The sequence below is a fragment of the Tetranychus urticae genome, chromosome 1 (genome assembly GCF_039701765.1).
Source record: "Tetranychus urticae isolate SD_2017Ah chromosome 1, NJAU_TeUrti_SD_1.0, whole genome shotgun sequence".
Lineage (NCBI taxonomy): Eukaryota > Metazoa > Arthropoda > Arachnida > Trombidiformes > Tetranychidae > Tetranychus > Tetranychus urticae.
Window position 1 is genome coordinate 7,733,374 of NC_142958.1, and position 70,256 is coordinate 7,803,629.

Consider the following 70,256-nt stretch of genomic DNA (forward strand, 5'->3'; position numbering starts at 1 on the left):
TTAGGTGAGTTACTGGTTGATGTTGTTGTTGTTGTTTTTGTTGGTCCTGATGATGAATCTGAAGCTGATGCTGCTGATGCTGCTGCTGCTGAACTTGAAGCTGCTGATGATGATCCTGAATCAGTATTTGATGCTGGTGCAGGTGTAGATGATGAGTCTGAAGCTGCTGCTGCTGCTGCTGAACTTGATGCTGCTGATCCTGAAGCTGATGATCCTGATGAACCTGAACCAGATGATCCTGAACCTGATGAACCAGATCCTTGTCCTGATCCTGAGCCAGATGATCCTGAACCTGAAGCTGCTCCTGATGAAGCTGCTGCTGATGATCCTGAACCTGATCCTGATGATGCTGAGTTAGGTGAGTTACTGGTTGATGTTGTTGTTGTTGTTTTTGTTGGTCCTGATGATGAATCTGAAGCTGATGCTGCTGATGCTGCTGCTGCTGAACTTGAAGCTGCTGATGATGATCCTGAATCAGTATTTGATGCTGGTGCAGGTGCAGATGATGAGTCTGAAGCTGCTGCTGCTGCTGCTGAACTTGATGCTGCTGATCCTGAAGCTGATGATCCTGATGAACCTGAACCAGATGATCCTGAACCTGATGAACCAGATCCTTGTCCTGATCCTGAGCCAGATGATCCTGAACCTGAAGCTGCTCCTGATGAAGCTGCTGCTGATGATCCTGAACCTGATCCTGATGATGCTGAGTTAGGTGAGTTACTGGTTGATGTTGTTGTTGTTGTTTTTGTTGGTCCTGATGATGAATCTGAAGCTGATGCTGCTGATGCTGCTGCTGCTGAACTTGAAGCTGCTGATGATGATCCTGAATCAGTATTTGATGCTGGTGCAGGTGCAGATGATGAGTCTGAAGCTGCTGCTGCTGCTGCTGAACTTGATGCTGCTGATCCTGAAGCTGATGATCCTGATGAACCTGAACCAGATGATCCTGAACCTGATGAACCAGATCCTTGTCCTGATCCTGAGCCAGATGATCCTGAACCTGAAGCTGCTCCTGATGAAGCTGCTGCTGATGATCCTGAACCTGATCCTGATGATGCTGAGTTAGGTGAGTTACTGGTTGATGTTGTTGTTGTTGTTTTTGTTGGTCCTGATGATGAATCTGAAGCTGATGCTGCTGATGCTGCTGCTGCTGAACTTGAAGCTGCTGATGATGATCCTGAATCAGTATTTGATGCTGGTGCAGGTGTAGATGATGAGTCTGAAGCTGCTGCTGCTGCTGCTGAACTTGATGCTGCTGATCCTGAAGCTGATGATCCTGATGAACCTGAACCAGATGATCCTGAACCTGATGAACCAGATCCTTGTCCTGATCCTGAGCCAGATGATCCTGAACCTGAAGCTGCTCCTGATGAAGCTGCTGCTGATGATCCTGAACCTGATCCTGATGATGCTGAGTTAGGTGAGTTACTGGTTGATGTTGTTGTTGTTGTTTTTGTTGGTCCTGATGATGAATCTGAAGCTGATGCTGCTGATGCTGCTGCTGCTGAACTTGAAGCTGCTGATGATGATCCTGAATCAGTATTTGATGCTGGTGCAGGTGCAGATGATGAGTCTGAAGCTGCTGCTGCTGCTGCTGAACTTGATGCTGCTGATCCTGAAGCTGATGATCCTGATGAACCTGAACCAGATGATCCTGAACCTGATGAACCAGATCCTTGTCCTGATCCTGAGCCAGATGATCCTGAACCTGAAGCTGCTCCTGATGAAGCTGCTGCTGATGATCCTGAACCTGATCCTGATGATGCTGAGTTAGGTGAGTTACTGGTTGATGTTGTTGTTGTTGTTTTTGTTGGTCCTGATGATGAATCTGAAGCTGATGCTGCTGATGCTGCTGCTGCTGAACTTGAAGCTGCTGATGATGATCCTGAATCAGTATTTGATGCTGGTGCAGGTGCAGATGATGAGTCTGAAGCTGCTGCTGCTGCTGCTGAACTTGATGCTGCTGATCCTGAAGCTGATGATCCTGATGAACCTGAACCTGATGAACCAGATCCTTGTCCTGATCCTGAGCCAGATGATCCTGAACCTGAAGCTGCTCCTGATGAAGCTGCTGCTGATGATCCTGAACCTGATCCTGATGATGCTGAGTTAGGTGAGTTACTGGTTGATGTTGTTGTTGTTGTTTTTGTTGGTCCTGATGATGAATCTGAAGCTGATGCTGCTGATGCTGCTGCTGCTGAACTTGAAGCTGCTGATGATGATCCTGAATCAGTATTTGATGCTGGTGCAGGTGCAGATGATGAGTCTGAAGCTGCTGCTGCTGCTGCTGAACTTGATGCTGCTGATCCTGAAGCTGATGATCCTGATGAACCTGAACCAGATGATCCTGAACCTGATGAACCAGATCCTTGTCCTGATCCTGAGCCAGATGATCCTGAACCTGAAGCTGCTCCTGATGAAGCTGCTGCTGATGATCCTGAACCTGATCCTGATGATGCTGAGTTAGGTGAGTTACTGGTTGATGTTGTTGTTGTTGTTTTTGTTGGTCCTGATGATGAATCTGAAGCTGATGCTGCTGATGCTGCTGCTGCTGAACTTGAAGCTGCTGATGATGATCCTGAATCAGTATTTGATGCTGGTGCAGGTGTAGATGATGAGTCTGAAGCTGCTGCTGCTGCTGCTGAACTTGATGCTGCTGATCCTGAAGCTGATGATCCTGATGAACCTGAACCAGATGATCCTGAACCTGATGAACCAGATCCTTGTCCTGATCCTGAGCCAGATGATCCTGAACCTGAAGCTGCTCCTGATGAAGCTGCTGCTGATGATCCTGAACCTGATCCTGATGATGCTGAGTTAGGTGAGTTACTGGTTGATGTTGTTGTTGTTGTTTTTGTTGGTCCTGATGATGAATCTGAAGCTGATGCTGCTGATGCTGCTGCTGCTGAACTTGAAGCTGCTGATGATGATCCTGAATCAGTATTTGATGCTGGTGCAGGTGCAGATGATGAGTCTGAAGCTGCTGCTGCTGCTGCTGAACTTGATGCTGCTGATCCTGAAGCTGATGATCCTGATGAACCTGAACCAGATGATCCTGAACCTGATGAACCAGATCCTTGTCCTGATCCTGAGCCAGATGATCCTGAACCTGAAGCTGCTCCTGATGAAGCTGCTGCTGATGATCCTGAACCTGATCCTGATGATGCTGAGTTAGGTGAGTTACTGGTTGATGTTGTTGTTGTTGTTTTTGTTGGTCCTGATGATGAATCTGAAGCTGATGCTGCTGATGCTGCTGCTGCTGAACTTGAAGCTGCTGATGATGATCCTGAATCAGTATTTGATGCTGGTGCAGGTGCAGATGATGAGTCTGAAGCTGCTGCTGCTGCTGCTGAACTTGATGCTGCTGATCCTGAAGCTGATGATCCTGATGAACCTGAACCAGATGATCCTGAACCTGATGAACCAGATCCTTGTCCTGATCCTGAGCCAGATGATCCTGAACCTGAAGCTGCTCCTGATGAAGCTGCTGCTGATGATCCTGAACCTGATCCTGATGATGCTGAGTTAGGTGAGTTACTGGTTGATGTTGTTGTTGTTGTTTTTGTTGGTCCTGATGATGAATCTGAAGCTGATGCTGCTGATGCTGCTGCTGCTGAACTTGAAGCTGCTGATGATGATCCTGAATCAGTATTTGATGCTGGTGCAGGTGCAGATGATGAGTCTGAAGCTGCTGCTGCTGCTGCTGAACTTGATGCTGCTGATCCTGAAGCTGATGATCCTGATGAACCTGAACCAGATGATCCTGAACCTGATGAACCAGATCCTTGTCCTGATCCTGAGCCAGATGATCCTGAACCTGAAGCTGCTCCTGATGAAGCTGCTGCTGATGATCCTGAACCTGATCCTGATGATGCTGAGTTAGGTGAGTTACTGGTTGATGTTGTTGTTGTTGTTTTTGTTGGTCCTGATGATGAATCTGAAGCTGATGCTGCTGATGCTGCTGCTGCTGAACTTGAAGCTGCTGATGATGATCCTGAATCAGTATTTGATGCTGGTGCAGGTGCAGATGATGAGTCTGAAGCTGCTGCTGCTGCTGCTGAACTTGATGCTGCTGATCCTGAAGCTGATGATCCTGATGAACCTGAACCAGATGATCCTGAACCTGATGAACCAGATCCTTGTCCTGATCCTGAGCCAGATGATCCTGAACCTGAAGCTGCTCCTGATGAAGCTGCTGCTGATGATCCTGAACCTGATCCTGATGATGCTGAGTTAGGTGAGTTACTGGTTGATGTTGTTGTTGTTGTTTTTGTTGGTCCTGATGATGAATCTGAAGCTGATGCTGCTGATGCTGCTGCTGCTGAACTTGAAGCTGCTGATGATGATCCTGAATCAGTATTTGATGCTGGTGCAGGTGCAGATGATGAGTCTGAAGCTGCTGCTGCTGCTGCTGAACTTGATGCTGCTGATCCTGAAGCTGATGATCCTGATGAACCTGAACCAGATGATCCTGAACCTGATGAACCAGATCCTTGTCCTGATCCTGAGCCAGATGATCCTGAACCTGAAGCTGCTCCTGATGAAGCTGCTGCTGATGATCCTGAACCTGATCCTGATGATGCTGAGTTAGGTGAGTTACTGGTTGATGTTGTTGTTGTTGTTTTTGTTGGTCCTGATGATGAATCTGAAGCTGATGCTGCTGATGCTGCTGCTGCTGAACTTGAAGCTGCTGATGATGATCCTGAATCAGTATTTGATGCTGGTGCAGGTGTAGATGATGAGTCTGAAGCTGCTGCTGCTGCTGCTGAACTTGATGCTGCTGATCCTGAAGCTGATGATCCTGATGAACCTGAACCAGATGATCCTGAACCTGATGAACCAGATCCTTGTCCTGATCCTGAGCCAGATGATCCTGAACCTGAAGCTGCTCCTGATGAAGCTGCTGCTGATGATCCTGAACCTGATCCTGATGATGCTGAGTTAGGTGAGTTACTGGTTGATGTTGTTGTTGTTGTTTTTGTTGGTCCTGATGATGAATCTGAAGCTGATGCTGCTGATGCTGCTGCTGCTGAACTTGAAGCTGCTGATGATGATCCTGAATCAGTATTTGATGCTGGTGCAGGTGCAGATGATGAGTCTGAAGCTGCTGCTGCTGCTGCTGAACTTGATGCTGCTGATCCTGAAGCTGATGATCCTGATGAACCTGAACCAGATGATCCTGAACCTGATGAACCAGATCCTTGTCCTGATCCTGAGCCAGATGATCCTGAACCTGAAGCTGCTCCTGATGAAGCTGCTGCTGATGATCCTGAACCTGATCCTGATGATGCTGAGTTAGGTGAGTTACTGGTTGATGTTGTTGTTGTTGTTTTTGTTGGTCCTGATGATGAATCTGAAGCTGATGCTGCTGATGCTGCTGCTGCTGAACTTGAAGCTGCTGATGATGATCCTGAATCAGTATTTGATGCTGGTGCAGGTGCAGATGATGAGTCTGAAGCTGCTGCTGCTGCTGCTGAACTTGATGCTGCTGATCCTGAAGCTGATGATCCTGATGAACCTGAACCAGATGATCCTGAACCTGATGAACCAGATCCTTGTCCTGATCCTGAGCCAGATGATCCTGAACCTGAAGCTGCTCCTGATGAAGCTGCTGCTGATGATCCTGAACCTGATCCTGATGATGCTGAGTTAGGTGAGTTACTGGTTGATGTTGTTGTTGTTGTTTTTGTTGGTCCTGATGATGAATCTGAAGCTGATGCTGCTGATGCTGCTGCTGCTGAACTTGAAGCTGCTGATGATGATCCTGAATCAGTATTTGATGCTGGTGCAGGTGCAGATGATGAGTCTGAAGCTGCTGCTGCTGCTGCTGAACTTGATGCTGCTGATCCTGAAGCTGATGATCCTGATGAACCTGAACCAGATGATCCTGAACCTGATGAACCAGATCCTTGTCCTGATCCTGAGCCAGATGATCCTGAACCTGAAGCTGCTCCTGATGAAGCTGCTGCTGATGATCCTGAACCTGATCCTGATGATGCTGAGTTAGGTGAGTTACTGGTTGATGTTGTTGTTGTTGTTTTTGTTGGTCCTGATGATGAATCTGAAGCTGATGCTGCTGATGCTGCTGCTGCTGAACTTGAAGCTGCTGATGATGATCCTGAATCAGTATTTGATGCTGGTGCAGGTGCAGATGATGAGTCTGAAGCTGCTGCTGCTGCTGCTGAACTTGATGCTGCTGATCCTGAAGCTGATGATCCTGATGAACCTGAACCAGATGATCCTGAACCTGATGAACCAGATCCTTGTCCTGATCCTGAGCCAGATGATCCTGAACCTGAAGCTGCTCCTGATGAAGCTGCTGCTGATGATCCTGAACCTGATCCTGATGATGCTGAGTTAGGTGAGTTACTGGTTGATGTTGTTGTTGTTGTTTTTGTTGGTCCTGATGATGAATCTGAAGCTGATGCTGCTGATGCTGCTGCTGCTGAACTTGAAGCTGCTGATGATGATCCTGAATCAGTATTTGATGCTGGTGCAGGTGCAGATGATGAGTCTGAAGCTGCTGCTGCTGCTGCTGAACTTGATGCTGCTGATCCTGAAGCTGATGATCCTGATGAACCTGAACCAGATGATCCTGAACCTGATGAACCAGATCCTTGTCCTGATCCTGAGCCAGATGATCCTGAACCTGAAGCTGCTCCTGATGAAGCTGCTGCTGATGATCCTGAACCTGATCCTGATGATGCTGAGTTAGGTGAGTTACTGGTTGATGTTGTTGTTGTTGTTTTTGTTGGTCCTGATGATGAATCTGAAGCTGATGCTGCTGATGCTGCTGCTGCTGAACTTGAAGCTGCTGATGATGATCCTGAATCAGTATTTGATGCTGGTGCAGGTGCAGATGATGAGTCTGAAGCTGCTGCTGCTGCTGCTGAACTTGATGCTGCTGATCCTGAAGCTGATGATCCTGATGAACCTGAACCAGATGATCCTGAACCTGATGAACCAGATCCTTGTCCTGATCCTGAGCCAGATGATCCTGAACCTGAAGCTGCTCCTGATGAAGCTGCTGCTGATGATCCTGAACCTGATCCTGATGATGCTGAGTTAGGTGAGTTACTGGTTGATGTTGTTGTTGTTGTTTTTGTTGGTCCTGATGATGAATCTGAAGCTGATGCTGCTGATGCTGCTGCTGCTGAACTTGAAGCTGCTGATGATGATCCTGAATCAGTATTTGATGCTGGTGCAGGTGCAGATGATGAGTCTGAAGCTGCTGCTGCTGCTGCTGAACTTGATGCTGCTGATCCTGAAGCTGATGATCCTGATGAACCTGAACCAGATGATCCTGAACCTGATGAACCAGATCCTTGTCCTGATCCTGAGCCAGATGATCCTGAACCTGAAGCTGCTCCTGATGAAGCTGCTGCTGATGATCCTGAACCTGATCCTGATGATGCTGAGTTAGGTGAGTTACTGGTTGATGTTGTTGTTGTTGTTTTTGTTGGTCCTGATGATGAATCTGAAGCTGATGCTGCTGATGCTGCTGCTGCTGAACTTGAAGCTGCTGATGATGATCCTGAATCAGTATTTGATGCTGGTGCAGGTGCAGATGATGAGTCTGAAGCTGCTGCTGCTGCTGCTGAACTTGATGCTGCTGATCCTGAAGCTGATGATCCTGATGAACCTGAACCAGATGATCCTGAACCTGATGAACCAGATCCTTGTCCTGATCCTGAGCCAGATGATCCTGAACCTGAAGCTGCTCCTGATGAAGCTGCTGCTGATGATCCTGAACCTGATCCTGATGATGCTGAGTTAGGTGAGTTACTGGTTGATGTTGTTGTTGTTGTTTTTGTTGGTCCTGATGATGAATCTGAAGCTGATGCTGCTGATGCTGCTGCTGCTGAACTTGAAGCTGCTGATGATGATCCTGAATCAGTATTTGATGCTGGTGCAGGTGCAGATGATGAGTCTGAAGCTGCTGCTGCTGCTGCTGAACTTGATGCTGCTGATCCTGAAGCTGATGATCCTGATGAACCTGAACCAGATGATCCTGAACCTGATGAACCAGATCCTTGTCCTGATCCTGAGCCAGATGATCCTGAACCTGAAGCTGCTCCTGATGAAGCTGCTGCTGATGATCCTGAACCTGATCCTGATGATGCTGAGTTAGGTGAGTTACTGGTTGATGTTGTTGTTGTTGTTTTTGTTGGTCCTGATGATGAATCTGAAGCTGATGCTGCTGATGCTGCTGCTGCTGAACTTGAAGCTGCTGATGATGATCCTGAATCAGTATTTGATGCTGGTGCAGGTGCAGATGATGAGTCTGAAGCTGCTGCTGCTGCTGCTGAACTTGATGCTGCTGATCCTGAAGCTGATGATCCTGATGAACCTGAACCAGATGATCCTGAACCTGATGAACCAGATCCTTGTCCTGATCCTGAGCCAGATGATCCTGAACCTGAAGCTGCTCCTGATGAAGCTGCTGCTGATGATCCTGAACCTGATCCTGATGATGCTGAGTTAGGTGAGTTACTGGTTGATGTTGTTGTTGTTGTTTTTGTTGGTCCTGATGATGAATCTGAAGCTGATGCTGCTGATGCTGCTGCTGCTGAACTTGAAGCTGCTGATGATGATCCTGAATCAGTATTTGATGCTGGTGCAGGTGCAGATGATGAGTCTGAAGCTGCTGCTGCTGCTGCTGAACTTGATGCTGCTGATCCTGAAGCTGATGATCCTGATGAACCTGAACCAGATGATCCTGAACCTGATGAACCAGATCCTTGTCCTGATCCTGAGCCAGATGATCCTGAACCTGAAGCTGCTCCTGATGAAGCTGCTGCTGATGATCCTGAACCTGATCCTGATGATGCTGAGTTAGGTGAGTTACTGGTTGATGTTGTTGTTGTTGTTTTTGTTGGTCCTGATGATGAATCTGAAGCTGATGCTGCTGATGCTGCTGCTGCTGAACTTGAAGCTGCTGATGATGATCCTGAATCAGTATTTGATGCTGGTGCAGGTGCAGATGATGAGTCTGAAGCTGCTGCTGCTGCTGCTGAACTTGATGCTGCTGATCCTGAAGCTGATGATCCTGATGAACCTGAACCAGATGATCCTGAACCTGATGAACCAGATCCTTGTCCTGATCCTGAGCCAGATGATCCTGAACCTGAAGCTGCTCCTGATGAAGCTGCTGCTGATGATCCTGAACCTGATCCTGATGATGCTGAGTTAGGTGAGTTACTGGTTGATGTTGTTGTTGTTGTTTTTGTTGGTCCTGATGATGAATCTGAAGCTGATGCTGCTGATGCTGCTGCTGCTGAACTTGAAGCTGCTGATGATGATCCTGAATCAGTATTTGATGCTGGTGCAGGTGCAGATGATGAGTCTGAAGCTGCTGCTGCTGCTGCTGAACTTGATGCTGCTGATCCTGAAGCTGATGATCCTGATGAACCTGAACCAGATGATCCTGAACCTGATGAACCAGATCCTTGTCCTGATCCTGAGCCAGATGATCCTGAACCTGAAGCTGCTCCTGATGAGTTAGGTGATTTTCCATGCGAATTAGATCCACTGGTTGTTGGTTTTTGGCTTTTCATTGACTCTGAAGCTGTTGTGGCTGCTCCTGTTGATTGGGAGGCTGAGTTAGTTTTTTTGTGACTACCAAAAAGGTCCATTGGCATGCTCATAGCGATGTTCATAGGATTCCATCTGGATAGGCTGTTTGCGTCAACAACGTTAAACGCTGTTATTGCTACGAGGCACAAAGTTAATAATCTTATATTCATGTTGTTTTCTTGTTGATACTTTTTCAACTGATATCTTTTGTGTTTTGCTGAGGCTTTTTATACTATTTAGTTGATGCTTATTTTATTTGTTTTTTTCATCTGTGCAAAATTTTCCAGTGTTTGTGTCAAACAATTGACTCAATTATTTACTCAGATTTAATTTCCTCTGTATTGAATTGTAAACGTGTATGAATTTATTTTCGATATTGTTTATCAGACTAAATAGTGTTGAATTTTTCAAGGATTTTACAACTATACAGCTAGTTAATAGGATTCAAATTTGAGGAACTGTCTGCTTTGTTTACTGAGCAGAAATTAACATAGTTTGTGAGCAAGACAAAAGTCAGTAAAAAATACTTTGATAAACACTTATTTTACCTGTTTGTTTCTGTATCTATTATTATAATGTGGCCATCACACGCTTTGATCCACGAGTTCCTGTTTTCTAGTATCATTTTTGTGACTGTGTTTGAGCAATTTATATTTTTTAAATTAAAATTGAAAACTTTTTAATCGAGATATTTTAAAAATAGTCCAGTCTTAATGCTTTGAGACTAGCATAAAAATGCAGACTGTTCAAACATACCCAATCGAAGCAAAAGGTTTAATTTGAAACGGATGATGCATTTATATGAATAACGTATTGTTAATCAAAGATTTCTATTAATCACAAGCTACAGGAGCAAAATTTTGGTTGTGTTAACACCTACACAAATACGAACCTTAACAATGTATACGTTCAAAATTATTGGTAGCTTTGCAAAGATCAGTGTAAATTACCATATCTATTACACGTATTCACAAGTATTCAAATTCATTATCATTAACTCTGTATTTTATTATCATAGCCTTGAAATCGGAAAACGCAGACTTTCCAACAAGAATTGTCAACAATGTAAATTATGTAATCACTATGCTAAGCTTTAAAGGGGCAATAGCACATTTATTTGAAAATGGTCAGTTTTCCGTCCTGATGGATCAAAATAAATCACTTCATGGAAATCAGAATTGAATTTTACATCTAAAATCTATCTAGAAAGTTCTTTCATCTTGCATAATTGTGCCATTTTTCCATGCATTTCTACCGTTTTTCAATGATATCTCGAAAATGAAACATAATTTCGAAAAACAGATTCGATGAATGAATTCAGTATAAAATTGTGTATCATGTGTGTTCATAACAAAAAATTCCTTTCTAGGCAGCTTTGGCCTTCCTCACTTTTCTCAATTTTATTCTAATCTGTTTTTGTTTCTATATTTTTCAGGGTTTTGTATGGTAATCGATTAAATAATTTACCTAGAAACGTATTGTATGGATTATCATCTCTTCAGCTTCTTCTGCTTAATGACAACAATATCTCATGCATACGTAAAGACCTTTTCTCAGGACTTCATAACCTCAATTTGCTTTCCCTTTATGACAATAAGATGCAATCTCTTGCCAATGGTACCTTTGATTATTTTAAAACATCGTGACACTTCACTTGGGAGGCAACCCTTTTGTTTGTGGCGGCAATCTCAAATGGCTTTCAAATTATTTACAAAAAAATCCAATTGAAACGTCTGATGCTAGATGTTCTGAACGCAAAAGGTTGTCGCGTAAACGAATCATGTCACTAGATCCAGTTAAATTCAAGTGCCAATGGTTGACTATGAAAAGACAAGTTGATTTGATCAAATCAACTTTTCATGCAAACACTAAGCAAAAACAGTTAAAATCATCGATTTGTTTCAATTCAGTTTCATTTACCTTGCTAACATCATCAACTAGATCCAGCATCCAGCAACTAGATTGTCCATTAGATTATTGTGTTGGTTTCTCTCCATCGTCGTTACATTGATCATTAAATCTAGGATACTTCTTCTCATCATTATCATAAATTTTGATGTACAATTGTTTTTTCACCTCCATTCAACTTCTCAATCTTACTCTTCCCCTTTCTTCACTCATTTAGTATCGAAAAAAATTGAAGATTCAAGGACATGTAAGAAATTATAATCGAAAAGCTTGTGAAACTAACGAATTTTTGGATAAAAAATTGAAAAAACTTATTTGTTTAAACATTTATTTCATCGTCACTTTTCTTAGCTAAAAAGGCAAATCAATAAAGAAAATTTATTTTCTTGTTTTTAGAAAATGCAATGTTTATACAAAAACGTTGAATGTGTCAACACATCATATAATCACCATGAAGGGTGAAAAAAGGTGCTCTTAAATGGTACGCATATAGGGAATGATGGCAGTTATGATGAGTTCTTACCTTATCAAAAAGAGCGAGATCCTAATATTCCGACAATCGAGGAATCAATTAAGAAAATAATTGATCTATCTCAAAGTGCATAAAAAGAACCGATTTTTTCGTAATTAAAATGATTTTGTTGAACATTGCAATAAAATAATGAAGTATTTATCTAAAAGAAAATAGGAATTCAAAATTTGATGAAGAAGATTTCTTAGGTACCTTTCATGACACTATTCAAGGCGCCCAACAATATGTTCTAGGTCTGATGTGTAGGATAAATAAGGGCCTTGAACATTCATTCACATGAAAAAATATTAAAAGTTCAATAGCGCAAAAGGCCATTGTCGAATAATTCCCTAGAAGATTCAAATTTTGATCCAAGAGGAATACACTACTCAACATAAGCTTTCGATTGATATGCGGTTCATTTCATTCTGAATCTTACGCCGATTTGACAATTGTCCTTTACACTGTTGTGTATTTATGTCTATTTTTGGATAAATTGTGTACTTTAGTAACAACCGTTTTAGTGAAAAATTGTCTTTGAAAGAATTTTAAACAGGCTTATTGGAATACTATTTTCGCTAAAATGTCTTTCGCTCAAGTGACCTGGCCCCCTTTTAACAGCTAACTTGGAATCCAGTTTACAATGCAATGCTGGTGGTTAATACAATAAAGATTATCACCTGCTTGCATCCAAATTTAAAACGCAAGACTAATCAAAAATAACGCTATCTGCCGCATTGAAGATGCCACACATGATAATATTTATTGTATTAACCACAAAATAAATTCCATCGTAAATCTAATTAATAAGCACTTAATTGTTGTAAAGCCAAATTGCAATACCGGATAACATTTCAATGATCACATAAAGATTCAAACAATTATGGTTTACTGATAATGGGAAGTGAAAAATCAGTTGATTGACTTGAAATCGAATGTTTATTTGTTTTAACCAAAGGTCTTTAAGGTACAATTGATTAAAAATAGGGAAAATCGTTGAATCTTTTTTCTTTATATTCTTGTCTGTATTGCATTGATAATTGTCTGATAAGATAAGCTTGATATAATTTTATAATAGTTAGAACTATGATATTTTGATTGCGTCTTTTGGCTTTTTAAAATGTATTTGTATCATAGCATAATTATAATATACATGTATATACTCATGAAAACAAGCTTCATTAATTTCAGTTTCTCAAGTTTCAGCCAAGTTAATCTGTTGAAAAGAGTAATATCTCCGCTTATATGGTTAAGTAATTTGATAATTGGAGATTTATCTTGGTGAGTTGATGAGATTTCAGTAGCCAGATCAAATTGTCGATCACAAGTTGAAAGATGAGCTTGTTTGAATATTTACGAGTTAATAAGTACAAGATATTCAAAACTATCTTAACTTATCTTACGTTCGCTGGTCTTGGTGGTGTTAATACTTTGATTGGAAGTTCACTACTCGATATTCAAATTTATGTTCAGAGATCATTTGAAGCCACATCCCGACTGATTCAGACTCGTTCAGTAGGTTATGTTGTTGGAGCCACACTTGGTAAGATATTTCAAAATTAGATTGAATGTAAAATTATTTTTTGTTTCTTTCGTGATTATTGGCACAATAATTAAAAAAAACTGTTCTTTCTTTTCAACAGCTGGTTTTTTTGAAAAATACTTTGATGACTCTTTGGTACTTTCGGCATCCAACCTCGTCGCAGGAGTTTTCCTTGCTCTGGCTCCATGGTTCCGATCTTTGGAAACTGTTTTGGTTTTCATCTTTATTGCTGGCTTTGCTCTCGGAGTTTTTGACATATGTAAATATTTCTGAATCAACATTGTGATATTTCAACTTCCCTCATCTTTTTATCATTTATAGACTGTAATGTGATTATACTCCGAATCTGGGGTAAAAATGGAGTCAACTGGTTACAAGTGTTGCACATGTTTTATGGAGTTGGTGCTTTAATTGTACCAATCATCACTCGACCTTTCCTACTTCCCAGTACCGAATCGGATGGCTTAAATACTGACAACGGTGTTACAACCACTATGCCAGCAACAATCGACCTGACGAATGGAACAGCCATCATCAGTGAAATCAATACAACCACTACAATTACTTATACACCAGACGATGTAAAAGTTCAATATGCCTTCATGATTGTTGGAATGGTTCTTGTTGTTGTAGCAGTTCCCTACTTTTTTTGCTACCTCTATGATAGAAAACAAAAATTCAAAGTTGAAGAAACTGGAGGAGAGAACTCGCGATTTGTCCAAACAAGTAGGCTTAAAAAGGTTCTAGCAGTTATTATCACAGCTGCCTTAGCAAATTTTGCCTTTGGGACTGAAGCAGTCGTTGGTAAGTCTTTAAACTTCATCATTTAAAACATAAAACAAGTTAGCAGTTGAAGTCAATGGTTGACCATTTCATTTCTTTAGGTAACTTGAGTACGTCTTTTGCTGTTAAAGCTGATGTACATATGGATAAACAAAATGCTGTTCTTGTGGCAACCGTATTTTGGACAATGTTTTCATTTTATAGATGCATTTTTATCCCGTTAACTCTGGTTATAAAAGAGAGTAAACTTTTTTATATGAATCTGCTAATCATTGTGGCAGGTGTGGTCACTCTAGTTCCTTATGCCGCATCGAAAGAGCTTTTTACGTGGATTAGCTTCACTTTACTGGGAATAGGTTATTCACCAGTATTTTCAATTTCATATGGATCACTAGGACATTATTTTCCTGTTACAAATGCAATGACTTCGTTTATTTTTGTCAGCGGAGTAATTGGTGAAACAATTCACACAACAGTTTTGTCAAAAGTTATTGAAACCAATCCAGTAGTATTTACTTATTATCTCGGAGGCATGGGAATTATTTATGTCATGCTGAGCTTCTTGTTACCATTATATTGTCGAAAGGTTTTCAAAGGCTCGAAGAAAAAAAATGCTGTTAATGCATCTAACGAAATTCGTAAATACTGATTATTAAAGTTTATTATAAATTTTAAAATATATTAATGAGATTCATATAAATTCTGGTCTATTGTAAAGGTTGGTTATTTGGTAACTATTTCAGTTGGTTTTTGCTCATTTGGTGGTCAAGACTTTCTTTTTGTTTCTTATTTTAAACTAAACTAGTTGTTTTGAATTTCGAGAGTAGACCTGATGCAGTGTTCCTCGAAATTTGAATACACATTTAATTCATTTTCATTTTATAAATTCATAAGTATTTTATTATTGTTGGTTTTTACTTCAAATTGTGTCGTGGTTCAGTAATAATTAGTTGCAATTTAAAAGCCTAATATTTTTCGTGAAACTCTCAGATGGAAATGGCAAAAATGACAAAGAAATTACAATTTCATGTTTTATTAATCCAATAGCAAGATCATTTAATTTGGATAAAATAATTGATTTTGATAAATCATTCAAATTCGAAGTTCATTTTTCTTCAATAAGATATTTGAAGTTTTGAAACGAAAACAAAGAAACTTCATTTAAAATTTACAATTCGCATTAAACTGATTAACCTTTTCTTTTCCAACTTCTTTCGATGATCTTTACAATATTCATACTCAAATAAATGGGTTTAAATTTACTAAACAATAATATAATTCAGATCCGTGATTTACAAGTAAAAGGAAACTTGATGTGTTGATAATAGACGAATATTTTAAGACTAATGATGAATTTCGGCAAGATTGCAAATAAAGAATGGTGATTTTAAACAAAATAAATGAAATGCTTAGGAACCAAAGAGTTGAATTTGAACAAAAAGATTGTCAAAGTGATGTACAATTTAACTTAGAGTACAATCGATTTCCTGGTTTGGCAGACAATCCAATAAACAAGAAACAGCTCGCACAAGGTAAGTCATTGTACCATAACATCCACTGGGTGCAGAATCGTAAAAATGTTGACAAATATTTGCAGTCGTTGAACAATTAACTAATTTTGGTGAATCTGGAAGAAGGGCACAACAAAGAGTGGCATCACCATTTTGTTTTCTCTGTTGAAAGGAAGGAAAGAAACAATTATTAAATTTTTCGATAAAAAATAAAGATTTAATAATTCTAACCTGGTCATCTAAGAATAGTTGATGAGCTTGATGGACAATATCTTGAACTTTGATAAAGCCACCTAAATATCCAACAGCATTCAATTCAACCAGTAAGGTGAGTATCATTAATGCTTCTACCATGAGTTGTCTATATTCTGGTACAGGGATGCTGTTGAGAACTTCCTCGACATTCAGTGCAAATTTCAATTCTCCTGGAGTCATTTCACGAGTCAATTTCTGTAGAAGAACTTTATCTTGTATAACAATTCCTTCACACTATAAATAAAGAAAAATAAATAAACATTGAAATTGATGAGATTATTAAAAGCAATCAATAGTCAAATTACCTTCTCAAGAAGTGACCAAACATTTGGATAAAAGCCTTTAGGAACTCTGTTCAAGGCTCCATCCAATCTTCGTCTTCTTAGCCATTGACCTTGTCGTTCTGATTCGGTAAATTCATCTGTGATGCTAGGTTCTTTACCGATAAAATTGTCTAAATTACTTTTACGACTGAATTTGTCATTCGCAATGGATACATGACCACTCCTTGCTATAAATCAAAATGAAAACAAAAAGTTGGATTAGTATAAGATTTAAAAAAAATTAAGAAGCTTAATTAGGTAATTAGGAAACAAACCTCCTTTGACTGAAAATTCCTTCCCACTGAGAATATGGTGCAACAACATTTTCATCTCGTAGGGACTTAAATTAAGTAAATGATCCGATGCTTCTTCACCGCTACATTTTAGAGCTCTTCCAAGCTCAGAGGCACTAACTTGGATTATTAAACCAACTCGAAGTCGCAACATTTCACAGAAAAGTTGTGGCTCCGTTCTTATATACATTGCTAAATAAACAAGAAGTTCTTGAGATAACATGGCAGTACTTTGATCACCCCCATGAGCAGCATTAATCATTTCACGTATTTCTTTAGAAGGAAGAGGTCGAGTTATTGTTATCTCATGATTCGGTGGCATTCCAATGGTAACTTGTTTCTGACGAACCAATAAATCAGCAACAGCCTTGGCCAAATCTTCAACTCGTTTACCTAATATACCTGCAATATGTCGCACTAAAGCCCATTTCTTTTCTTGGCACGCTTTTTCATAAAGCTCTTTCAACAATTCTTTTACTGAGACAACATTAGGATGATTTCCAAGCTTTGTATCCCAATTTAAACCTTTATTGTAAGCTAAATAATGAAGAATGTCTCCCTGTTCTTCAAGTGATTCTGTTTCCTTGAAGAAATTAATCAAATCTTCTCCACTGGTATTTAATTCGGTCATAGCTTTGATTCTAGATTCATTACCAGGAACATAAGCCCAATTACTTATAGTTTCGTCTTCAATCTCAGGTACACCCGGAGAAACAGGCGAAGATTTTTCCTCACTATTGTCACGACTAGGTGTTGTTGACACCAAAGGAGATTTATCTACTTCGTCAGTAGCAGGATGTTTACCATCATACTCAGCTCGAAGAAGCGTCAATTCTGAAATAATGTAATTGCAATTTTAGATGTTTAGATATTTCATTTAACAAACATTACAGATAAATCAAAAATTACCTGGATCATATTGATCAACTATAATTGATCGGGTTCGCTTGATGATACCAGCAATTCCAGATTTTCTAGATCGGAAAACACTTTGTTTACGTTTCATTGACGATTTAAGGTTGTGAGGTGTTTTCAAAAATGGTTTACGAAGCTCCTTCTCCAAATATTCTTTGACACTCGAACTTAAATTATCTGGATCTCCTTCTTCTGTATTACCCAGAAAACTGAGACTTGTTATGCATGAAGTGCTTAGAAATTCATCTAATCTCCCAAATACAACCCTAGAAATTGAGGAACGCCAAAGTAAAATTAAATAACAGAAATATTTTAGATATTAAAATAAAAATATGAATGAAGTTACCAACCTTGTGCCATTGATATATCCACTTTTGAGTTTTTTAATCGTTGACAATACTGAAGGAGGGATTCGTCCATTTTCTAAGTATCAAGTAAAAAAAAGGATTAAATTGCTGAACAAATAATGAAATTGACATAACATTGATCAAGAAATTGAAAGAATATAAAAAAAACGCTTAGTGAAAAAACAACAAAAAATAAAAGACATGCATGTACCTAGAATTGATCGGTGAAGCACAACAGAGACAGTAGGTCTACCAGGCATTCGCCAATTTCTTCGCAGAAAATGTAAGCCCGATCTAAGAATTGAGGAGCTCAATTCAGTGTCATTGACAAGGTATGAATCGTCTCGATCAAGTTGCTAATCATGCAAAAATTAAAATGTGCAAAAATAATAAAAATTAAATTAAAGGGTATCGAAATTAATCGAAAAAAATGATTGAGATGAATAAAATAAAACGAAATAATTGTTTTTAGTCCGTGCATTGGGAAAATAACATGCAATAATGTGCAGTATGGGATGGTGCAATCGTGCTGAGGGTTCGATAAAAATTCAATGGGAAACTTATAGATTGCATGTTTGATTGAACAGTACCTAAAACTTTAGATTTCAGACTGATGACGATAACAGGCCTTCCCAACATTTTCCAATTTGATTTCAAGAATGCTATTTCATTTTTGAAAATGTCCAACAGTAAGTTGATATCTGAAGCGATATAATAACGTTGCTCATCTACAAACTGCCAATTACACACGGAAGTAAAATTATATGTATTCAAATTTTTATGAAATATTTCCTTTTTTTCAATGGAATTTCCATTGATAACAAAGAGCTTTGAATATCATGTTAAATTGTAACTGATTTTAATCTTACCTGAGGTATGAAAGCAAAAATCCTGTCATGAAGACTATACAGTTTACTCGTACTCAAAATCCCGACATCTCGAGATTGGCGACCTGAGAGTTTGAGTTTTTTGTTGCGTCCAAGGTAAGCATAGAGATGACTGAGAACACGAGCGGGTTGAACTTCAATAGGGGAAGCTTCAGAAACAGTTTGGATATTAATGTCATGGTGAGAGAGCTTTTCTTTCATCACGGCATCTTCAGCAAGAATAACAACTAATAATGGAAAATTGAAAAGATTAAAACAAAATCAAACACAATACTGATATTGAAATTTACCCTGCACAACAACATCAGGTTTCTTGTCAGCTCCGAGACGGCGATTAAGAGGATCCATTTCTCCTGGGGCGATGAAACCTTCTTGAAGTAGGCGACCTAAAATGTACAGCGATTGAGCCCACATGAAAGGACACTGTCCAATTGGTACCCTATCTTGACTTTTGGGAGTTTTGTATTCCGCGTCAACCAGATGAGCAGGTACAGTGTACATTTCTGGAACCAATTTTAGTCCATCATCAGTTTTGACTAGAACTTTGTCTAAAGCATCCGAGAATTCTAAGCTCTGTAAAGAAGAATAAAAAAGGAATTATTACCATGATCGAATAGTTAACTAATTAATACTTACCATTTCTCTATCACCCCTGAAACAAGCATCTAGTATTAAGTAGCAGAAAAATAATGGCCATTCACATTCAATATGCTCAAAAACTTTAAGCTCACATGGTTCGTAATATAATCTAGAAGGGTCTTCTTTCGCTGTTTTATAACCATCACGAAGAAACCTTTTACAACCATATCGTCCTCTAAGTTTTTCAAGTATCACATTGCGAGTAAGCTTTATAAGGTCGGGGTCTTCTATTGCAAAAGCGGGAAAACCGATAATAGAGAGAAGAGCAGCATCGACTTCTTTTGAATTTGATTCTCGAGGTAACATCGATTGAAGAACTGCTTGACATTTTTGTGCCTCATCTGCTAAAACATGAATAACAGAGGAAGGACCTCCTCGACCACCAAATAGATCCAATTCATTCATAGCTTCCAAAGCTGCTTTAGCCATCCCGATAGAGCTAGCATTAAGTTCTGGAAGACCGTGATTTGTCTTATCACCTCTTTCCCAGCTACCATAGTCTGGAATACAGTACGCTGATTCAATATAAAAAACTAAGTTTTGAACAAAAGCGACTTCATCCAGATTAAATACGATTTGTAATCCTGATGCAGTCATTTGAGCTAAGAGTAAAAGATAAAGTGAAGTAGCATCGATCTGAAGATGGCCCCATTCGGTATCTCCAACAACAGTCAACATATTCGAAGAGGAATATTTAGCATGGAGGGCATCAAGTGGTGATTGAGTCTCTTTGAATTTTTCGACCTTCTCCTTTTGTCTTACCATAGCCATCAAAAGACCTCTCATCATTTTTACGCAGCTCTGTTCCAATTCATATGTTTTGGCTCGATCCTCATCTTGAAAGATGCAAAAAAAAGCAGCGACAACAGAATAAGCAATTAAAATATCATATTTATAAACAACACGCCATAATGAAACTTCTAGATAAATCCTGGCACAGAATGATTTCTCATGACAAAAATTATTAAAGCACTTACCCAGATCAGTATTTTTCTTGTAAGCCATACTGAGAGCCCAGACAGCAAGGATAGAGTAGAGGTTATCTCGAACCCAGGCATGATCTGATTCATTAGTTGTAGGTAGAAGACCAGTAACAGGATTTTGACGGTCCAATATTGTTCTAAACACTATTCTCTGGTAATAATCAAGTCTGACACCGCTATTACTTCGACTTCTCATGATTAAAAACCATTGAATTGAGCACCAAGGAAAAGTGTAGCTTGAACTGCAAAATAAAAACAAACCTATCGTAACAAGGCTGCCCTCCAGTGGCAAAGTCAAATATGAATTAATCTTTCTCTTGCAACAATCTTTTTATTCAATTTTTGTACAACTTATTATTTTTAATTTAATAATTTATTAAAATTGAAATACTCTGAGAACCCAGTTTAATCACCAATTAGTTTTAATTGTGTGTTTTTCAATAAAATAAATAAAATACCAAGAATTGTGTGCTTTGTATCGCTCAATGTTAGTTGTTTATCAAAACAGAATAGACTGAAAAAGTTTTTGGTCATAAACTAATGACTGGAAATTAATCAATAAAAAATTAGAAATAATCATCCAAAATTTAGATCAATTTAAAATTAAAATACTTAACTCTATTTGATACTAGTCTGACTTGAACCAAAAGTAGATCTTGAATTTTTAAATTGCAATTTTAAGGACAAAATTAGTAAATTATTTCTTGCAAATTTAAGCTCAATTAGTTTGTAGTGACATAAAAACTATGACCATTAGAATATTTTTCTCAATACATAAACAGCTCTCTTGATATCGGTCATTGACCTAAAAAGTTTGAGCCTCGATATTTCGAAAACGGCATTAGTTACAATCACTATTCTTCGACCAAATATTAGATTTTATCATGTGCTATAATATGAGATGAATGAATAACCATAAAATTACAACTAATTCATTCAATAATGATTTGTGTTTGAGTACCCATTTAACTTTATAAACCAAGTCTCAAATCTGGTAACGTAAGTGCACCAATGGCAAGACTTATTTGTAGAATCTTGAGTGGTTATTTTATTGCAATATATTATAGCCCAAGATAAAATCTAATATTTGGTCAAAGAATAGTGATTGTAACTAATGCCATTCTCGAAATATCGAGGCTCAAACTTTTTAGGTCAATGGCCGATATCAAGAGAACTGTTTATGTATTGAGAAGAATATTCAATCCATGATTTGAGTAAACAATTTTTATGCACAAAAAATGAGTTTCAGATCTCTAACTATTGTGGTCACAGAAATCGGTCCGTTTGATTAAAAATGGAACTTATGGGTTTTACAGAAAATGAAAAACTTTTTTTCTCAAAGTAAGTTCATTTTCTGATTAAACATCACAAATTACATTAGTGGAAATGAGTTTCATAAAAAAATCTGGTCAGACAACGCTACAAAGTACGATCGAAGTTTCAACTTTGACCTCGATTTTCGTGAAAACTATCGATCTTAGAAACTTTTTGTCAGCACTAATGGACATAGTTTTTGTGTCCTTGAAAACTGACAGAGTATAAATTGAAAGAAACTGATTTTTACCCGTTTTGGGCCACTTTGTTCACAAGGTTGATGCAAAAAGCTTGCAATTGTGTGAAATGTGTCTTTTTAGCAACAAATGTGTTGATTTATGATTGAGTTTATTGTTTTATAATGAAAAATGAATAATTTTACACAATATTTTGGGTCAATGAGGTTTCTTTTTAATGCATCGTTGCATTTTCTGGTTGGGCATCAAAATTCAAATCATTTTGATGCAAAAAATCTGGCCAGACAACTGTACAAAAGGCGATCGAAGATTCAACTTTGCACTCTATTTCCTCGAAAACTATCGATCATTGAAATATTCAAATCGCAGAAATAAATTCAGTTTTAATTTCCCTACAAACTAACAGAATTTAAATTTGCAGAAAATCAATTTTTACCCGTTTTTGCCCATTTTGTGCACAAGTTTGATGCATAAATGTTACAAATGTGTTTATTGTGCCTTTTAGTAACAACCAGAAAAACTTTGCATCTCTGTATGGTTTCATCCAATGGGCAATATCTCTAGACTTGCGTCTACATTGCACATTCAACTTAAACTTGATGTGAGTCTATAGTCTGCTTAATAAGGATATTCAAACACGGAGTCAGTAAATCCCGTGCTGCTCAATTTTCATAAAACATGTTTTTCCCCCGATTCTTACTCTATTATAATATTATAATATTAGCTGCCAAGCTATGTATGATGTCAAGGGATGAAAGCCAAAAAGTAGACACTTATTAGTAATAAGTTGATGGTAACAAATCACTTATAAGACTTAGGATTTATACTGACAAGGCTTAACTATCAAGATCAAAGTAAATATTGCTGGTAAAGTTTACTTTTCATAATCATTTCCCATATTCATCATGTTTGTTCATTTAGTTTCAATTGTTTGCTTTGTTAACCAACCATTACGGGAGAAAGCATAATCAGATCCTGATGTACTGGCAATCAAAGGTCTTGTTGTCATACTCATTGTTGGTGTTCCCGGAGTTGTCGTAGTTGTAGTGGTTGTGGTTGTCTTGTTTTAGGGTCATCTAAAGATATACTTGGATTGGGTGAGTTACCTATTGAACATCAGATTGAAAGACAAATTACAACCTTTTTCTTACATCAACCCAACAATAAACTTACCACAAATGTAGCTTGTTGGACAACAAGCACTTGTATATCGAGGTATACAGCCAAGGATAGCAAGGTGACAACGAGGACGGATACACATCTTTTTACCTCTTATACAGTAACAATATTCACAGTACGAAGAGGACATGACAGCCGATCCTTCAGCATCCAATCTAATTTCTTTATTACAACGCTGTGTCAGATGTTGATCTGTTATGCGATTCTTGGTATTGATGATAACGTAAGACAGTATTAGAAACGCCAACTTTCCTAATGTTAGTCTCTCAATGGGACCAAAATTGGAACTCTTAGCGTTGGCCATCATTAAAAAAACTTAATTGTCCTAAAATATTGTTTAAAATCATTCATTTTTCAATCAAAAACAATTTCTCAATCATAAATCAATGCATTTGTTGCTGAAAAGACACAATAAACACATTTGTAACATTTATGCATCAAACTTGTGAACATAATGGGCATAAACGGGTAAAAATTGATTTCTTGCAAATTATAACTCTGTCAATATGTAGGGGCATAAACACTGTGTCCGTAGTTGCTAATGAAAAATTTCTACAATCACCCGTTCACGAGATAATTGAGGTCAAAGTTGAGATTTCGATCGCATTTCGTACAGATGTCTGACAAGATTTTTTCATGAAACTGGTTTCCCTTGATGTAATTTTTGATGCTTGATTAGAAAATGAACTTATTTTGAGAAATTAAGTTTTATATTTTCTGTAAAACTCATAAGTTCGATGTTTAATCAAACCAACCTATTTCTGTGATCAAAAGACGTATAGATCTGAAATTTATTTTTTGTGCATAAAAATTGTTTGCAAAAATCATAGATTCGTTATTTTTTCAAATTTATCAATCGTTCTCTTGATATTGGCCATTAACCTAAAAAGTTCGAACCTTGATATTTCGAGAACGGCATTTCCTATCATCATCATTCTTTGGTCAAACATTAGATGTTAATATGTACTATAAAAGGCTGAAAAATAAATTATTCAAGATTCTACGTAAAAATGTATAGCATTGGTGTACTCACGTTACCAGATTCTAAACTTGGCTTATAAAGCAAAATAGGTACTCAAACCCAAATCATTATTAAAGGAATTGGCTCAGCTTTTATTGGCATTTAATCATATCATATTGTAGCCCATAATAAAATCTGACATTTGATAAGAGATTGGCGATTGTATGTGATTTCGTTCTCGGAATATCGAGGCTCAAACTTTTTAGACCAATGGCCGATATCAAGAGAACTATTGATGAATTTGTAAAAATATTCAATTCATGATTTGCGCAAACAATTTTTATGGCAGGGAAATAAGTTGTAGATCTTTAACTATTTCAGTCACAGGTATCGGTCATTTTCAGTGAAAATCGAACTTATGAGTTTTACAGAAAATATAAAACTTTATTTCTCAAAATAAGTTCATTTTCTGATTAAGCATCAAAAATTACATCAAGGGAAATAAGTTTGACGGCAAAATCTGTTCAGACAACTGTACAAAATGCGATCGAAGTTACAACTTTGACCTCGATTTTCGTAAAAACTATCGATCTTAGAAACTTTTTAATAGCACTAAAAGACACAGTTTTTATTTCCCTAAAAACTAATTGCGTTTGATTTTGTAAGAAATCAATTTCTACCCGTTTTTAGCCATTTCGTTCACAATTTTTATGCATAAATGTTACAAATGTGTTTATTGTGTCTTTTCAGCAACAAATGCATTGATTTATGATTGAGTTTATTGTTTTTGATTGAAAAATGAATGATTTTACACAATATTTTAGGACAGTTAGGTTTCTTCGATGATGTGAACACTTATTGTTGAACATCTTGGTCCTATTGATCTGACATTTGGTAAGAGAATGGAGATTGTATGTGATTTCGTTCTCGGAATATCGAGGCTCAAACTTATTAGACCAATGGCCAATATCAAGAGAACTGTTTATAAATTGCAAAAAATATTCAATCTATGATTTGCGCGAACGATTTTTATGGCAGGAAAATAAGTTGTAGATCTCTAACTATTTCAGTCACAGGTATCGGTCCGTTTAAACCAAAATCGAACTTATCTGTTTTGCAGAAAACAGAAAACTTCATTCCGCGAGATAAGTGCATTTTCTGATGAAGCATCAAAAATTACATCAGGGAAATAAGTTTAACGAAAAAATCCGGTCAGACAACTTTACAAAAAGCGATCGAAGTTTCAACTTTGACCTCGATTATGGAGAAAACTATCGATCTTAGGAATTTTTGAATAGTACTAACTATTAGTTAATAGACACAATTTTTATTTCCCTACAAACCAGTAAAGTCTGAATTTGCAAGAAATTAATTTCTACCCGTTTTTGCCCATTTTGTTTACAAGTTTGATGCATAAATGTTACATTTGTGTTTATTGTGTCTTTTTAGCAACAAATGCATTGATTTATGATTGATAATGTTGTTTTATAATGAAAAATGAATAATTTTACACAATATTTTGGGTCAATGAAGTTTCTTTAACGATGGCTAACACTGAGGGTTGAAAATCTTGGTCTTATTAAGGGATTAGCATTAGGGAAGTTGGCGTTTCTAATACCATTTTGCGAGATCATCAATACCAAGAATTAAATAATAAGTACAACACCTAATATAGCATTTTAATGAGGAAATGCTATTGGATTATTGGTTAGTAAAGTAGCAGAAACTGAAGGGTTTTCACCAAGTCCAAAAGCTTAAATGGTCGGGACCAAGTAAAAGTAAAACGTAAAAGAGATTGTGATTTTATTTAGTTAACTTGCTGAAAATAAACTCATTTTTCATCAAATTTGACTTTTCATTTGCAAACAGCTTATCAAAGAAATCGTTAAATCGCACTAATAGATTCATTTTTTATGTCCCTACAAACCAGTAAAGTCTGAATTTGAAAGAAATTGATTTTTACCCGCTTTTGCACATTTGTGTCCTTTCGTTTTTAAAGTAGACAATTGTGATGGTTGTGTCTTTGCAATAACAACTCGAAAAAGCATAAACAGTTGAATTGACTTTTGATTATCAATGCAATCAATTATCGATACGATTTCCACAACTAGACCAGAAAATAATTAAAACTCTGCATTGATTGCTGAGTAAAATAACTGTTCTGTTTTGCAAATAAACATGTTATGCTTCAAAACATCTCTTTGAATTTTGCGAGAAAGTCTGTTTACTTTCAACGCGACCATTTAGTCACTAGACCATTGAAAATGTATTTTTAATCATTATTAATCAATAAAATATCATCTGATTATTTTCCTACCATACTCGGTAACAAGTACTGGAGTGATTTTACAGTCAATATTGCCGAAATCCAAATGTAACTGTAAATCTTTTCCATCGATATAACTAAATATTTAAATTCTCTATGCCACTGTAACTAACAAAAGAATGATTATTATACATGAAAAGTGGTTTCAAATCAAACACTTTTTCATGACAAAAGATTGAATTTACACAAAAAAGTTTATCTGATCATCTGTTTTCACTTGAGCTCATCAACTTGAGCCAAACGTGGCATCCTACAAACTTTTGAAAAGACCTAACATGACTTTTCAATGTCCTCTTTAGCTAATTTTCAATTTGAAGAGGATCGACTTATTATGACAAACATCCTTTGTGTGACATTAGCATTGTTTGAATCAGCACCTACAATGTAAATCCAATAATTACATTCATTTTATGGTTAACAATTATTTTTGAGTTGGCATTATTCATACATGGTGCTTCTTTCTGCTGAACTGTCTTTCAATATCAGAATTCATCTTTAAATTTCGAACGATCAAGATACCGAATAGAATAATATAAACTATCAAAATTATTGAGTTATTTGTTTTTCCTGATAAATTGACTGTAAAAATATTTTATTTGTTATACCCTTTCTTAGGAGGAAAGAAATCTGAAATATCGAAATTCAATTTGAATCCAATTTTAATGGCAATGGAAAATACATTTTCAATGGTCTAGTAATCAAATGATTAAATTTAAAATAAACAACTTTGAAAATTGCTCTCGAAAATCAAATACAGATTTCAAATGAAGAGTTGTTTCACTTCACAAGCGATTCAAAAATTTTTCTTTGTGTTAGTGAATTTGAAAATTGTACGAAAAATGGCGAAAACAAATTTAACTGTTGGTGCTTTTTCGGTAAGCAATGCAATTATTTAGCTGTTGTTCCCGTCTAATCACTTATTTTTTGATATTGAAGATACCATTCGCTCAAGGTTTCGTTCAAGAAGATGATCAAGCTATTCCTAAATTGAAGTCTCTTAAGCGATTTACAGCTATGCTCTCTGATTATGGCCCTTTCAAGTAAGAAACTATTGCGATTCTGTTGCCAGTATTAACTATTCAGATTGGATTGATAAATTATCTTCTTCCTTCTGCCGTTAGTCTGAAATTCATTCTACCCGAGGAAGGACAATTGGGAGTGCTAACAGAAACTGGTTATCATGATGGAGTTTTGGGTCTAATGCAAGAAGGGGTAAGTCATGTCAATATTTCAATTGATAGTTTTAATCTTTGTGTTCGTAATTACTAGAAAGTGGATTTGTGCTTATTGCCATTGTCGTTGGATACCCAAAAGGCTCCTGGTCATTTCACTTCTGTCATATCGGAGGAAAACTTCTACATAGTTAGCATTCGTAATCTGAATAAAGACCATTCAGCTACTATTTCAAGTCTGACATCGATAACCGCGATTCCTTTATTATTGGCTGTTCTGGCCATATTCATATTGGAATTGATTGCAGTTAAACGCTTCAAAATTGAAGCTTTATTGACAGCCATCTTTAGATCCTTTGGCATCTCATTTTACCAGCATTTATCTCACCGTGCATTATGGTTTCGCTTGATTCAAATGCTTATCTTAATGTTTCCAGTATTCATCTTCAACGCTGCATTCAGTACCAAAACTATTGTAGGAAAGGCGGATTTGAAGATTGATACATTGAGAGATATTATCAATCAGGGCAAAACACCGTTTTTCATTGAAGGTATCTCAATGTATGACTTTTTTAAAGCCAAAGTCACCAGAGATTATGCTGATAACTATAGACGGGCTGTTGCTGAAGGGTTCAAAGAACCCTTCCCGTTAGGACCTATTCCCTCATTTGAAAGAAACGAATTAATGGTTACTTTCGTTTCTGGTGTTGGAAGGAAACTGAGTCCATTAGCAGCTTCTTCATCTGATTTACTCAAACCCAACCAAGAACAATATTACTCAGCAAAACCTTTTCATAGATCATTACAAGCTATGCTTTTTAGCTATAATACTTCAGAATCCACCAGAAAAAGGTTTGATACTCTGTGAGTGAATTAACTTATTGTTATGGGATCAAGCTGAATCAAATTCCAAACACTTAATTTTGCTCTTTTAATTTTCAGATCTCGTCGGATGATCCAAAGTGGGATTGCTAGAAAAATAGAAGAAGATATCTACGTTGATTTTATACTCTCATTTTATCCTGCAACCTTATATGACTTTCACAAGTCTGAAGCTCCTTGGAAAGGTGATGATCTCAATTGGCAATCATTAAATTACAGGGGATTCTACCAAATATTTCATTTACTGATCTCAATGTTGATTCTGTCAACATTTGGTCTACTTATCGAGTTAATCATTGCTTTTCTCGCTCTATCCAAATGAATCAAACAAAAATGTATTATAAATCTACATCTAATGTATTAGGTTGAGTAAAAATAAATGTCCGATTTTAGCATCCTGATTGTTAATCAATATCCTAACAATCAACCCATAGGATGAACATAATGAGAATTAGCGGGAAATATTGCTGCAGTATTGCGGATCATTAGATAGTTTTGTTTTTGTAAATTGTAATTCATTTAGTTAGTGTTTTTAAGGTCAAAATGCAGCCAAATTCGGCAGAAATTCGGTTTGTTTTATTGAATAGATTTAAAAATGGCGATAATGCCACTCAGGCCTATCGATATTTGTGTTTTTCTTACGGTAGTGAAGTGCTAAGTGAACGGCAGTGCCGCAGGTGGTTTTTAAAATTTCGAAGCGGCAATTTTGAGGTCAAAGATAGTCCAGGTCGGGGACGGAAAATGACCTTGAATCTTGAACGATTACAGGAAATCGTTCAAGATAATCCACGTCAAACAACGCGGGAACTTGCCGTCATATTGGACTGCTGCCAGAAATCCATATGTAATGGCCTCAAACGCTTAGGACTTAAGTGCAAGAGAGGAACATGGATACCTCATAAATTGAGTTTGTCAAACAAAAAGCAAAGATTGGAAATTTGTGAGTTTTTGCTTAGCCGAAATTCGGCTGACCCATTTCTCGATCGGCTCATTACATGCGATGAGAAATGGGTCCTTTACGATAATGTTCATTGTGGCAAACAGTGGCTAGCTCCAGGTCAAGCCCCTATCCCCACTGCCCGATCAGGTTTGCACCCAAAAAAGGTGCTAATCAGCGTTTTTTGGGACTTTCGTGGCATTGTCCACTTCGAGTTGCTCCCCGAAGGTCAAGCAATCAATGCTGCCACCTATTGTGAACAGCTTGACCGATTAAATTCAAAATTAAAAAACGAAAGACCATCATTGGTTCATCGAAAAGGTGTCATTTTTCACCAAGATAATGCTCGCCCTCATACTGCTACTTTGACCTCAAAAAAAATTAAGGACGAGCTCAAATGGGAATTACTTCCCCACCCTCCCTATAGTCCCGATATTGCTCCATCTGATTATCACCTTTTTAGATCTATGGAACATTATCTTCGTAATAAAAATTTCGATAATCGGGACGCCCTCTATAATGGCCTCAAAACATTTTTCGAGTCTAAAGACTCCAATTTTTATAAAAGAGGAATTTATAACCTTATTAATCGATGGAAAAGACTGATTGATGCTGGTGGTGAATACAGCTTTTGATTGTAATCATTCATTGAATCTGAATTGACGATTAAAAAAGACTCTTAAAACGGACATTAATTTTTACTCAACCTAATATTATTTATATCATTATGAATTTGAGTCTTTAATTGTAGATTGCAACTATCGGACACAGTGAAAAGAAATTCACAATCAGTTATGATTGGGGACTCTCTATTTAGTATAATTATATTGTTAGGATAACCTCAACGAGGACTCTGCTGCCTCTACGAGGACTCAACACAGGCTACTTAAGCCGCTTTAAACCTTTATTGGACTCACTCACGTAGTCACTGTAAACCCTTAACATAATCTCTTTCTCTTAGTAAACTCATTTTTAAAACCTTTATCTTTATTGAACTCTTCATTTGGCCCCTTGGGCATAACATTTGGCGACCTCGGCAGGATCCTGCTTTTTTTGAGTTTTTACGAAGATAGATAATTTTTTTTGGACACGTTTTTCGTTATTGTGCAACGGCAGTCCAACTAAGTGCATCTTTCCTCGAAGAAAGATAGAGTGTTTAATTTGTTCCTTTTCAAATTGGATTTGAAATTACTGTCGCAGATAAATAGAAGTGATATTGAACTGTGGTGAATAATTGGTGACTATAATTGGTTAGGATTGTTCTTTTGCGTATTTATTATTGTTCACCACTAACGTCCTCATTGAAGCCTCGACAACATTTTGTTTTTTTTTTGGAATCGCAACAAGTGGACGACTGTTTTAACTGACTGGTCCAAACAACAATTAGAGTAAATTGAACATCGCCCCAACGGTTGAATAAAGTAAGAGATTTCCATTTTTCAAAGTTCACTGATTAATCTGATCCATTTTGAATGGCGCCTCCAGACAATTCTGTGAACGAGCAACTAAACCGATTAGGTTTAGAAATATCAATTAACTTATTGAGTAATGAGTTATACTCTTTGACTGTGTTTCGAGGAGATGACACTACCAATGCGAGTGCATGGTTGTCACGGTTTGATGCTGTATGCAATCATTATTCATGGACTGAACAACAGAGCATTGAAAGACTCAAAACATACTTAGCAGGTCCAGCGGCCAACTGGTTTAGATTGAGAATTGAAACATCCGGGAATAAGAAGTTAGAAGAAATCAAAAAGCTATTCCTAACAGATTTTTGCGATGAAGATAAACTTGAAAAGATGCGAAGACGACAGTTGCAGAGATTTGAGAAAATTCAAAGTTATGTGTATGAAAAGGTTGGTTTATGTAAAGACGTTAATGCAACCATGACGGATGAAGAGATCTTAAATTACATATTTGAAGGTATGCCACCGAAGTTGAGAAATGCAATATGTATTGCAGGACCGAAAAACTTTTATGAGGTTATTAATATTGGGAAACGATTGGAGAACTTAGAAACAGGTACCCAAATTGACAACAATGATACACAAAGAGCAGATAGAACTGAAAAAATCTTAGAACATTTGGTTAGTGAAATAAACGCATTGAAAGTTAGCCAATCCGCTCCAGTACCTCAAAATTACAATAGATATAACACTAATCGAGGCCGCTATCAGACTAACAATCGCCCAAATTTCAGCCGGACCCCAGAGGGTAGAGCGAGGTGTTTTACATGCGGAAGAAATGGCCATGTGGCAAGATTTTGTTATTTGAATGGTTCTCAAAGACCTCAGTACAATCAACCTCAGTACAATCAACCACAGTATAATCAACCTCAGTACAATCAACCACAGTATAATCAGCCTCAAACCAACTATCAGAATAGTATAGACAGAAGAATTCCTAATGTTCCGCCACCGGTAACTCAAGATTCACAAAATAATGTTGCGTTTACCCAAGAAAACAGAATTATGGTCAACTTAGAAGTTAATCAAAAAATCTTTAACGCTCTAGTTGACACTGGTGCCGAAGCTTCTTTCATTACAACGAATTGTCTTAACGATATGGGTTGTGAGTTAGAACAATGGCAAGGTGGAAGTATTCGAGGAATAAATGGTTCCTCTAGGATGCCAATTGGTAAAATCAATGTTCCGGCAGTCATCTCTCAGGAAGACAGAAAAGCTGAAATCCTTTTTGAAGCCAGGGTATTAGAATATCTTCCTTATGAAATTATTATAGGAATGAATACTATCAAGAGTGCCAATACTTTCATTGATGCAGTTAACAACAAGATTTACTTCAGATTTCCTGCAAGACCTGAAAAGCAAGCCGAACAAGTCGAAACTAATAGTGCTCAGTTAGTTACTGAAGAAGCAGGGACGGCAGAAGTTAAAGGAGCAATTGTTAATAAACAAGGGCTTATTATCCCACCAAACTCTACAGTTCGAGTAAAAGTAGTGGCACAAGTAGCTAGCAAGCTAAACAATGAAATCATTATTTCTCCAAGCTCCAAGTTTACTAAGAACTCACGATTAAATTTTGCAACAAATATCTTAAATGTTCATGAGAATGAAGGTGAATTAACTGTCTGTAATAACGAAAACTTCAGTTTTTATTTGAAAACGGGAGAAAAGTTAGGAGGCATCAAACAAATCTGCCGATCAAGAGAATCAGTGCTAGTAGGAATTGACACTGATGAAACGCCCGCAATTGAAACAATGAATAATGAAGCAGTGAGTTCGGAAGTGAAAGAATTGCGTTTGAGCAAAGGTAACATCTCAATTGGTGCATCTTTTGGAATTGAACAAATCGACAAGTTGAAAAATGTTTTAGTCTCGTTCGATCGTTTTGCATTTGAAACAAACAAGTTGGGTAAAACTAGCTTATGTTGGCACCAAATAGATACAGGTAATAATAGGCCTTTCTCGCTACCACCTTATCATACTCATTCATTAGCCGAAAGACTAGAAATTAAGAAAGAGATTGAAAGAATGAAAAGTTTGGGTGTGATAATCGAATCAACCTCACCTTATGCTTCTCCAGTAATAGTAGTAGGGAAAAAAGACGGTGGAGTTCGCATTTGTGGCGACTTTCGTCGTTTGAATAAAGACACTGTTCCGGATAACTATCCTCTTCCTTGCATTCAAGACGCTTTAGACTGTGTGACTGGTTGTTCTTACTTTTCACTTATTGATCTTAAATCTGGTTATTGGCAGATTGAAATCGATCCAAAAGATCGCGAAAAAACTGCCATAATAACCAGAGATCCTTTGTTTGAGTTTATTGTAATGCCATTTGGTTTGAGGAATGCGCCAGCTACGTTTCAAAGATTGATGGATGCAGTTCTGAGTGATTTGAAATGGATTACGTGTATTCCTTACCTTGATGATATTCTGATATTCTCAAAATCTTTCAATGACCATATAGATCATGTCGATATGGTACTGAAGAGATTGACAACAGCAAATTTAGTTATTCAACCGCCAAAAGTTGCTTTTGCTGTCAATGCAGTAAACTATTTAGGGCATCGAATAACAGCTAAAGGCATTTCGCCACAGAAAGAAAAGATAAATGCTGTATTAAATTTCAAACAACCAACGAACATTGACACTCTTAGACAGTTTGTCGGGTTAGCATCTTATCACCGTCGCTTCATTAGAGATTTCTCATGAATAGCCAAACCTTTAACTTATTTGACAATGAAAAATGTACCGTTCAGTTGGACAGAAGATCAGCAAAAAGCTTTTGAACAATTAAAAACAGCATTAGTTAGCAAACCCATTCTAATGCATTTTGACAGTAAACTTCCTAGTGAGGTAAGGTGTGATGGCTCTGCAATTGGTCTAGGAGCCATTTTAGTTCAAACAATAAATGGTCTAGAAAAAGTAATTGCCTACGCAAGCAGAATGACAACCAAAGCTGAGAAAAACTATGCAATAAGTGAACTTGAAGCACTTGCAATTGTTTATGCGTTGGAAAAATTTAGGTCCTATTTGATTGGCACTAAGTTCAAAGTAGTTACTGACCATTGCTCACTTTGTTGGATGTTTACCAAAAGAAAACTTTCGCCTCGAATGACTAGGTGGTCACTAGCACTGCAAGAATTTGATTTTGAAGTTTTTCACAAAAGTGGTAAACATCATCAAGACGCTGACTGCCTGTCACGCAATCCCATCGATCAAGCAAAAGAACCAAGAATTGATGTTGAATTGAATTTACTTTTTGTCACTGAACAAAATGACAATTTAGCTAGAGCGCAAAGCGAAGACGCAAAATTAAGAGCAATAATTGCTACACTAGAGGGTCAAACAAACTCGTTAACTACCAATAAAAAATTGGCAAAATTCACTTTAGTTAATGGTATTCTGAATAGATGTATCTTTCCGAAAACTGGTCCTAAACTAGTGCCAGTAATTCCTTCTAGCCTCAGGCGTGAGTTACTTTACTCTTTGCATGATGATCCTTTAGCTGGACATTTAGGACAACAAAAGACCTATGAGAGGGTAAGGTCAAGACTCTATTTCCCTAAAATGTTGAAGTATATTGTAAATTATGTAAAGACTTGCAATGAATGTCAAACAAAAAAGCGAGCTTACTTAACACCTGCTGGGCTTTTACAACCTATAGCATGTGGTGGAGTAGCTGAAAAATTTGGCCTTGACATACTAGGACCCTTTCCAAAGTCACTAAAAGACAATAAACAGATTGTAGTTGCAACCGAGTACTTCACCCGCTTCGCTATAGTGAGAGCATTGCCTGAAGCAACAACAGCTCAAATAGCCATGTTTATTACAGAAAATATTGTTTGTCAATTTGGAAGTCCGAAAGAAATTCTAACTGATAGAGGAAGGCAATTTAGATCCAAACTAATGCAAGAAATAACGAACTTAATGCAGAAAAAACACCGTTTTACAACTGCTATCATCCACAATGCAATGGTCTTACAGAGCGCTTTAACGCAACTTTAGCTACAATGATCAGTATGTATGTTGATGATAGTCATAAAACGTGGGACCAAACACTTCACTTTCTAACCTTTGCCTCCTTTCTAAATTCTGCAGTAAATGCTAGCACAGGTTTTTCGCCCTTTTATTTGATTTACGGTAGAGATCCAGTTTTTCCCATCGAAAGATTTCTACAATCAACTTCTATGGGTATCAATGATGCACCTAGCTATGCCGACGCTCTTATTGAACATCTAAAGAAGATAAGACAAATAGCTAACCAAAATTTAACAACAAGTCAGTTCAAAAGCAAAAAGTACTACGACAAAAACAGAACAGACCGTAGACATTTTATTGGTGAAAAGGTTTTGGTCTTTACACCTATTCACAAGGTTGGTAAGTCAGAAAAACTCATGCACAATTGGTACGGCCCTTACAAAATAATTGAAATTCTTTCGCCGTTAGTTTACAAAATTGAGCATTGTAACAAAACTAACAAAATTGATATAGTTCATGTATCAAGACTTAAAACATATCACGAAAGATTGGAAACACAATCTGATGGTAACTCTTCTGACTCTGATTCTGAGTTGGATAATTTCAACTTGGAAGTTCCAACACAGCTAATAACTCAGAACGAGAAAAACGTTAACGAACCAATACACATTAACCAGTCAATCAACAATTACCATTTAGAAAGTGATACAATCATTGAATCAGAAGAAACAGAGAATGTGGATAATCTTACCAACGATAATCAAATCATTTCGGAAATAAGAGAACCTCGAAGAAGTGGAAGAGAACGAAGACTACCCGGTAGATTTCATAACTATGTCTTATTGACACTATTCACTTCAATGCTTCTCTGCGTCTCCGAATCGAGTTTCTTAAAAGTGAATCCAGTAATTTGGAAAGACACTAAAATGCGAATTGTAAAAGGAATGCAACAGGTTATGATCAATGTCAAATTTGAATCGCCATGTAGTTTATTGTTTGATGAAATACTCAACAGCACTAACTATCAAAAACCTCTTTTAAAATGGTGTGAACAATCTTACAATAATGAATTCATTAATCCTTTAAAACAAATGTGTCCAGAAGTTGAAAAGATAAACAAGAGAGCAATCAACATTAAACAACAACCAAGATCTAAAAGAGCATTGGTATCAGGGCTTTTGATTCTAGGGAGTTTGACTATTAGTTCACTATTTAGTGTAGGTTTGGGTGCCATAACACTTTCAAAAGAAGTGAAACTTGAATATGAAGTTCATAATATTCAAACAAAACTAGAACACATGATGAAAAAGATCGAAGAATCAGGAATAAATCAATAATTAAGTGCTAAAGCAATGCACCTCATTAATAATGGTTTAAAACAAGTTGACGGTAATATTGGTAAACTTCAAACTAGAATTGACAACCTAGAATCATCTCTGCCTATTGCTCTTTATTTAGTCTCGCAACTATCTTCACAATTCTTAAAAGTAAGAACTATCCTGAATCATGCCAATAAAAAATGGCACAATAATGAATTTGACGTTGAAATTTTAGAATTGTTAAACATATCTTTGAATTGTAACAACAATTGCCCAGCAGAATTGATTGAGCCAAATGAATGTGCGATTGATATGCGAAAACAAGAGGTATGGTTCAAGTTTGCTGCAAAAATTCTTTCAGATAAGCATCATCTTCTGATAGCCGATCCCTTTACCCTTTACACAAATCAAAACATAAGTCATTTTTGCTACAGGGATTATGCAGGTCCTGCGGAAGTTATTTACGATACAGAGAGAAATTGTGTGATGAAAAAGCAAAACATAATCAAAATTAGTGACGCTGAAATTGACCTCAATATTAGGGGAGCACAGTGTTTAAAGCATTCTTCCAATTCTACATCAGAAAGTTTGTGGACGCAAGAACGATGTCTTGAAAGACACACATCAACGGATGAAAAACAAGATCAGATTAAATTTGCAAAAAACTTCAATTTCATTTATTGTCCTTCAAAAATGATTAAAATTTTCAATTTCACTCACGCCTGACCAGAATACGTTTTTAGTATACCGTCCAATATAAGCTTTGAAATTGACGAGTATATATACAGTCCGCATGAAATCAAATTAAGTTCTAACTTGCGATTCGTTGAGAATTGGAATTTCAGGGTTAACTTACATTTCAATCCAAACGCCATCGATCCGATCACCAATGATTTAGTCTATAGTGAAGAAATGTTGGATAGATTGATCCCAAAAGCAGAAAACCCTCGTACCAATATTTATGATCATACCATCTGGTTCATTATTTCAATTATTTTCCTTTTTGTGTTAACACTAACCCTAACATTCACCTTACTAATAAACAAACTAAAGAGTAACAATAACAATATTCAACATGACCCTGAATCCTCTATCCCACTAAACCCAAACCCCTCTAATAAAATAGTAATTTTCAAACAATAAATAAACTGAAATAAATCAAAAAAAGTGTACTAAACAAAAAAAACACAATACAAACAAAAAAAATACATACAAAAAAAATACCTTAAAAAAACAATGATACAAAAAAAAAGAAGAAAGAAGAAAAGAAAATCAAATCAAAATAATAATCAAATAAATCAAAGAAAACACAAAAAAAACACAAATTATGTTGAAGTAATAGCTTATGAATCCTATCTTTTTTGAAGTAAAGTACGTGCGCGCTCGTAATCCAGCTCCATTCGCAGTAACCGATGATGGGAACCATCTAACATCTCATGGGTAACGAAGTTATTTGCTTCTCGAATTATTTCACATCCGATAAAAAGATCATTAACGGTGGCAGTGGTTCCTCTCATCCAGGTGGGCACGAAACCTTGTGACAGATCGTTAACAACAGAAAGATCATATTGCTCCATCAATTCAACCAACCTGTTACCCTTCCAAGCTTTCCTAGTATCCCGATTGTTTTCACTTGACCAACTAGGGTGATAAGCATTGAAGTCACCTAATATCATCACCAGATCAGCTTGCTGTGAAGTAAGGTATCCAAAAAATCGATTAACAACAGACGAGAATTGCTCTCTGGAAAGCACTGCATTTGTTGGCGACTGGTAAATAGAGCCTAACATAACTCGCATATGTCTCCAGCGTAAAGCCAACACTTTGGCTACGGTAATAGGTAACACGGCTTCCTGGTAAACACTTAAAGTCTCACTATTTGCGATTTTTATCGCTTCAGCTTGATGATGGGCAGAAGTGTACACTCCAAAATTAGCGTCCCTTTCAATAGAATCAGGGATAACTTCTGTGAATACACAAATGTTTGAATCTGCTTCGATGAAAGCATTGTCCAAAAAGATTGTTGCCTCATTCGTTCGTCCACAATTACCATAAACAATAGAAACATTATGGGCCATGTTGAAATACTTAGTTGACGTCGAAAACCAAAATGAATAAGAAACACGAAAAACCATCCTTTATATACATCTTTTTGTTTATATTACACCCATGGGAACCCTCAGCGTAAAAATTGAGCTTAATTTTGAACAAGCCCCAAGAGACTTTACCCTTTCTTTAATCCGCTACAGATATTCGTCATATCCACTATACCACTAAAACCCTTCTTGTTCACTCGCTTCATTAATTATTATCCACTAATTAATTCATTAATCACTTTTTATTTTAACATGGGAGCCTATGGGAGGACTATAGCGCCCAAAGAGGACTATAGCTATTCCATTTGTAAACCATTGACCATTAATTAATCACTTTTTATTTTAACATGGGAGCCTATGGGAGGACTATAGCGCCCAAAGAGGACTATAGCTATTCCATTTGTAAACCATTGACCATAATTAATCACTTTTTATTTTAACATGTGAGCCTATGGGAGGACTATAGCGCCCAAAGAGGACTATAGCTATTCTGTTTGTATTGTGTATTGTGTATTGTTTGTGTCTGTTTGCTCAGTAACTCTATGTCAATGTAACTATTTTCTATCCTAAATTTCATTACTTTTATTGTAACCGATTAACAATTAATAATTTGACAATATTTAATTCAAGCAAATCAATGATGTTTATTCAAGAGAAAAAGACAAAGAAATACAATATAAAGTAAAATAAAAACATTACTAGTTTTTTTTCCGTGATGGCATGGATCGTCCAGCGCGACCATCAGGCAGAGGCACATAAGCAACTTTTCCAGCGCAAGTGGACTTGCAAATTTCAGCAACACAATTGTGATTTGGTGACCCTGGAAAAACACAACTCTTCTCCTCATGGCGGGTCATATTGCACTTTTTGGTAAAAGAACGATCACAAAAGCGACAATAGAACATCTTCGGGTCCTTTTCAAATATTTCATCAGGATCGGATGAAAAGACGAGGCTCCGCTTAAGATTTTTTGGTATACCATAAGGAACATTAGTGCAACTAATGTTCCTCATGTCTCTCATATCTACCAAGAAGGGTGCCCCTAGGACAGCAGCCATATTGCGACGACACCGATACCTCTCTTGGTAAAGCACCTTATCAACATCGTAATAGCCATCACGGGCTTTGGCTGTCATTTTTACTTGCTGACATCCACACTCGTGGTCTCCAGAACATGTGGGAAGCTGAGGTGATCGACTACGCCCATCATTGGGTAAAGCCATGTTAAGAGTTGAAGTTAAAAAGAAAGGAACCAAAATTTCATAAAGAAACAAAGAAAATTAAACAATATAATGATGTATTCACGTTAACTTGCAAACTAATGTTTAAACTTTAAACTGTGGTCAGTTTTTCTTGTTTGGTGGTGGCAAATGTTAGGATAACCTAAACGAGGACTCTGCTGCCTCGTCGAGGACTCAACACAGGCTACTTAAGCCGCTTTAAACCTTTATTGGACTCACTCACGTAGTCACTGTAAACCCTCAACATAATCTCTTTCTCTTAGTAAACTCATTTTTAAAACCTTTATCTTTATTGAACTCTTCATTTGGCCCCTTGGGCATAACAATATTAGTGTGAAGGGTTACTAGAAATATTGTATGGATAATGAAAATGGGAATAGTTTCATTACCAGCATCTTTACCAATAAAATTGTTATTTTGTTGATTGGAAACAACTTGGTTTAGAAAAATATCACATTATTACTATGTATACTGCTATAATTTAAACAGGAATGGTTGCCTTTAGGATATAGTTTCTCGAAAAGCGAAAAATTGGTATACTCAGTAATATACACACAAACACGAAGCAAACCCATATCTTGGACAGTTTCAGATTTGCAACCTTCTCTCTGCAATTGATGATCAGGCATCAGTAATCGTTACTGATCGCTTTAGATAAAATTGACTGGCATCGAGAATAAAAGATAGTGACTTGAAGTGAATTAGAATAATTCGATTTATTCAATACAGTATCATAGATTTTACATTTTCAGGATTATTCATATTCTTATTAAAGACTTCATTGACGACTTTCTGAAAATTTTTCAACCATTATTCACATTCAATTCATTTTCCACCCATTGGTGGTGCTCCGGGCGGTGATGCTTGTCGTGCAGAACGGGATCCAGTAACTGGTAACGTTGCTGAAACAGACCCAAGAATGGCAATAAGAGCCATTAGAAAGACAGAAGAAACATACTTAGTCAATTGCATTGTTATTTTGTTGATTGGATTTAACTTGACTTGGTTTAACAGAAAATTGAAATATCACTAATCACTATTACTTTGTATACTTGAAAATTTAACTGATATCATTTGAAGAGAAATGGTCGCCTTTTATACTTATGTGTCTTGTTTATGCTTTATTTAGTTTTATTTTTATATTTGTTTTAATTTTGCATAACTGATTATTCATTTGGTAAAATAATGCTTATTCGTAGTATTTGCATGAAATGTTTTTTTATTCTGATGAATAATAATCTTGCAAAGTCAATATATCTAAACTGCAAATAAAACCCTTAATATGTCTAGACTTATCGTGTCGTACAAGTGCGATGGCTTATGTGACTCATATCAGAAATAGAATCTACTTTCGGTCCATTAACCCCATCAAAAAACCTCTTTTAACATCACAGTGGCTGGATCTGAATAGCTCTTCTTAAGTTTAATGATTGTCAGATGATAGTAAATTGTCATAGAATCATTGTTTGCTTATATATAAATAACGCGAAATCATTCCTGAGTGTACACGAGCAGTCTAGCTGCATCAATTAAGTTGAATTTGACATTCAGAGATAATGACTTTATAAAATTGTTCATATAAATAAACACAGCTTTTATTAATTACTAAATGAGTCATGAATTCATCATAGAAATTATACATTATTCATGACAAATGAAAAAATAAAACTAAATAAAGCATAAACAAGACACATAAGTATAAAAGGCGACCATTTCTCTTCAAATGATATCAGTTAAATTTTCAAGTATACAAAGTAATAGTGATTAGTGATATTTCAATTTTCTGTTAAACCAAGTCAAGTTAAATCCAATCAACAAAATAACAATGCAATTGACTAAGTATGTTTCTTCTGTCTTTCTAATGGCTCTTATTGCCATTCTTGGGTCTGTTTCAGCAACGTTACCAGTTACTGGATCCCGTTCTGCACGACAAGCATCACCGCCCGGAGCACCACCAATGGGTGGAAAATGAATTGAATGTGAATAATGGTTGAAAAATTTTCAGAAAGTCGTCAATGAAGTCTTTAATAAGAATATGAATAATCCTGAAAATGTAAAATCTATGATACTGTATTGAATAAATCGAATTATTCTAATTCACTTCAAGTCACTATCTTTTATTCTCGATGCCAGTCAATTTTATCTAAAGCGATCAGTAACGATTACTGATGCCTGATCATCAATTGCAGAGAGAAGGTTGCAAATCTGAAACTGTCCAAGATATGGGTTTGCTTCGTGTTTGTGTGTATATTACTGAGTATACCAATTTTTCGCTTTTCGAGAAACTATATCCTAAAGGCAACCATTCCTGTTTAAATTATAGCAGTATACATAGTAATAATGTGATATTTTTCTGTGGAATTGATTGCAGTTAAACGCTTCAAAATTGAAGCTTTATTGACAGCCATCTTTAGATCCTTTGGCATCTCATTTTACCAGCATTTATCTCACCGTGCATTATGGTTTCGCTTGATTCAAATGCTTATCTTAATGTTTCCAGTATTCATCTTCAACGCTGCATTCAGTACCAAAACTGAGCATTGAGCTCATCAACTTGAGCCAAACGTGGCATCCTACAAACTTTTGAAAAGACCTAACATGACTTTTCAATGTCCTCTTTAGCTAATTTTCAATTTGAAGAGGATCGACTTATTATGACAAACATCCTTTGTGTGACATTAGCATTGTTTGAATCAGCACCTACAATGTAAATCCAATAATTACATTCATTTTATGGTTAACAATTATTTTTGAGTTGGCATTATTCATACATGGTGCTTCTTTCTGCTGAACTGTCTTTCAATATCAGAATTCATCTTTAAATTTCGAACGATCAAGATACCGAATAGAATAATATAAACTATCAAAATTATTGAGTTATTTGTTTTTCCTGATAAATTGACTGTAAAAATATTTTATTTGTTATACCCTTTCTTAGGAGGAAAGAAATCTGAAATATCGAAATTCAATTTGAATCCAATTTTAATGGCAATGGAAAATACATTTTCAATGGTCTAGTAATCAAATGATTAAATTTAAAATAAACAACTTTGAAAATTGCTCTCGAAAATCAAATACAGATTTCAAATGAAGAGTTGTTTCACTTCACAAGCGATTCAAAAATTTTTCTTTGTGTTAGTGAATTTGAAAATTGTACGAAAAATGGCGAAAACAAATTTAACTGTTGGTGCTTTTTCGGTAAGCAATGCAATTATTTAGCTGTTGTTCCCGTCTAATCACTTATTTTTTGATATTGAAGATACCATTCGCTCAAGGTTTCGTTCAAGAAGATGATCAAGCTATTCCTAAATTGAAGTCTCTTAAGCGATTTACAGCTATGCTCTCTGATTATGGCCCTTTCAAGTAAGAAACTATTGCGATTCTGTTGCCAGTATTAACTATTCAGATTGGATTGATAAATTATCTTCTTCCTTCTGCCGTTAGTCTGAAATTCATTCTACCCGAGGAAGGACAATTGGGAGTGCTAACAGAAACTGGTTATCATGATGGAGTTTTGGGTCTAATGCAAGAAGGGGTAAGTCATGTCAATATTTCAATTGATAGTTTTAATCTTTGTGTTCGTAATTACTAGAAAGTGGATTTGTGCTTATTGCCATTGTCGTTGGATACCCAAAAGGCTCCTGGTCATTTCACTTCTGTCATATCGGAGGAAAACTTCTACATAGTTAGCATTCGTAATCTGAATAAAGACCATTCAGCTACTATTTCAAGTCTGACATCGATAACCGCGATTCCTTTATTATTGGCTGTTCTGGCCATATTCATATTGGAATTGATTGCAGTTAAACGCTTCAAAATTGAAGCTTTATTGACAGCCATCTTTAGATCCTTTGGCATCTCATTTTACCAGCATTTATCTCACCGTGCATTATGGTTTCGCTTGATTCAAATGCTTATCTTAATGTTTCCAGTATTCATCTTCAACGCTGCATTCAGTACCAAAACTATTGTAGGAAAGGCGGATTTGAAGATTGATACATTGAGAGATATTATCAATCAGGGCAAAACACCGTTTTTCATTGAAGGTATCTCAATGTATGACTTTTTTAAAGCCAAAGTCACCAGAGATTATGCTGATAACTATAGACGGGCTGTTGCTGAAGGGTTCAAAGAACCCTTCCCGTTAGGACCTATTCCCTCATTTGAAAGAAACGAATTAATGGTTACTTTCGTTTCTGGTGTTGGAAGGAAACTGAGTCCATTAGCAGCTTCTTCATCTGATTTACTCAAACCCAACCAAGAACAATATTACTCAGCAAAACCTTTTCATAGATCATTACAAGCTATGCTTTTTAGCTATAATACTTCAGAATCCACCAGAAAAAGGTTTGATACTCTGTGAGTGAATTAACTTATTGTTATGGGATCAAGCTGAATCAAATTCCAAACACTTAATTTTGCTCTTTTAATTTTCAGATCTCGTCGGATGATCCAAAGTGGGATTGCTAGAAAAATAGAAGAAGATATCTACGTTGATTTTATACTCTCATTTTATCCTGCAACCTTATATGACTTTCACAAGTCTGAAGCTCCTTGGAAAGGTGATGATCTCAATTGGCAATCATTAAATTACAGGGGATTCTACCAAATATTTCATTTACTCATCTCAATGTTGATTCTGTCAACATTTGGTCTACTTATCGAGTTAATCATTGCTTTTCTCGCTCGATCCAAATGAATCAAACAAAAATGTATTATAAATCTACATCTAATGTATTATTTATATCATTATGAATTTGAGTCTTTAATTGTAGATTGCAACTATCGGACACAGTGAAAAGAAATTCACAATCAGTTATGATTGGGGACTCTCTATTTAGTATAATTATATTGTTAGGATAACCTCAACGAGGACTCTGCTGCCTCTACGAGGACTCAACACAGGCTACTTAAGCCGCTTTAAACCTTTATTGGACTCACTCACGTAGTCACTGTAAACCCTTAACATAATCTCTTTCTCTTAGTAAACTCATTTTTAAAACCTTTATCTTTATTGAACTCTTCATTTGGCCCCTTGGGCATAACATTTGGCGACCTCGGCAGGATCCTGCTTTTTTTGAGTTTTTACGAAGATAGATAATTTTTTTTGGACACGTTTTTCGTTATTGTGCAACGGCAGTCCAACTAAGTGCATCTTTCCTCGAAGAAAGATAGAGTGTTTAATTTGTTCCTTTTCAAATTGGATTTGAAATTACTGTCGCAGATAAATAGAAGTGATATTGAACTGTGGTGAATAATTGGTGACTATAATTGGTTAGGATTGTTCTTTTGCGTATTTAGTATTGTTCACCACTAACGTCCTCATTGAAGCCTCGACAACATTTTGTTTTTTTTTGGAATCGGAACAAGTGGACGACTGTTTTAACTGACTGGTCCAAACAACAATTAGAGTAAATTGAACATCGCCCCAACGGTTGAATAAAGTAAGAGATTTCCATTTTTCAAAGTTCACTGATTAATCTGATCCATTTTGAATGGCGCCTCCAGACAATTCTGTGAACGAGCAACTAAACCGATTAGGTTTAGAAATATCAAGCAACTTATTGAGTAATGAGTTATACTCTTTGACTGTGTTTCGAGGAGATGACACTACCAATGCGAGTGCATGGTTGTCACGGTTTGATGCTGTATGCAATCATTATTCATGGACTGAACAACAGAGCATTGAAAGACTCAAAACATACTTAGCAGGTCCAGCGGCCAACTGGTTTAGATTGAGAAGTGAAACATCCGGGAATAAGAAGTTAGAAGAAATCAAAAAGCTATTCCTAACAGATTTTTGCGATGAAGATAAACTTGAAAAGATGCGAAGACGACAGTTGCAGAGATTTGAGAAAATTCAAAGTTATGTGTATGAAAAGGTTGGTTTATGTAAAGACGTTAATGCAACCATGACGGATGAAGAGATCTTAAATTACATATTTGAAGGTATGCCACCGAAGTTGAGAAATGCAATATGTATTGCAGGACCGAAAAACTTTTATGAGGTTATTAATATTGGGAAACGATTGGAGAACTTAGAAACAGGTACCCAAATTGACAACAATGATACACAAAGAGCAGATAGAACTGAAAAAATCTTAGAACATTTGGTTAGTGAAATAAACGCATTGAAAGTTAGCCAATCCGCTCCAGTACCTCAAAATTACAATAGATATAACACTAATCGAGGCCGCTATCAGACTAACAATCGCCCAAATTTCAGCCGGACCCCAGAGGGTAGAGCGAGGTGTTTTACATGCGGAAGAAATGGCCATGTGGCAAGATTTTGTTATTTGAATGGTTCTCAAAGACCTCAGTACAATCAACCACAGTATAATCAACCTCAGTACAATCAACCACAGTATAATCAGCCTCAAACCAACTATCAGAATAGTATAGACAGAAGAATTCCTAATGTTCCGCCTCCGGTAACTCAAGATTCACAAAATAATGTTGCGTTTACCCAAGAAAACAGAATTATGGTCAACTTAGAAGTTAATCAAAAAATCTTTAACGCTCTAGTTGACACTGGTGCCGAAGCTTCTTTCATTACAACGAATTGTCTTAACGATATGGGTTGTGAGTTAGAACAATGGCAAGGTGGAAGTATTCGAGGAATAAATGGTTCCTCTAGGATGCCAATTGGTAAAATCAATGTTCCGGCAGTCATCTCTCAGGAAGACAGAAAAGCTGAAATCCTTTTTGAAGCCAGGGTATTAGAATATCTTCCTTATGAAATTATTATAGGAATGAATACTATCAAGAGTGCCAATACTTTCATTGATGCAGTTAACAACAAGATTTACTTCAGATTTCCTGCAAGACCTGAAAAGCAAGCCGAACAAGTCGAAACTAATAGTGCTCAGTTAGTTACTGAAGAAGCAGGGACGGCAGAAGTTAAAGGAGCAATTGTTAATAAACAAGGGCTTATTATCCCACCAAACTCTACAGTTCGAGTAAAAGTAGTGACACAAGTAGCTAGCAAGCTAAACAATGAAATCATTATTTCTCCAAGCTCCAAGTTTACTAAGAACTCACGATTAAATTTTGCAACAAATATCTTAAATGTTCATGAGAATGAAGGTGAATTAACTGTCTGTAATAACGAAAACTTCAGTTTTTATTTGAAAACGGGAGAAAAGTTAGGAGGCATCAAACAAATCTGCCGATCAAGAGAATCAGTGCTAGTAGGAATTGACACTGATGAAACGCCCGCAATTGAAACAATGAATAATGAAGCAGTGAGTTCGGAAGTGAAAGAATTGCGTTTGAGCAAAGGTAACATCTCAATTGGTGCATCTTTTGGAATTGAACAAATCGACAAGTTGAAAAATGTTTTAGTCTCGTTCGATCGTTTTGCATTTGAAACAAACAAGTTGGGTAAAACTAGCTTATGTTGGCACCAAATAGATACAGGTAATAATAGGCCTTTCTCGCTACCACCTTATCATACTCATTCATTAGCCGAAAGACTAGAAATTAAGAAAGAGATTGAAAGAATGAAAAGTTTGGGTGTGATAATCGAATCAACCTCACCTTATGCTTCTCCAGTAATAGTAGTAGGGAAAAAAGACGGTGGAGTTCGCATTTGTGGCGACTTTCGTCGTTTGAATAAAGACACTGTTCCGGATAACTATCCTCTTCCTTGCATTCAAGACGCTTTAGACTGTGTGACTGGTTGTTCTTACTTTTCACTTATGGATCTTAAATCTGGTTATTGGCAGATTGAAATCGATCCAAAAGATCGCGAAAAAACTGCCATAATAACCAGAGATCCTTTGTTTGAGTTTATTGTAATGCCATTTGGTTTGAGGAATGCGCCAGCTACGTTTCAAAGATTGATGGATGCAGTTCTGAGTGATTTGAAATGGATTACGTGTATTCCTTACCTTGATGATATTCTGATATTCTCAAAATCTTTCAATGACCATATAGATCATGTCGATATGGTACTGAAGAGATTGACAACAGCAAATTTAGTTATTCAACCGCCAAAAGTTGCTTTTGCTGTCAATGCAGTAAACTATTTAGGGCATCGAATAACAGCTAAAGGCATTTCGCCACAGAAAGAAAAGATAAATGCTGTTTTAAATTTCAAACAACCAACGAACATTGACACTCTTAGACAGTTTGTCGGGTTAGCATCTTATCACCGTCGCTTCATTAGAGATTTCTCATGAATAGCCAAACCTTTAACTTATTTGACAATGAAAAATGTACCGTTCAGTTGGACAGAAGATCAGCAAAAAGCTTTTGAACAATTAAAAACAGCATTAGTTAGCAAACCCATTCTAATGCATTTTGACAGTAAACTTCCTAGTGAGGTAAGGTGTGATGGCTCTGCAATTGGTCTAGGAGCCATTTTAGTTCAAACAATAAATGGTCTAGAAAAAGTAATTGCCTACGCAAGCAGAATGACAACCAAAGCTGAGAAAAACTATGCAATAAGTGAACTTGAAGCACTTGCAATTGTTTATGCGTTGGAAAAATTTAGGTCCTATTTGATTGGCACTAAGTTCAAAGTAGTTACTGACCATTGCTCACTTTGTTGGATGTTTACCAAAAGAAAACTTTCGCCTCGAATGACTAGGTGGTCACTAGCACTGCAAGAATTTGATTTTGAAGTTTTTCACAAAAGTGGTAAACATCATCAAGACGCTGACTGCCTGTCACGCAATCCCATCGATCAAGCAAAAGAACCAAGAATTGATGTTGAATTGAATTTACTTTTTGTCACTGAACAAAATGACAATTTAGCTAGAGCGCAAAGCGAAGACGCAAAATTAAGAGCAATAATTGCTACACTAGAGGGTCAAACAAACTCGTTAACTACCAATAAAAAATTGGCAAAATTCACTTTAGTTAATGGTATTCTGAATAGATGTATCTTTCCGAAAACTGGTCCTAAACTAGTGCCAGTAATTCCTTCTAGCCTCAGGCGTGAGTTACTTTACTCTTTGCATGATGATCCTTTAGCTGGACATTTAGGACAACAAAAGACCTATGAGAGGGTAAGGTCAAGACTCTATTTCCCTAAAATGTTGAAGTATATTGTAAATTATGTAAAGACTTGCAATGAATGTCAAACAAAAAAGCGAGCTTACTTAACACCTGCTGGGCTTTTACAACCTATAGCATGTGGTGGAGTAGCTGAAAAATTTGGCCTTGACATACTAGGACCCTTTCCAAAGTCACTAAAAGACAATAAACAGATTGTAGTTGCAACCGAGTACTTCACCCGCTTCGCTATAGTGAGAGCATTGCCTGAAGCAACAACAGCTCAAATAGCCATGTTTATTACAGAAAATATTGTTTGTCAATTTGGAAGTCCGAAAGAAATTCTAACTGATAGAGGAAGGCAATTTAGATCCAAACTAATGCAAGAAATAACGAACTTAATGCAGAAAAAACACCGTTTTACAACTGCTATCATCCACAATGCCATGGTCTTACAGAGCGCTTTAACGCAACTTTAGCTACAATGATCAGTATGTATGTTGATGATAGTCATAAAACGTGGGACCAAGCACTTCACTTTCTAACCTTTGCCTCCTTTCTAAATTCTGCAGTAAATGCTAGCACAGGTTTTTCGCCCTTTTATTTGATTTACGGTAGAGATCCAGTTTTTCCCATCGAAAGATTTCTACAATCAACTTCTATGGGTATCAATGATGCACCTAGCTATGCCGACGCTCTTATTGAACATCTAAAGAAGATAAGACAAATAGCTAACCAAAATTTAACAACAAGTCAGTTCAAAAGCAAAAAGTACTACGACAAAAACAGAACAGACCGTAGACATTTTATTGGTGAAAAGGTTTTGGTCTTTACACCTATTCGAAAGGTTGGTAAGTCAGAAAAACTCATGCACAATTGGTACGGCCCTTACAAAATAATTGAAATTCTTTCGCCGTTAGTTTACAAAATTGAGCATTGTAACAAAACTAACAAAATTGATATAGTTCATGTATCAAGACTTAAAACATATCACGAAAGATTGGAAACACAATCTGATGGTAACTCTTCTGACTCTGATTCTGAGTTGGATAATTTCAACTTGGAAGTTCCAACACAGCTAATAACTCAGAACGAGAAAAACGTTAACGAACCAATACACATTAACCAGTCAATCAACAATTACCATTTAGAAAGTGATACAATCATTGAATCAGAAGAAACAGAGAATGTGGATAATCTTACCAACGATAATCAAATCATTTCGGAAATAAGAGAACCTCGAAGAAGTGGAAGAGAACGAAGACTACCCGGTAGATTTCATAACTATGTCTTATTGACACTATTCACTTCAATGCTTCTCTGCGTCTCCGAATCGAGTTTCTTAAAAGTGAATCCAGTAATTTGGAAAGACACTAAAATGCGAATTGTAAAAGGAATGCAACAGGTTATGATCAATGTCAAATTTGAATCGCCATGTAGTTTATTGTTTGATGAAATACTCAACAGCACTAACTATCAAAAACCTCTTTTAAAATGGTGTGAACAATCTTACAATAATGAATTCATTAATCCTTTAAAACAAATGTGTCCAGAAGTTGAAAAGATAAACAAGAGAGCAATCAACATTAAACAACAACCAAGATCTAAAAGAGCATTGGTATCAGGGCTTTTGATTCTAGGGAGTTTGACTATTAGTTCACTATTTAGTGTAGGTTTGGGTGCCATAACACTTTCAAAAGAAGTGAAACTTGAATATGAAGTTCATAATATTCAAACAAAACAAGAACACATGATGAAAAAGATTGAATAATCAGGAATAAATCAATAATTAAGTGCTAAAGCAATGCACCTCATTAATAATGGTTTAAAACAAGTTGACGGTAATATTGGTAAACTTCAAACTAGAATTGACAACCTAGAATCATCTCTGCCTATTGCTCTTTATTTAGTCTCGCAACTATCTTCACAATTCTTAAAAGTAAGAACTATCCTGAATCATGCCAATAAAAAATGGCACAATAATGAATTTGACGTTGAAATTTTAGAATTGTTAAACATATCTTTGAATTGTAACAACAATTGCCCAGCAGAATTGATTGAGCCAAATGAATGTGCGATTGATATGCGAAAACAAGAGGTATGGTTCAAGTTTGCTGCAAAAATTCTTTCAGATAAGCATCATCTTCTGATAGCCGATCCCTTTACCCTTTACACAAATCAAAACATAAGTCATTTTTGCTACAGGGATTATGCAGGTCCTGCGGAAGTTATTTACGATACAGAGAGAAATTGTGTGATGAAAAAGCAAAACATAATCAAAATTAGTGACGCTGAAATTGACCTCAATATTAGGGGAGCACAGTGTTTAAAGCATTCTTCCAATTCTACATCAGAAAGTTTGTGGACGCAAGAACGATGTCTTGAAAGACACACATCAACGGATGAAAAACAAGATCAGATTAAATTTGCAAAAAACTTCAATTTCATTTATTGTCCTTCAAAAATGATTAAAATTTTCAATTTCACTCACGCCTGACCAGAATACGTTTTTAGTATACCGTCCAATATAAGCTTTGAAATTGACGAGTATATATACAGTCCGCATGAAATCAAATTAAGTTCTAACTTGCGATTCGTTGAGAATTGGAATTTCAGGGTTAACTTACATTTCAATCCAAACGCCATCGATCCGATCACCAATGATTTAGTCTATAGTGAAGAAATGTTGGATAGATTGATCCCAAAAGCAGAAAACCCTCGTACCAATATTTATGATCATACCATCTGGTTCATTATTTCAATTATTTTCCTTTTTGTGTTAACACTAACCCTAACATTCACCTTACTAATAAACAAACTAAAGAGTAACAATAACAATATTCAACATGAACCTGAATCCTCTATCCCACTAAACCCAAACCCCTCTAATAAAATAGTAATTTTCAAACAATAAATAAACTGAAATAAATCAAAAAAAGTGTACTAAACAAAAAAAAACACAATACAAACAAAAAAAATACATACAAAAAAAATACCTTAAAAAAACAATGATACAAAAAAAAAGAAGAAAGAAGAAAAGAAAATCAAATCAAAATAATAATCAAATAAATCAAAGAAAACACAAAAAAAAACACAAATTATGTTGAAGTAATAGCTTATGAATCCTATCTTTTTTGAAGTAAAGTACGTGCGCGCTCGTAATCCAGCTCCATTCGCAGTAACCGATGATGGGAACCATCTAACATCTCATGGGTAACGAAGTTATTTGCTTCTCGAATTATTTCACATCCGATAAAAAGATCATTAACGGTGGCAGTGGTTCCTCTCATCCAGGTGGGCACGAAACCTTGTGACAGATCGTTAACAACAGAAAGATCATATTGCTCCATCAATTCAACCAACCTGTTACCCTTCCAAGCTTTCCTAGTATCCCGATTGTTTTCACTTGACCAACTAGGGTGATAAGCATTGAAGTCACCTAATATCATCACCAGATCAGCTTGCTGTGAAGTAAGGTATCCAAAAAATCGATTAACAACAGACGAGAATTGCTCTCTGGAAAGCACTGCATTTGTTGGCGACTGGTAAATAGAGCCTAACATAACTCGCATATGTCTCCAGCGTAAAGCCAACACTTTGGCTACGGTAATAGGTAACACGGCTTCCTGGTAAACACTTAAAGTCTCACTATTTGCGATTTTTATCGCTTCAGCTTGATGATGGGCAGAAGTGTACACTCCAAAATTAGCGTCCCTTTCAATAGAATCAGGGATAACTTCTGTGAATACACAAATGTTTGAATCTGCTTCGATGAAAGCATTGTCCAAAAAGATTGTTGCCTCATTCGTTCGTCCACAATTACCATAAACAATAGAAACATTATGGGCCATGTTGAAATACTTAGTTGACGTCGAAAACCAAAATGAATAAGAAACACGAAAAACCATCCTTTATATACATCTTTTTGTTTATATTACACCCATGGGAACCCTCAGCGTAAAAATTGAGCTTAATTTTGAACAAGCCCCAAGAGACTTTACCCTTTCTTTAATCCGCTACAGATATTCGTCATATCCACTATACCACTAAAACCCTTCTTGTTCAATCGCTTCATTAATTATTATCCACTAATTAATTCATTAATCACTTTTTATTTTAACATGGGAGCCTATGGGAGGACTATAGCGCCCAAAGAGGACTATAGCTATTCCATTTGTAAACCATTGACCATAATTAATCACTTTTTATTTTAACATGTGAGCCTATGGGAGGACTATAGCGCCCAAAGAGGACTATAGCTATTCTGTTTGTATTGTGTATTGTGTATTGTTTGTGTCTGTTTGCTCAGTAACTCTATGTCAATGTAACTATTTTCTATCCTAAATTTCATTACTTTTATTGTAACCGATTAACAATTAATAATTTGACAATATTTAATTCAAGCAAATCAATGATGTTTATTCAAGAGAAAAAGACAAAGAAATACAATATAAAGTAAAATAAAAACATTGCTAGTTTTTTTTCCGTGATGGCATGGATCGTCCAGCGCGACCATCAGGCAGAGGCACATAAGCAACTTTTCCAGCGCAAGTGGACTTGCAAATTTCAGCAACACAATTGTGATTTGGTGACCCTGGAAAAACACAACTCTTCTCCTCATGGCGGGTCATATTGCACTTTTTGGTAAAAGAACGATCACAAAAGCGACAATAGAACATCTTCGGGTCCTTTTCAAATATTTCATCAGGATCGGATGAAAAGACGAGGCTCCGCTTAAGATTTTTTGGTATACCATAAGGAACATTAGTGCAACTAATGTTCCTCATGTCTCTCATATCTACCAAGAAGGGTGCCCCTAGGACAGCAGCCATATTGCGACGACACCGATACCTCTCTTGGTAAAGCACCTTATCAACATCGTAATAGCCATCACGGGCTTTGGCTGTCATTTTTACTTGCTGACATCCACACTCGTGGTCTCCAGAACATGTGGGAAGCTGAGGTGATCGACTACGCCCATCATTGGGTGAAGCCATGTTAAGAGTTGAAGTTAAAAAGAAAGGAACCAAAATTTCATAAAGAAACAAAGAAAATTAAACAATATAATGATGTATTCACGTTAATTCACATTGCAAACTAATGTTTAAACTTTAAACTGTGGTCAGTTTTTCTTGTTTGGTGGTGGCAAATGTTAGGATAACCTAAACGAGGACTCTGCTGCCTCGTCGAGGACTCAACACAGGCTACTTAAGCCGCTTTAAACCTTTATTGGACTCACTCACGTAGTCACTGTAAACCCTCAACATAATCTCTTTCTCTTAGTAAACTCATTTTTAAAACCTTTATCTTTATTGAACTCTTCATTTGGCCCCTTGGGCATAACAATATTAGTGTGAAGGGTTACTAGAAATATTGTATGGACAATGAAAATGGGAATAGTTTCATTACCAGCATCTTTACCAATAAAATTGTTATTTTGTTGATTGGAAACAACTTGGTTTAGAAAAATATCACATTATTACTATGTATACTGCTATAATTTAAACAGGAATGGTTGCCTTTAGGATATAGTTTCTCGAAAAGCGAAAAATTGGTATACTCAGTAATATACACACAAACACGAAGCAAACCCATATCTTGGACAGTTTCAGATTTGCAACCTTCTCTCTGCAATTGATGATCAGGCATCAGTAATCGTTACTGATCGCTTTAGATAAAATTGACTGGCATCGAGAATAAAAGATAGTGACTTGAAGTGAATTAGAATAATTCGATTTATTCAATACAGTATCATAGATTTTACATTTTCAGGATTATTCATATTCTTATTAAAGACTTCATTGACGACTTTCTGAAAATTTTTCAACCATTATTCACATTCAATTCATTTTCCACCCATTGGTGGTGCTCCGGGCGGTGATGCTTGTCGTGCAGAACGGGATCCAGTAACTGGTAACGTTGCTGAAACAGACCCAAGAATGGCAATAAGAGCCATTAGAAAGACAGAAGAAACATACTTAGTCAATTGCATTGTTATTTTGTTGATTGGATTTAACTTGACTTGGTTTAACAGAAAATTGAAATATCACTAATCACTATTACTTTGTATACTTGAAAATTTAACTGATATCATTTGAAGAGAAATGGTCGCCTTTTATACTTATGTGTCTTGTTTATGCTTTATTTAGTTTTATTTTTATATTTGTTTTAATTTTGCATAACTGATTATTCATTTGGTAAAATAATGCTTATTCGTAGTATTTGCATGAAATGTTTTCTTATTCTGATGAATAATAATCTTGCAAAGTCAATATATCTAAACTGCAAATAAAACCCTTAATATGTCTAGACTTATCGTGTCGTACAAGTGCGATGGCTTATGTGACTCATATCAGAAATAGAATCTACTTTCGGTCCATTAACCCCATCAAAAAACCTCTTTTAACATCACAGTGGCTGGATCTGAATAGCTCTTCTTAAGTTTAATGATTGTCAGATGATAGTAAATTGTCATAGAATCATTGTTTGCTTATATATAAATAACGCGAAATCATTCCTGAGTGTACACGAGCAGTCTAGCTGCATCAATTAAGTTGAATTTGACATTCAGAGATAATGACTTTATAAAATTGTTCATATAAATAAACACAGCTTTTATTAATTACTAAATGAGTCATGAATTCATCATAGAAATTATACATTATTCATGACAAATGAAAAAATAAAACTAAATAAAGCATAAACAAGACACATAAGTATAAAAGGCGACCATTTCTCTTCAAATGATATCAGTTAAATTTTCAAGTATACAAAGTAATAGTGATTAGTGATATTTCAATTTTCTGTTAAACCAAGTCAAGTTAAATCCAATCAACAAAATAACAATGCAATTGACTAAGTATGTTTCTTCTGTCTTTCTAATGGCTCTTATTGCCATTCTTGGGTCTGTTTCAGCAACGTTACCAGTTACTGGATCCCGTTCTGCACGACAAGCATCACCGCCCGGAGCACCACCAATGGGTGGAAAATGAATTGAATGTGAATAATGGTTGAAAAATTTTCAGAAAGTCGTCAATGAAGTCTTTAATAAGAATATGAATAATCCTGAAAATGTAAAATCTATGATACTGTATTGAATAAATCGAATTATTCTAATTCACTTCAAGTCACTATCTTTTATTCTCGATGCCAGTCAATTTTATCTAAAGCGATCAGTAACGATTACTGATGCCTGATCATCAATTGCAGAGAGAAGGTTGCAAATCTGAAACTGTCCAAGATATGGGTTTGCTTCGTGTTTGTGTGTATATTACTGAGTATACCAATTTTTCGCTTTTCGAGAAACTATATCCTAAAGGCAACCATTCCTGTTTAAATTATAGCAGTATACATAGTAATAATGTGATATTTTTCTGTGGAATTGATTGCAGTTAAACGCTCCAAAATTGAAGCTTTATTGACAGCCATCTTTAGATCCTTTGGCATCTCATTTTACCAGCATTTATCTCACCGTGCATTATGGTTTCGCTTGATTCAAATGCTTATCTTAATGTTTCCAGTATTCATCTTCAACGCTGCATTCAGTACCAAAACTATTGTAGGAAAGGCGGATTTGAAGATTGATACATTGAGAGATATTATCAATCAGGGCAAAACACCGTTTTTCATTGAAGGTATCTCAATGTATGACTTTTTTAAAGCCAAAGTCACCAGAGATTATGCTGATAACTATAGACGGGCTGTTGCTGAAGGGTTCAAAGAACCCTTCCCGTTAGGACCTATTCCCTCATTTGAAAGAAACGAATTAATGGTTACTTTCGTTTCTGGTGTTGGAAGGAAACTGAGTCCATTAGCAGCTTCTTCATCTGATTTACTCAAACCCAACCAAGAACAATATTACTCAGCAAAACCTTTTCATAGATCATTACAAGCTATGCTTTTTAGCTATAATACTTCAGAATCCACCAGAAAAAGGTTTGATACTCTGTGAGTGAATTAACTTATTGTTATGGGATCAAGCTGAATCAAATTCCAAACACTTAATTTTGCTCTTTTAATTTTCAGATCTCGTCGGATGATCCAAAGTGGGATTGCTAGAAAAATAGAAGAAGATATCTACGTTGATTTTATACTCTCATTTTATCCTACAACCTTATATGACTTTCACAAGTCTGAAGCTCCTTGGAAAGGTGATGATCTCAATTGGCAATCATTAAATTACAGGGGATTCTACCAAATATTTCATTTACTCATCTCAATGTTGATTCTGTCAAAGTAGTAGGAAAATGACATCTCTGGCTCACTAACCAAACCGGTTTACCAGAAATGTTTCACGAATAAAAATAAACAAATGAACAAAACTTTTTCATCAAATTTGTTTTATTTTTTCAATTTGAACCCAAGTATTACCTTGGGTGTCAACAATGTAATTTGTAACCAAACAAGTTGGTTGCAGTGACAACAAATTTTTGAATGAGTTAATTTCATTCTGCAGGTTGGTTACAATATGGGTTAAATGTGTCAACATATCAATTAGAGTATTTAGTTTTTCTTCCTGAGAATTTATCATTTCAACATTTCCTTCAACAGGGGCTGCAGGCTCCATATCAATAAGCACTGGAGCATCACTCCATTCGACTGTTGAGTCAACCAAAAAACCTTCCACATACTTTTGAAGGTTTAGAGGTAGCGATGAAGATGAATCGACGACGGGATCGAAACCAATGGTTTCATCGTTGAAAATATCGCTAACAGTGGAAGAAACTGAAATCATTTTCGTTGAACAAAATCAAGAGAACTAATGAACGAATAAAATTTTTCTCTCTTTATATATTAGATAAGTCTAGGAATAAACAGAACCTCAGTTAATTATCATAATTTATGGTCATAAAATCGTAAATGCAATGACATCACCTTAAACCCGATGACCTGTTAATGTATCTGAGGTTAAAGTTAAAGATCTAAAGGTTCAATCTAACACAGGTCAAATTTACCTCAGCAAAAGCAATTGGTTAGCTTAGGTGTGCTAAAATTATAATTTAATTAGAGTGAATAAATTATCTAGCATGTGTCGATGACCGTAAGTCAGTATATTGATAATAGTTTGTCTTTGTAAAAAAGGTCAACGAATAATCAACATAAATATACAGCATCAAGGTAATAACGAAGATAGTAATTGCAACGAATTTAAGTATAAATACACAGGTATCCGCCAATCCATTTCAGATCAAGTTCATCATTGCATCGTTAAAGAAAGTAATCAGTTGATTTACTGAAGTTTATGTTTTTAGCAAGTTTTGCAAAACTTTGAAAAAGTTGTGTCTGTGGTCATCGTTATACAACGACCAATAAATCTTAATAGATAAAAACTAACTGTGGGATTTTCATCCAAAGGTCCAAACATCCTTAAAGGTAAATTTTGTTTACTTATTTCTCAAAAGAAATATTGTTTGAGTAACTTTCAATGATCAGCCAACAAATGAACTAACTAACTTTGTAAGCTTTTATGTCTCTGTATCAGATAAGTTTGATTTTTAGCTAACTTACAAACTAACCTAACCTTAAAAGTTAGAGCTGAAACTTATTATTTGTCCATAAAAATTGTTTGTTCACATCATAGATTGAATACTTTTTTCAATTTATCAACTGTTCTCTTGATTTTAGCCATTGGTCTTAGAACTTTGAGTCTCGATATTTCGAGAATAACATCACTAACAATCATTACCATAGAAGGAACCAATTTTGAGAAATAAAGATTTTCTGTTTCTGTAAAACAGGTTAGTTTGGTTTTCAGTTAAACCTATCGCTTTCTGTGACCGTAAGAGTTAGAGCTGAAACTTATTATTTGTCCATTAAATTGTCTGTACACATCATGGATTGAATACTTTTTTCAACTTATCAACAGTTTTTTGATTTTGGTCATTGGTCTTAAAACTTTGAGCCTCAGTACATCGAGAATAGCATCACTTACAATCATCTCTAAATGAACTTATTTTGAGAAATAAAGTTTTCTGTTTCTGTAAAACAGGTTAGTTTGGTTTTCAGTTAAACCTGTCGCTTTCTGTGACCGTAAGAGTTAGAGCTGAAACTTATTATTTGTCCATAAAAATTGTTTGTTCACATCATGGATTGAATACTTTTTTCAATTTACCAACAGTTCTCTTGATTTGGTCATTGATCTTAAAACTTTGAGTCTCAGAGTTACATCTTTTAAATTCTCGTTTAAATAAAATTGTCTCAATGAATGAAACTCATCTCAACCCATATCTTGACAATATATTAATTTTCTGGTTAGACTTGCAAATGAAAAAAGAGTAGTCTTAAAGACTCAAACATTTGACTTGAGAGTTGAGACTTATCTTGTTTGTAGGGATATATAAATTGAGTCCATTGGTGTTATTAAATAATTCATCTGATGGAAATTTTGCGAGAAAATTGAGGTAAAAGTTGAAACTCTGATCGTCTTTTGTTCAACTATGGAAACAGATTTTTTCATGAAACTCATTCATTAATGTGACTTTTGATAATCAATCAGAAATGAACTTACTTTGAGAAATAAAGTTTTCTGTTTCTGTAAAACAGATTAGTTCGGTTTTCAGTTAAATCTGTCGCTTTCTGTGACCGTAAGAGTTAGAGCTGAAACTTATTATTTGTCCATAAAAATTGTTTTTTCACATCATGGATTGAATACTTTTTTCAATTTATCAACAGTTCTTTTGATTTGGGTCATTGGTCATCAAACTTTGAGTCTCAATATTTTGCAAATAGAATAACCTACAACACCTTTTGCTAGTTAACCAGAAATTGTTCTTATTTCATGCAAATGTTTCTGTACAACAAAGTATGCCGATTTTTCGTAACCTTTTGCTTTCATAAATGAAATAGTTTGAAATAATTGTAGGATTTTGTTGTTTGCTTCACCATAATATAATGAATTCTGAAGAAAATTTGAGCTTGATCATTTAATAATGAAAAATCGTTATTTTTCAGTTATGAATCTACAATATTGTCCTCATTTCGAATGGAAACCATGTTTGAAGTGTGCTTTTCGTACATACCTATATGGGATGCCTATTTCTTATGATCATTTTTGTAAAAAATGTTTTATTCTGCCCAGTACAGACAGTTGTGTTTCATGTCGACATATGTACTTTGTTCGTTGCGGTGAGAACGAAGCTGGATGCTATAGACCTGATAAAGACCTAACTATTGCAACACAACAAAAAGAAAAATCGTTTTGGAAACAATTATTTAACAAAATTTACTGTTTTAATCCAATCGACGATTATAAACTGTATGAAAAGCGTGTTGAAGGTAGACGGAAGTGTGATAGATCATCTTCTTGGATAGATCCTAATAAATATACACCAGAATACGCGTACGAGAGAGCTTTTGTACAATGAAATACAATTTACGACCACGTCCACTCAAATTCAATCCAAAATACGATTCCGATTCTCCATATACTGGTTTTAGATTTCCACCTGCTAAACGAAGGATTCTGAAAAAAGAGATACATAAACTAATTTACTTAAAACAAATAGAACAATTAACTATTGATCTTCGTAACAGCACTGAAAGATATAATCAATTATATTTAGCTTATTTAAAACAGAAAAAATCTATTGAACATTTAGCCAATGAAAGATTTACTCTTATAACGAGATTACGTTTGATTGATTGCAGGCAAACACAAAATGCTTAAAAGAAGATCCACCACTCGTATCGCACCATTCATAAAGAAAGGTAAAAAAGATGTCTCGACACAAACAGACTGGCCTAAACTGGAACCACTAACGAATGAAAGATTAGCATTGGCATTAGAGGTGGTAGCTCGAGAAGTTGGTTACAATTATGCTGGTGTTAAGCTTTACCAGGAGAAAGTGGTTTATCTTGCCTATGAAACAATGCGTGCGAGGAAAGAGAAACTAAAAGCGCAAGAAAAAGCGAAAGAACTAGCTGAAAAATTAAAAAGAGCTGAAGAATTCATACGCATATATAATCTTGATTCAATTATGAAATATGTTTTGATTTTAGAATCTAAAGTTGAGCAACAACTCAAACAAGAAAATGAAAAATATCATTAATTTTTATTACTAATTTATATTTTATCAATCTTATAATCATTTGTAGAGTTACAATCTTGAAATTTTTCAAAAAAATCAATATAATTTGGGCATGCTTTTAAAAACTTTATACAATAAATTCCACATTTTGTACTCAAATCTCCTTGTAATTTATATCCAGAATATTTCCAATTTTTTGAATTCCGCTCTATGAATGTTTCGATCTCACTAGGTGGAGGTCTACCATACAAATCAAAATATATTGCTGGTTTAGTCTTATCAATAAAAACAGCAACCCAGTGACTTCCTTCTTTCCATGATTCATCAAGATTTATAATAACTTTTGTAGGTTTTTCAATCAAGTATTGAGGTAAACGGTTGATTGAAAAACATCCCAAAAAGTCAGGGTCATTTGATAATGCAGATATGATCTCAATAGAATTCATTTTCACCAATCAATGTTAACGTTACGATATTTATCAATTTGGATCATGTTATCATATTGTGCGAAAATGATTAAGTGAATTGGTTCAGATAGAGCTTCTTTGAATCTGATTTCAATCTTTATATTACCTCTTTTGATCAAACTTAAAGTTCCTGACTCTGACCCGAGTGTGCTATCGGGTGAGTAATCGAATGCGAATAAACTGTTATCGCTTTTAAATTGATCAAATTTGAGTTTCAACATCGGTATTCGATCAAATTGATTTGTGTACCGATATAAGTTAACAAACTCGCGCATGTATAAATCATTGTCAAAATCAGGAGTATAAGCTTGTGAAGGATATTGTGTTCCGTTTATCTGACTTGAGATTGAAGTGATTTTAAAATTTTGAAACTTGAAAGGCGAATCGCTTCCACTAAAGGATTTAGAACTAACAAAACCCACAATCATTCTTCTTGGTAAAACACCAGAAAAAACATTCTCAAAATTAGCAGTTGTAATAGAAGTAGGGATTACGAAACTTTTCACTTCGTTTCTTGTTATGAAATAATTGACGGGAGATTTTTCTAGCCCCTCTTGGATACCAAGACTAACATCTGGAAAAACTTTCACGCGTTTAACATGGACTGCAACATCCAATATTTTTACTTTGAATTTTTTAGTATTTGCTCCAATAATCCCGAATTCGTCTGCATTCCTAGAAAGACGTAATAGTATTGGAATATTATTTAAAAGGAGATTCCTTTGTGCACACAGAGGATTATGCAGCTTGAAATATAAATCAAATGGCTTTTTTATGCGAATTTTATTCTTTTCATCATCATCCCACATTGCTCCTGCATCAGCTTTGTTACTATGTCTGAATAGCATATCTTCTAAATAGGCTTGATAATGATAAAGACCAGAAGCTTGTGAAACATTAACTGTATTCAGGTAGAGATCAATTTGTTCAAATAATGCACAACTAAATCCATTAACAACATTAATAACATCAGTATCTACAACTGCTTTATTATCTTTATCTTTAATATCCAACTTAACATAAAGCATCGTTTCAGATAGATCTGTGAAATCATCACTAGCAGGTATTTGTATATCATAAGTTTTAGCAGAATCTAGGGTAGATGATGGACGGTAAGATACTTCGTAAGATGTATCGATCGCAAGTTGAGTTGGAGGTATAGCAAAAACTTCTAGATTTGACAAAGTTGCAGGCATCGATTTATGATGTAGATAATCCATTATGAAAATATGTCGTTAATACCTCCTTTCAAATTCCGTACCTTTCTTCTTTTTCTTGTTTTACGCTTTTTTTTAACTATCGTTTTTTTAATTTTAGCTTTTCGTTTTTTGACCACCTTCTTTCTCTTCACTTTATATAATCTACCTGATCCATATTGATCAACAATATTAGATAATTTATTCAATCCATCTTTCGCGAGATATTTTGAACCTTCTTTCAATCTACTTTTTATAGACTCTTTTATATTACGATCCTCCATAATATCTGAACCAACATTGACACCAGTAGATAATAAATGTTTTCCTAAAAATTTTAGTACTGGTATACCGTATTTGCTGAAAAAAGTACCAAGTCCGTAACCTGCTTGATATGGATTACCTCTAAAGATTTTTATGTCAGACAATCCTCTACCTGCCTGACTAATATAATAGCTTCTTAAATCACAATCATTAGGACAAAATTTACGTTTTAAATTCATCTTTTATTGAATAGAATTATTGAAAAATATAAGTTTACTTTATATAAGTTTCATTGATTTTACTATCTTATTCTACGTAAATGTAGTTTTAGATATGTCCTTCCATGTTTGAAAAGCACAGGATTACCTGTTTCATCAGTAAGCATGATCGAAATTGTTTCTATTCTATTGTATTTCACTTTGAAATAATAAGTATTGGGGAATAAATGTGATGATATGGTAGAATCGGCACCACTATTTAAAGGTATAGTCCTTAGTGAATTAGCCATTGTATCGCCAACGTTATGTTCATCTATGATATCACAATAGATAAAAAGCAAATTGCTAGCAGCATTCATATCAGGTTTATATTTTGCAGATATTGAAGAATGTTTAGTTCGTAAAACTGCTTCATTATAGTCCGTATGTACAAATCCAAGCATATTTAGAAAATTTAGATCATCAAATAAGGGTGCGAAATATGAATATTCTGTTTGTACATTATCACCATACCAAATTTTCCCAAGATTCAAAGACACCTTATCCTCAATCATAATAAAACTAGGTGGTTTGAAACCCGCTTTCCTCCCTTCTGTGATACCAATATCTTCTAATGTAATTTGATTAAAAACATCATTTATATTGTTCAAGAGAACATCTATTTTCATCCCAATTTTGTAATCAAGAGTCGTTTTATTATTATTAAGCATTGACATACCATCTTGATACATAACATATGAAACACTTTTCTTCCTATGATGAATTTTATTTGAATGAAAAAGTTCGATTAGTCCAATTTCCCATTCGCCCTCCAATTCGATCGGATTAGATAATTTATTTGTGAAGGAAGACAATGTATTCGATGGATACAACTCCATTGAAGCATTTGACACTAAATCAATGTAAAAATCTTTATTTATCATTTCGATTATATGATGAGGACGGGGTATATTCCTTATTTACATTTTTTTCTTTCGTAACTTCTTTATATACTTTTTTGAAAACGAGGGAAACTAATAAATCACCTTTTTTAAACTCTAGAACTTCATTATAAGCACTTCTTATATCGAAGTAAATTTTTGTTAGAGGATTTTCTCGTACTTTAACATAATGTAAGTTGTTATATTGCATGAAATTTTTGTCTTTAGGTAAAATCGCTAATGGTCCTTTAGCGATAGAAGAGTGTAATAAGAATGAATTCACTGTTTTGTTTTGTAACAGTTGAGTTGAATTTACACTTTCGGATGACAAAGCATTTTGCGACCATAAATTCAATGTAGGTATATGAAAACCGAGTTGTTCCATCATGGGATTATCATCATCGAAATTGGGTCGGATTAGATGACCTTTAGTCTCTCCTGGAGTCCAATTCATTGAAAAATTAGTGTAACCATTTTCTTCCCGTAAAACCGGTATATAATGTGTTGCAAAATATGGTAGTAATGCTTTAAGTAAATTATAATTTATGTTTTTAAGCGTAGTTATGGGATCTTCATCCAACTCAAAAGTTACTTTGTGTACTTTTGAGCTATCTGGGTATTGCAATTTAATATAACTCTCTTTTTTTTTGAATATTGTCGGGTATGATACACTCGAAACAGCAACATACCATTCACCTTCTAGATTAAGGTTAGGTTTTAAATGCTCTGAAAATTTATCTCTACAATTTGTCACACTGATATACGAGAAATCATCCGATGTCAATGTATTTATCATATTTAGCAGGAAATCCAATGAAATGTATTTTTAACTTTTTTCTACCTTTTTTATCGACATACTCAGTTACCCTTGCTTTATATAGAGTAGGTTTTGGTACTGCTTGTAGCTCTTCAGGATAGAAAATAGATGTTATTGGTTCATCATCCAAGTCAACTAACCTATAAATATATTTATGAGGGGTTTTCTTTCTAGAAGAAATTTTGAAAACTTCTTCAGTAAAATTCTCAGTTGCACCTTTTTCGAAAATTCCTTTTTTGCGGCTGATACGTACATATTTTTCTTTGTTCAATCTATCTTTGACATTTAACTGCGCATTCTTTCTTAGATTTTTAATAACAATTGGGACATTTTCTTCATTGACATCAGATGGGGACATTTTAATACTTCTGTGATAAGAATTATTGTAACTTGAAACTATAGATGGGAGAGCATCAATATAACGCTTACTTCGCATAACGATAGATTCTAGTTCTCAAAGTCCTGTTGAATCTCTCAGCTATTGCACATTTTATAGTGTCATCAGTTGTAGTAAAAAAATTGATTTTGTATTTTTCCATTGTATTTTTGAACGTTTGGTTCACGAATTCTCTACCTTGATCAGTTTGGATTTTCTCAGGTACTCTTCCTAAATCAAAATAGATTCAAAAGCTCTGGACAATGTGGGACCAGATTTATCTTTGAGAGGTAGAACCCATGCAAAACGACTAAGAACATCAATAACAACTAATAAATAACGATGGTTATCATTTTCTTTCGCAAACCATGTCATATCCAGCAGATCAGCTTGCCATTGGTGATCAATTTTATACGCAAGTATCGATAGTCTTGGAAACTTTTTCCTTGCTTGTCTGAAGAGAGTATAAGCATCTTGTGTTTTTAGCCAATTCACGATTTCATTTTGTTTAATATCAGGGATAATTTTCTTAGCTTCTTTTGTAAGTCTTTGAACTCCACCAAATGATCCTGGATCACTTGGGTCATAATAAATTTCATTTAAAATTTTTTCAAACTGCTCCATAATTTTAATCTCCCTCCATCTTGTAATTTTTTAAGATCTTCTTGCACTTGTTCATTCTTTATATCGATTTTCTGTATTTTTTCAGGGTTACTTTGTAAGTATTTCAATACAACATTATACCCTACGGGTTTTCTAGTTTTTTTTATTTTAGGTGTTTGCATATATGTTTTGATGTCTTTTATATTACTAGCCGGAATAACTTCCCCAGCAGAGTTTTCGACCTCGCCTTTAGAGTTGATTATTGAACTGAACTCAGAACTAGGTAAAGGTGATGATACCATTGAGCTAAATTCAGAGCTTGACATAGGTGTTGATGATATTGTTGGTTTGAATCTGTTTGACTCTTCTTTCTGCGAGTTGATTGATAATCCGTTTTCAATTTTACCTTCTTTACTATCCATACTATATTGATTTACATGTTTCGAAGTGTCAAAAGTTTTGTTTTTTTTAGAAGAGCGATTTTTACTATCTATTACTTTGTTTATTAAATCTTGTTTAGATTGAGAATTTAAACTCTGATCCAAAAGTTTAGATAGATCGTCTCTTTTCAAACTTTTTAACAAAGTATATTCATCAAGAGTTATCAATACCATTTTGGTTATGTAATTCATTTTTGCTTTTGTAGAAACAAAGATGCGAAAAATGATAATGCAGGCAATAAAATAGTACTCAGAGCACCTCCTTGTTGTAGTATGAGTTTTTTACGTGCTGTAAAAGATAATTTTTTTTGTGATAGCTTTCGAAGCAGATTTTTATATTTTTTTAGTTTATACAAATTCTGGGAGCTTAGAGGAATTACACCGTTAATAATATTCCGACATATTTCACAAATAGCATAAAAAGTTCTGTTTGAACATTTTTTAATAATTTTTAGTCTTTTTTTATTGTTGGTTTTCTTTATGATTTCAAGTTCGGGAAGGCATTCTAAAACACCCTTCAGTGTCATTTTTCAGAAATTCTAACACATAGAGACTTTATATAGAGTAAACAATTATCGGAGTAGACCATGTATTAGTAAGTAATCTAATTTCATCAGGTGTATCAGGTTTAAGATCAATAAACAAATAAGAATACGGCTCTTTAGTTGCGTCTATGAATATATTTTGAAATTTTTTAATGGCGTCAGGATACATCTGTCTCGCAATATGCATAGCTAAACTTTTATCTCTGGGATTTTTGAAGAGTATCAAATAGTGACTATTTAATGTTATATTTCTCATCTCACGTGTTTTATTGAAAAAATTTTGAACCAATAATATTACCGACAAATTTCTGTGATGACTTCCTTTTGTAAATAGATCAGCGATTGTATTGCTGCTTGTTGCTTCATCCATCAGATCGTCTATGATTATCCATGCTGGTTGATTTTCATTTTGTATTTTCTGTAAATACTCTATTGGCAATCCTTGAATAAATTTCACTGTCGGTAAATCCGAAAAAATCGCTTGATATTCACCATAGAAATAATAGATTTTTTCAGGATGAGGATATGAAGCTGATTTAGATGCTGCTATTAGTTTTTTTACCCACATAGTTTTTCCACATCCAGTCGGTCCGGATAAAACCATTGTAAAAGGATGTTTTAAGTAAACTTTATAAATCATTTCATAGATTTAGATTTGGGTGAATTGTAATGATGATTATTTGAACTAATTATAAGCTTTATATAACGATTTGAAATCAAAATACTTATTGTGATTGATTTTTAAACATTGATGTTTACAAGGTATATTTTTACATTGTTAAAAGCGTAATCTTTTTTCATTTCATAAATATATTGAATTTGGAATTCTGTGAAATTCTCGAGATGAATTACAACTCTGTCTGCTTCTTTTTCATCGTATAAGATTTTCTCGAATATTTCATCAATTTGTTTGAATTTATCTTTGTCTTCACATAGAAGGACATATTCACTTTTTCCGTTTCTTTTGAAAAATTTCATCTTTGGAAAGGTAAGACATCGTTCAACAATTCTTTATATAATATAGTAACATCTTCAATATTTTTTATACCAGTCATGACTATTTTTCTTGAACGAAATATTTTTCTAACAGGTTTTTCATAAGAATTTTTACGCCAGTAAATACCCGGAAAAAGTTCTGGTTCCCAAGAAAAGTTTTGCGATTCCAACATAGCATTAAAATCTATTTCGAAGTCAATTTTTCCTGTTGCAGTAATATTCAAGATCTTGTAATCGATTATTTCTTCACAACCAACTAAATTATCAACTAATTTTCTTGCTTGTATTTGGTCAGTTACTCCCGTGACTACAATTTTTTTACTTTTAAAGATCAAAATTCTTTTTTTTCCTTCCCGCAAAATCGCCCCACTAAATCGCTTAGGATTATAACAGTCATAAACACTGGGATCAAGTGGATTTTTCGTTGTAAAAAGAAAAGATATGTTCACAATCTCCATTGCAGTTTTTTGTTTTTGTCTTTTCGCTCTAGTTTTATTAAGTTTTTATCACCTTTTCATGTCAGCTTTAGACTTTGATGAAAAATTATCATTAGCATAAATTATTCAATGGACCTATTTAAATAAATTATACGAGTGAGTAAAGGTCAAACTCCCTGAAACTAACTCCGCCTTCGATACATATAAATGCACTTGCAAAGTTTCATTTTTTTCATTCTATTTCCAACATTTGTTCATTTCAGTTCAACATTTATTTACCTTTGAACAACCAAAATGAGTGAAAAACTGAATACTAAACGCGTCGTTGAATCTGATTCGTCTGATGATGAAAAAGTTACGAAAAAACCAAGATGTGATTGGAATGAAATCTTTGCTGTGAAAATATCACCGTTCTATGGTTTTTATGTTTCTGTGACTAACGGAAAACAGGAGAAGGATAAAATGATAATTTTCGTTAACTTACGGAACAGTTCAAGCACTTTTGGTGCAACTAAAGGGATTTTACTTGGTATTGATGAGATTCGACACCTTGCTCAAAATCTAGATTTGCAATCAGATTTACCACGATTCAAGACTACTAATGTTAAACTAAGAGGGACTATGTATAATGGAAGATTTGAACTACAGCGTACAAAATCAGGTAACAAATCGACCATCAAAATCCCTTTGACTGTTTTATGTGGGTTGAAAAGAATCTTACCGACGCTTCTACATTTCATGGAGGTTATTGTCTCAATAGATAAGGATGACGAGGTACGTGCAGTGGTGCTTGCTACTCTCATCCAGTCTGTTTGGGTTTACCTTGATAGAATTGGTAAACAGGACCCTGACAAAGCTTTTGATGTCCTCTGCTACTTTTGCTCGATATTTGATATTCCGATTCACGAAAACCCTTACCCTTTGAACAAGGATGGGAATATTGAGATCGTTCAGCAAACCTTGGAAGCTAACTTGAAATTAATTAAAATGCTAATCCCGAAAAGTTTTGTTTAAGACATTTGAAATTATAATCAAAATTAATTATGCGTTTAAGATTAATAATAACTGGAATGGTATTTATACTTTATAAATTTTATTAATATTTATTTTAATAAATTCGTTATAAAAAGTAACATATCAAATTTCATATTTTGTGAGATAATGACCGAAAGCATGAGTGTTGATATTATCAATTGCCCAACGCTTATCGTCCAAAGGGCTTAATGATATTTTTTCAGTTGATATAGCTTTTATTATGTGGTTTTTACTCTGAAGTCTATGATTTGTATGCCTATATAATTCTTCGTTATATAAACAGTTTCGATAATCATCGCGTAGTATTTGAGATTTAACGACATGCTTTTGTATCCCTTTAGCTGTTTTGCGTTCATTATTCACTGATCTGATCAAATACATTTTAGATTTGAGAGCGATTATTTCTATGATAGGATCTCCGTTAGTTTCGTCTTTAAGATAGCCAAGCTTTTTTTTGTTCTCATTACTATGAAGGAAATGATCTTTAGGATAGTCACAAAAATCCATAATATTGGCGAAATAAGCAAAATCACGATAAAGATTTTCTGTTTGTATGTGATAAATGAAGCTATCAGTGTCCGTGTAAACTAAACTTATCTTTTGACCATAATGTGCTTTGAAAGTATCGTAATGTAATTGATACATATACAGTTTCGCAAATTCCAAAACAGAAAATCCAACAGCTATTGGTTTGTCCAACAAAACCTTAGACTTCCGTAGCTTTGCAATCGCTCGATTTTCATCTAATATACAGAATTGGTCGAAAAGAGGTTTTCTTGTAGCTTTGATCACATCCGCTCTATCATTCAAAAATTTGACTTCGCAATGTTTTCGTTTATTTTCGATGCTTTTACCATAAAGTGAATTAATCATTAACTTCCAAAAATCTTTTTCAAATGCATTGTTTGCTTGTTGTCTTTTTTCTGTACATAGCATTATATATGGTTTCAACCATGGTTTTTCTTCGAATTGTAATATCTTATGGATTTTTTTCAATTGTAATCCCTTTGACATATAGTATCGAAGATTCTGATAATGTGTAACATATTTAGTCTTATTGTAAAGATTTGGAATCAGTTTGGGAGACATAATTCTTTTATTTCCAAAGGTTTCTAACTTTTTCACCAATTGAGTTTGATAGTCGCTCAGCTCACCTTCACTAATTATTATCGTTTCTGGGGCAAGTGGATAATCATCATGCCAATCGTGTAGTTCTTTAGGATAATCAAGATCTACCTCAAGTATGTAACCATTTTTAGTTTTTTTACTTGTTATTTCATTTAGAACACTTTGGTATTCACTTTCATCAACCCATTTAAAAGATCCATAAGGAAGATTTTGTATCAGTGAATAACCATACAAGTTATTAACATC

At 35.4% G+C, this 70,256-nt stretch overlaps 5 protein-coding genes across 6 annotated transcripts; 4 read left to right on the forward strand and 1 right to left on the reverse strand.

Annotated features, from left to right (window-relative positions):
- Window positions 1–13,203: 13,203 nt before the first annotated feature.
- Window positions 13,204–14,998, forward strand: LOC107365427 (sodium-dependent glucose transporter 1A). The gene is made up of 4 exons (XM_015932916.3): window positions 13,204–13,538; window positions 13,639–13,797; window positions 13,860–14,342; window positions 14,423–14,998. Exons 1-4 carry the CDS (start codon window positions 13,331–13,333, stop codon window positions 14,968–14,970), a joined length of 1,398 nt encoding a protein of 465 aa, XP_015788402.2. The 5' UTR covers window positions 13,204–13,330; the 3' UTR covers window positions 14,971–14,998.
- Window positions 14,999–15,334: 336 nt separating this feature from the next.
- Window positions 15,335–20,727, reverse strand: LOC107365604 (putative phosphorylase b kinase regulatory subunit alpha). 2 transcript variants are annotated; one of them, XM_015933136.3, is made up of 11 exons: window positions 20,469–20,727; window positions 19,489–20,327; window positions 19,143–19,425; window positions 18,835–19,079; window positions 18,177–18,321; window positions 17,969–18,041; window positions 17,613–17,884; window positions 16,686–17,537; window positions 16,393–16,598; window positions 16,064–16,321; window positions 15,335–15,994 (listed from the first exon to the last, which is right to left on the reverse strand). In XM_015933136.3, the coding sequence occupies exons 1-11, from the start codon at window positions 20,668–20,670 to the stop codon at window positions 15,785–15,787; spliced, it is 3,585 nt and encodes a 1,194-aa protein (XP_015788622.1). In that variant the 5' UTR covers window positions 20,671–20,727; the 3' UTR covers window positions 15,335–15,784. The 2 variants fall into 2 exon arrangements, with proteins under 2 accessions (XP_015788622.1, XP_015788623.1); XM_015933137.3 differs by lacking the exon at window positions 18,177–18,321 and adding an exon at window positions 18,556–18,700.
- Window positions 20,728–27,229: 6,502 nt separating this feature from the next.
- Window positions 27,230–28,827, forward strand: LOC112539220 (uncharacterized). Its single transcript, XM_025161556.2, has 5 exons — window positions 27,230–27,326; window positions 27,388–27,491; window positions 27,573–27,663; window positions 27,721–28,487; window positions 28,566–28,827. The coding sequence occupies exons 1-5, from the start codon at window positions 27,291–27,293 to the stop codon at window positions 28,825–28,827; spliced, it is 1,260 nt and encodes a 419-aa protein (XP_025017324.2). The 5' UTR covers window positions 27,230–27,290.
- Window positions 28,828–29,246: 419 nt separating this feature from the next.
- Window positions 29,247–30,077, forward strand: LOC149094476 (histone-lysine N-methyltransferase SETMAR-like). Its single transcript, XM_089266441.1, has one exon. It carries the CDS (start codon window positions 29,247–29,249, stop codon window positions 30,075–30,077), a length of 831 nt encoding a protein of 276 aa, XP_089122567.1.
- A 12,566-nt stretch (window positions 30,078–42,643) lies between these two features.
- Window positions 42,644–44,363, forward strand: LOC149094477 (uncharacterized). Its single transcript, XM_089266779.1, has 5 exons — window positions 42,644–42,740; window positions 42,802–42,905; window positions 42,987–43,077; window positions 43,135–43,901; window positions 43,980–44,363. Exons 1-5 carry the CDS (start codon window positions 42,705–42,707, stop codon window positions 44,239–44,241), a joined length of 1,260 nt encoding a protein of 419 aa, XP_089122905.1. The 5' UTR covers window positions 42,644–42,704; the 3' UTR covers window positions 44,242–44,363.
- Window positions 44,364–70,256: the final 25,893 nt, after the last annotated feature.

Excerpts from the sequence above, each read along its gene's own strand:
- LOC107365427 (XM_015932916.3), top strand. The coding sequence starts at position 13,331 with ATGAGCTTGTTTGAATATTTACGAGTTAATAAGTACAAGATATTCAAA. Across the intron at positions 13,539-13,638 it reads TGTTGTTGGAGCCACACTTG|CTGGTTTTTTTGAAAAATAC; the intron begins GTAAGATATTTC and ends TCTTTTCAACAG. Across the intron at positions 14,343-14,422 it reads TGGGACTGAAGCAGTCGTTG|GTAACTTGAGTACGTCTTTT; the intron begins GTAAGTCTTTAA and ends TCATTTCTTTAG.
- LOC107365604 (XM_015933136.3), bottom strand. The coding sequence starts at position 20,670 with ATGAGAAGTCGAAGTAATAGCGGTGTCAGACTTGATTATTACCAGAGA. Across the intron at positions 19,426-19,488 it reads TCAGGGGTGATAGAGAAATG|AGCTTAGAATTCTCGGATGC; the intron begins GTAAGTATTAAT and ends TCTTCTTTACAG. Across the intron at positions 19,080-19,142 it reads ACCTGATGTTGTTGTGCAGG|TTGTTATTCTTGCTGAAGAT; the intron begins GTAAATTTCAAT and ends TTCCATTATTAG.
- LOC149094476 (XM_089266441.1), top strand. The coding sequence starts at position 29,247 with ATGACCTTGAATCTTGAACGATTACAGGAAATCGTTCAAGATAATCCA.
- LOC112539220 (XM_025161556.2), top strand. The coding sequence starts at position 27,291 with ATGGCGAAAACAAATTTAACTGTTGGTGCTTTTTCG. Across the intron at positions 27,664-27,720 it reads TGGGTCTAATGCAAGAAGGG|AAAGTGGATTTGTGCTTATT; the intron begins GTAAGTCATGTC and ends CGTAATTACTAG. Across the intron at positions 28,488-28,565 it reads AGAAAAAGGTTTGATACTCT|ATCTCGTCGGATGATCCAAA; the intron begins GTGAGTGAATTA and ends TTTAATTTTCAG.
- LOC149094477 (XM_089266779.1), top strand. The coding sequence starts at position 42,705 with ATGGCGAAAACAAATTTAACTGTTGGTGCTTTTTCG. Across the intron at positions 42,906-42,986 it reads TCTGATTATGGCCCTTTCAA|TCTGAAATTCATTCTACCCG; the intron begins GTAAGAAACTAT and ends TTCTGCCGTTAG. Across the intron at positions 43,902-43,979 it reads AGAAAAAGGTTTGATACTCT|ATCTCGTCGGATGATCCAAA; the intron begins GTGAGTGAATTA and ends TTTAATTTTCAG.